This window comes from Diabrotica virgifera, chromosome 9, assembly GCF_917563875.1.
Source record: "Diabrotica virgifera virgifera chromosome 9, PGI_DIABVI_V3a".
In the NCBI taxonomy this organism is placed as follows: Eukaryota; Metazoa; Arthropoda; class Insecta; order Coleoptera; family Chrysomelidae; genus Diabrotica; species Diabrotica virgifera.
Window position 1 is genome coordinate 142,016,706 of NC_065451.1, and position 72,089 is coordinate 142,088,794.

Here is a 72,089-nt window from a genome sequence, read left to right on the forward strand (position 1 = left end):
AAAAAGACATTAAAAAATAGACTTACGATCTTGAGATGGCAGAAACCTCTTGTAATGAAAAATTATGGACCCTAAATTACACAATTCATGAGCCCAGCCACGTTACCTGGTGTATTTTGTGGGATGAGCTAAGAGGAGGACGTGGATGTAATGAAATGGTCTCATGCATGATGAAATGGGCTACTAATTTTTTGCACAACTCAGGTACCAAGGAAATAACAATATGGTCAGATAATTGTACAGGCCAGAATAGGAACATGATGATGGTAATGTTGTACTTCTGGCTGGTGTTTCGCATTCCAGGGATTGAAATAATAAATCATAAATTTCTACTTCGAAGCCACACACAGATGAAGGTTGGTGGCGAACACAGCATCATAGAGAGAGCGAAAATAGCTATTTGTATAACAAGGGAGGAAAGTGCTACTTTTCCTCCCGAGAATGAAGTTTACTGCCCGACGCGTAGCGGAGGGCAGTAATCATTCAAGGGAGGAAAAGGCACTTTACTCCCATGTTATACATATGGTTTTTCCACCTTCCTCAAATAACAAGTCATTTTTTCATTTTTACTTAATTTATTTATGTAACTAACCAACAAAATTTATTAGAACTAAAACTAACAAGTAGCTACAATATAACTGTCAACTGTCAAATACAAGTCAAATTATTAATGTAAACAATGTTAAATCAGAATAACAATTTACTGTTTTTTACCATTCTGCAAAATACAGAGTGTTTTTAAATAAACGTTAAAATGTATAGATACTTACGTAATATAAAATAGATATTGTACAGGGCGTCAATAAGTTATATTTCATGAATGAAATACCATGACGTCACTTTTACTTTTCCTCCCTAGGGAGGAAAAATATTTTCCTCCCTAGGGAGGAAAAGTACAACTTTGCTCCCTACAATCAGGTCCTGAAAAGTATACTTTCGGTAGAGGTAGGTGGAAAAAACATTTATCATCCTCGGAAATATTTACTTCTGGGCTAATTTTATAAAAGGTTGCAGGCCTAAAAACCCATTCATAGTAAGTGCCATGCAGTTACAGGATTTTAAGTCATTTTCATCTTTGATGAATTCTTCTATTAGTCCATTTACGGTACGAAAAAGAACTGTAGAAAACCAACATTTTCAAATTTCGAATGTCGTTTGGTTGCAAATTCGAAACCATGACTTTGGGAAATTATATTTTAAAAATTCCTTTTTTCAAATAGTTGACTGTAATAGAAATGTTTGTCGCTCGGTATGCCAAATGCCTGCGGAATTACCGTTGCTTCGAACCGAGAAGAAAAAATTAAATAATAGTAAGTACAATGACTTGATAAAGATGTTAGACTGGATCCCTGAAGAATACAAGGAATATTATAGGAATCTTCCACATGGGGAAGGTGAAGCTGAAGATTCAAATGAGTAAAATTTAGTATTTTGTAAGTTATTTTAAATAAAAATTTCTAATTTACTTTACCAATGTACCTTTCTTATTGTATGTTGTTGATTTTATTACACCTATGTACTATTCATACTGGTGGTATATTAGAGCTAAAGTGACCCAACTCCATTAATTATTAAACTATTTAATTTAAAGCAATGTGGTTACACAAGATAATATATAAGTTTTATTTATATATATATATATATATATATATATATATATATATATATATATATATATATATATATATACATCTTTAAAAACTGCAAATTAATGTATTGAATTAAAATAAATATATTTACTTAGAATATAAGCATGACATTTGAAGACTACACGGAAGAAAGGCGAAATGTCATTTTTTTTATTATTTTTTGTTCAGAGCAGCAATATATAGGTTTTTAGTAGTAGTTTTATGGGAGTCGTTTAAACATGGGAAAAGACGAACTCTCATAGCTTAAAACACGTTATAAAATTCTTCATACAGGGAAAAAAGGCGAATGGTCATCGCGTAAATCCAAGAAAGGTGGAATGTCAGTGTGGTCGAGACGTCGGGGAAAATACGCCGCATTTTGTTTACTAAAAACGTTAGATTTCATTAGCCTTCGTTAAATAAAGTGCATGTTATTGTGCTCGAAAATGACGGAAAGTGAAAGAGATGATACAGGTCGCGAAAAAAAAAACCCTATTAAAGGTCGAATAAATGAAGTAATAAAGCGGTTAAAACAACAGAGCCATGAAACAGGCGACGATTATCAATGTAAGAGACTTAAGTGTTTTAAAACAGTAGATCAACAAAACCGATCAAACATTATAAATAATTTTAATCGTATGGTATATGATCAACAAAATATTTACTTGGCAGGCCTAATAACGTCAATGCCCGCAAAGCAAAGAAGAGCCCGAGATGAAGCTACATCAAGATTGCATGATTCTACGTATTCTTTTAGAGTTAGAATAACGACTGACAATAAAACTACTGACGTCCCAGTTTGTTTTAAAGCTTTTCTAAGCCTTTATGGAATTGGTCGAAAGAGGCTTGAAAATATTCAAAAAAGTTTAAAAGCTACGGTAGTGCACCAATTGAGAAACGCGGAAAAATCCAAAAAAACATGCATTACCAAAACAACAGCTAGATGAAGTTATTGGACATATAAAGGATGGATCAATCACTTATACGAAACTGGTTACTATCCTTGGACCAAATTTACGTAACTAAACCAACACATACCTACATCAAGACCAATCAGAGAACTCGAAATATTGAAAGATCATATACGCCTTTTGAAACACCGATGGACAATGGGAGACGTCAATTATACGCAAACCAATTACAAATTCCGATGAGGTGCAACTACCCGAAAGATAGTTTATTTTGCCACCAAAATGATATACAGATGAGTTTGTTTTAAAAATTCCCTTTCTTTTCTCTATTTTCATATAGGTGTTTTTTAGAGCTAAGGAAAATTTCTAAGGAACCATTTAACGATCTGGTCCACTCGAGTCAGTTTTGCACATCTGAAAAGGCTAGATCGTTCTAAAGAGGCTTACCTTACCACAAAAACGTAAACAAAATGAGGAGAAGATAATAAAAGCTAGACAAATGAAGAACAGAAAAAAATTGTTGTCACACATTTCGCTTTTTTCCCGTGTTTGTAGTGACTTTTGTTCACATAAAGCAATGTTTCTAAGTTTTGCGTTTTATTTTAAATTCCGTTGATTAAATATTACGTTACAAAATAACTATGAAGACTACTTAAATAAAGAAGTACGTAAAATATTTAATTGTATGATGATAGTTAGGGTTTGAAAGTTAAAAATTCAATTTTCTCGAATTAACATCTTTGTGACATTTCGCCTTTCTTCCGCGTGGTCTTCATTTGTGATTTCGCGCCCTCCTGAAAAATTGCAATAATGGAGTTGGGTTAGTCTGGCTCTCAGGTACAGAGATATTAACAAAAATACAAAATTTTTCATATAATATTTTTTCATATATTACTTTTGCAACTTTTTTGTTATATTCCATAAAGTTTCATTGCTCTACAGATAATTATAACTTTAGATTACAGTAAATTTAATATCACCTATTGCATTACCTATACACTTGACTTTAATTCTGAATTAGCTATTAATGATTTTATTGATTGACACTTAATTAAAAATTTTAGCAAATTACTAATTTTTCAATTTCAATTTTTTCAAACAAATCAAACAAATTTTCAAAATCAGATCACAACTATTGCATATCCGACCAATCTTGTCTAAAAAATTTCACACCCAATTTTTACATCTGTAAATTCTTGAACATCCTGAACAACATCTAATAACCCTAGATAAATACAATCTATACAATTAATAAAAATAACATCACTTTATATATAACTAACAGTTTTCGTTTTCTCGGTTTAATGTCGTGTTTTCTTACTAGTTCCACCGTACTCCCCTGAAGATCCTGCCAATATTTTGTTAACTTATTAGTCAAATCATTCCACTACCAACCCTCCTTTTAGCAAAGTGCAGAGAAAAAGTATGATATTGACTACTACTATATTTATTCCTTATACCGGAAAGTAAGTGTATATTTCATACTTGACATACTTTTGTTACCACTGTATTTTAATGCGTGCATGTATGTGAGTGTAAGGGTTACACACCACACGTACGTACATGTGGGTATTTATATGTATATATAAATATATTTCTTGAAATGGTATGCATAAATAAAAATCAATGTGTGAATAAAAAAACTGACATAAATAAACTAAGTAACATCTACAATTACATTTTATCTTATGATAAATGATATTTTAATTAAAAAACACTAAATTTTACACTTTAATTTTTTATTAACTAAAGAATAATTGGCAAAATTCATATATATATATATATATATATATATATATATATATATATATATATACCTATATAGATATACCTACTCTAATTTAAAGTATACTAATATTGAATAATCTAGTACTAGTTTTTAACAACGTCAAATAAACAGATAGATATTGGTGTTCTTTTTGACATTACTTAAAATGTCTTTCTGGCATTAGTCAAATTTAAAACTAAATTAAATCAGATCTTTCCTTATATTTTTTTTACAAATTGAAACATTGTTATTTGGATTATATAAAATAGAAATTTATATACATTGTTTTGTGGCATATTCGGTGGCATCTGTGAAAATGGTATTTGGAGGAGGAAGTACAACTACGAGGTATACCACAGATATAAACATATATTTGGTGGAAAAGACGTAGTATCTCTTATACGAATAGGACGACTAAGATATGCAGGACATCTAGCAAGATCACAGCATAACAACCCTCCTAGAAGAATCCTTATGTCACAACCTGTGGGAAGTAGAAATAGGGGTAGGCCAAAACTTAGATGGAAAGATGGTGTAGATGAGGATGGGAGAAAAATAGGCGCAGCAAACTGGCAACGGTTGGCAATGGATAGGACTGACTGGCGTAATAGACTTGGGAAGGTCGAGGCTCTTTCAAAGGGCTGTAGCACCATTGATGATGATACATTGTTTTGTAAAAATGTTTACTTTATGGAATAACCTCAGGTTGTAAGTTTTTTATACTTTTATATACAATGTACTTTATCTCTAATTTCATTGTATTTATCATACACTTATTTTAGCTTATCTTGAAAAAGCAAATAAATTTTGCGAAAGCTCGATAATAACAAAGAGTTTTATTTATCCTGCCCCTAAAAAATAAGTGACTGCAACCCCAAAACAAGTATCAGTCAATATTACCCAACTACTTTATATAAATATATGTACTTTGATATTGGCTTGAGCATTAACCTTTGATTTAAACCAGACCACTTAACCAACTCTGTTTTTTTGTTTGTAGCATTTAATTTTACTTTAACCGGAACTTGAATATGCTGTGCAAAGTATAGACAGCGAAACCGGTAGACAGTTGTAAAATAAATTGTTTGAGAGAACATCTCTCTTTTCTGTACTACGATAAAAAAATACATTTAGATGATGCAGAAACTCGCTATGGTTTAAAGAGAGTAGATAAAGAGAGAGCTAAGAAGGAAGACTCAAACGAACGGGTTGTAATGATTGATTTACAAAAATGATTACCGACCCCATTATTAACCAATGCAAAATGGTTCTATCTTCGACAACTATGGACGTTTAATTTCACTATCCACGACAACTCTGCTGGATAGAATCATTGTATGATATGGAATGAAACAATATCTTAGAGAGCTCGGAATCAAATAGCAACGTGTTTATTTAAGTGGATTCAAACTCTTCCTCAGCCATTTATATAAGTTATTTACGCGAATAATAGTTAAGAGAATGGAAAGAAAGTTAGAGACTTATCAACCAAGAGAACAGGCAGGATTCCGAAAAAATTACGGAACAAATGACCATCTACAAAGTATAAAAACCCTGATAGAGAAAGTAGTGGAATACAATAAACCCCTAGTTCTAGTTTTTATCGATTTTCATAAAGCCTTTGATACAGTTGAACTTAGCAAAATATTACAGGCGCTTAAAGAATGCAGGCTAGATTATAGGTATACAAAATTATTACACAAAATATACTTACAGGCAACAACCACTGTCAACTTACATACTAACAGTAATCGCATAAAAATAGAACGGGGGGTTAGACAAGGAGACCCAATGTCACCTAAACTTTTTAATACGGTCTTAGAACATGCTTTCAAGAGTTTGGATTGGATGACAAAGGGAATAAAAATAGATGGAGAATACCTAAACAACTTACGTTTCGCCGATGATATAGTCATAGTAGCTGAGGATCTAGGTATGGCAAGAGAGATGGTACAAGAACTCGTTGTAGCTACAGAAAATGTTGGTTTAAATATAAACATCTCAAAAACAAAAATAATGACAAATTTGGTACCCAACCAGAACATCAGTATTGGTGGGAAGGAAATAGAACTCGTAGATAGATATAAATACCTGGGACATGAAATTACGATTGGCAGGGATAACCAGACTCATGAGCTGAAGAGAAGAATCGGTCTTGGGTGGGCAGCATTTGGAAAACTGAGAGAAACTTTTAAAAGTGAGTTACCCACATGTCTAAAGAGAAAGGTATTCGATCAGTGCGTCCTCCCAGTCTTGACGTACGGATCAGAAACACTTACCTTAACTAAAGCCTCGGCTACCAAACTAAGAGTCACGCAGAGAAGAATGGAGCGGTCAATGTTAGGAATAACTCTGCGAGACAAAATCAGAAACGAAGAAATCAGGAGAAGAACAAAGATGACTGACGTCATCGAGAGGATAGCCAGGTTGAAGTGGAGATGGGCAGGACACGTAGCCAGAATGACAGATGGGCGATGGACGAAGAGGTTATTGGAATGGAGGCCAAGAGAAGACAAGAGAAGCGTCGGTCGACCGCCTACAAGATGGACTGACGACTTAAGAAAGGTAAATAAAAACTGGATGAGGGCGGCGCAGGATAGATGGGGTTGGAAACGAGGGGAGGAGGCCTATGTTCAGCAGTGGACTTTTGAGGCTGGATGATGAATGAAACTCTTCCAAATAATATAAAAGAAATTACTCTTTGGTCTGACAACTGCGCTGAGCAAAACAGAAATACAATGTTGTTTGCCATGTATTTGTACGTGGTCCAAAAATTTCCTCATCTTGTGATAAACCACAAATTTTATTGACTGACCATACGCATATGAAAGTAGATGGAGTTCATGCTGTAATTGAGAAGAAAAAGAAAAGACTTTCTACAATGTCAATTCAAACACCTAAAGAATGGGCGGTTTATTCGTACTTGTCAATACAGTAATAAGTCATTCGAAGTACACTAAATGTCACAAAATGAATTTTTTAGCTGGACTAATTTATATTCTGTTCATGGAAAATTAATTGTTCGTAAAGTAAACACAGATGGAGAACCGTTTCTTAGTTCTAATATTATTCATTTGCAAGTACGATCAGATAAACCTGGTAAATTACTATATAGGGTGAGGCAGATAACTGGCCTATTAGAAATATCTCGAGAACTAAAGGCAACAGAATCATGAAAATTGGAATGTAGGGGTTTTGAAGGATGATCTATTAAATGAAAATATTTTCATCTCTTTGCAACTTCCGGTTATACCGAAAGGTGCTAATAACTTCGCTTTTTTTAATGGGGCACCCTGTATATTTTTACATTTTAGGATTCTCCTCAGTATTTTCTTTCTTAAAATATGAGGTTTTGTAATATTATACAGGGTATTTTAAAAGATATTTACGTTTTTTTTATTAATTTCGTAGCAATATTCACACCCTGTAGAATTGTAAGAGTTTGACATTAAAAACTCTGCTTACGTTCAAGTGATTTTTAATATAGTCTACTACTGTTAAGAATCATTAGTATAGCTAATTTTGAAATTTTAGTATACAGGGTTGGTCGAAACTCGGAATGAATATTTTCTGAGTTTTCTTAAATGGAACACCCTGTATTTTAGTATGGTAATGAAATGATATTTCATGGTACTTTTTTATTTTATAAGTATTCCCTATACCTAATTGCTTTAATTTGTGAGTTATTGGTGATTCAAGCTAAATATTAATTGCAACAAAAAATACGTAAAATTTTATTAGGTTGGTCGTGAAAAAATTCAATCAAATAATTTTTCACAAATAATTACATATTAATCCAGACTGATCCTTAAAATTACCAATAATGGCTTAGCTATCAAAATACCTACGTAGTTAAGATTGTTCGTGCGATTAACAATTAAGCACAAGTTAAAGCAGTTAGGTATAGGGAATGCTTAAGAAATAAAAAAGTACCATAAAATATCATTTCACTACAATACTAAAATACAGGGTGTTCCATTTAAGAAAACTCTGAAAATACTCATTTCGAGTTTCGACAAACCCTGTATACTAGAATTAAAAATTTAGCTATACTAATGATTCCTCTATATTAAAAATCATTTGAACGCAAGTAGAGTTTTATATGTCAAACTACTACAATTCTACAGGGTGTGAATGTTACTACGAAATTAATACAAAAACGTAATTATCTTTTAAATACCCTGTATAACATTACAAAACCTCATATTTTAAGAAAGAAGGCATCGAAGAGAATCCAAAAATGTAAAAATATACAGGGTGTCTCATTTAGAAAAACGAAATTATAAGCAACTTCCGGTATAACCGGAAGTAGCAAATAGATGAAAATATTTTCATTAAATAGATGACTCTTCAAAACCCCTTAATTAAAATTTTCATGATTCTGTTGCCTTTAGTTCTCGAGATATTTCTAATAGGCCCTTTATTTGCCTCACCCTGTATAAAAACGGAATTTAACACAGCCTTTAAAGAAGTAGATTTTAAAAGAAACAAAAGACTGGATTTAAGTTTCTCGAATCATTGTTTAAAGCCCATAAGGGGTAATAATTTAATTCCCATTAATAAAAAGGAATACGACAATCTCATGGTTTTTCTACAATGGGAGTTCGAGCAGCATAAAGATTATTACAAAAACCTCCCACATACAAATCTGGATTCTGATGAAGACGACTGAAAAAAATATATATTTTGTAACTAATTAAAATTATTAATATGTTTTGCTATACTTTGAAAATAAAATTGTTCATTTTTTAAGACGATTATTTATTTAAAAAGTCGGATGTCCATAAGAATTAATTGTGAACTAGTTCATTAAAAAAGGCGGTTGTCACTGTATTTTATATTTATAATATTTCTAGCATAAAAATTGTTTCAAACAAAGGGATATTCCAATATTAACTTTTACTAATATATTGATTATATTGTATTGAGTAATAAACTTAAGCAAAGGTGGTTACTATCCCAGATAGCACGGTACGTCCCGAGGACGTCTGTTTCAGGTCCCACTTAAGTCCGAATGTCCGGGGAACTCAATCGGAAGTCCCCAGGAATTAGAAATCCGGACATTCCCAGGAAGTACGTTTACGGACGTCGCCAGGACGTCTGTTTCAGGTCCCACTTAGTCGGAATGTACTGGAACCTTAATCGGCAGTCCCCAGGAATTACAAATACAGACGTTCTCAGGAAGTACGATTACAGAGGTCCATAGGAATTATAGACTAAGAGCCGCTATGGGTGAAATTTCTTAATCATTTTAGGCACGATGGGACCCTATAACTTAAATAGTAGAACCTAAAAGAAAACGTTTAAACACTGTGCCGTCACTTTTCAGTGGCACATGCGTCGACAGTGGCGCATCAAACTTTCCACTTATGGACGGGATAAATAAATTAAAAGTTACCCTCCTTTACTAACAGAATAATTTTTTTTTTTAAGTGCTATGTGATTAACACCTAAGATTCAGCGTAATTTTAACCCACCACCTCCTTCCCCCTTCCCCCACGATCAAAAACTTCATTTTTCGTTTTTATTTTTTTTTTGTGGGATGCAATCAATTTTAAAATTTCAAAAAATTCACACGCATAGCTCAGGCTTTTATAAAACAAGTCTATTTTTTATAGACCCGTAAGTAGAGTGTACAAAACCTCAAAAAAATAAAAGAAAATTTTTTTTTCAAAAAAGCGTATAACATTTTTTGGGGAATAGCTGCCGGTCTAATTTTTTCTTAATCTTGTGTGTATTATCAGACACTATATTTCTGATTTTTGTCAGATTTTTCCGTAAGGCTCACCCCCTTCAAAAATCCGAAAAACTGTTTTTTGGGGGGTTTTTGGGGATTTTCCCTATTTTATAGACTTCATAATATATCAAATAAATTTCGTTTTTATAGGTTATATGTAACTTGAAGTAACTGAGTCCTTTAGAATATTTAAAAATGAGAGAAACACGTTCAAACCCCCCAAAACCCCTTAAAAAACAGTTTTTTTTTTATTTTTGAAGGTGACCAGCGTTACAGAAAAATCTGAAAAAAATTAGGAATAAATTGATAAAATACACAAGACTAAGAAAAAATTAGATCTGCAGCTATCCCCAAAAAAAAGTTATATACTTTTTCCAAAAAAAAATAAAAAATTTTTGAGGTTATGTACACTCAACTTACAGGTGTATAAAAAATATACGTGTTTTGTAAAAGCCTTAACTATGCCCGTGAATTTTTTGAAATTTTAAATTTGATTGCATCTCACCAAAAAAAAATAAAATCGAAAAATAAAATTTTTTGATGGTGGGGGCAGGGAAAAGGGAGTGGTGGGTTAAAATTACGATGAATCTTATGTCTTAATCACATAGAACTTGAAAAAATGAAAATAATTTAATTCTGGTAATGAGGGAGGGTATTTTTTAATATTGGAAAGATTGATGCGCCACTGTCGACGCATGTGCCACTGAAAAGTCACGGCACAGTATTCAAACGTTTTCTTTTAGGTTCTACTATTTAAGTTATAGGCTCCCATCGTGCCTAAAATGATTAAGAAATTTCACCTATAGCGGCTCTTAGTCTATTACGCAACCAGACCAATCCAGGAAAAATGTCAGTTTCCGAGCTGAATGGCTCCGTATCGTGTATAGAAAAATTTACCAGCCTTTTTTTCTGGTTTTAGTTAAAATGTTGTAACGTTTTTAGGACTTCATTTAATTTTTTAATAATCCAGAAATTAATTAATTACCTACATACGTCTCATCAATATTTTAGTTATTTTAATTTGTTTCGGTTGGATGGTTGCAGTGAATGCCTGTCAATGCCAATGTCAACGATCAACGAGGTGTAGGCAGGCGGAGGCGTGGGTGTTTGTTTGTGTTGTGTTAATGGCTGCGTTCACCAGAAATAATCGGTTTAAGTTTCAACTGAACAGCTGTGTTTCAGCGCTTTAAAACTACGTTTAGTCTGGTGAATGGTATTTTTCCGTTTGACACTTTCATAGTTGGTTTTGTTTTGTGTTCTCGCGTGTTTTATGAATTGTGAACTTAACCTAAAACGAGATTCGTTGTTTTTGTTTATTTTTATATCATGCTATGTGCTATCGTTCAACGATAACTTGGACGTGTCTTACACAAATTTAATTCAAAAATGGATAATACTACCTTTATTGTTGTTTGATAATGAAATGAACAAGAAATAATTTTCAGTGCTGCTGGCTGTGCTGGACTTGACAGAACCATTGGATGATGATGAAGTATTCCCACCATAAATTAATAATAATTGTCACGAGAAATATGAATTATGTTGAAAATATTGTTCCTCAATACACAGATTTACAATTTCGTGAGCGTGTACAATTATGTATCTCCTAAGTTTCAATTACTTTATAATTAAAACCATTGTAAAAGTAAATATTTTCAAATCAGCGCGCCATTACAATATATTTCTTAAACACGTTCAATATTGAAGCGATGCAAATACTACGTTCAATAAAATGGCGACCGCTTCGTCAACACGTTGAAGTTTAGCCTAAATTGACATGACGTTCACCCGAAAAATCTTAAACAGTTTCAAAGCGCTGACATAGCGCACTGGTCTGGTGAACGCACCCATGTGTTTCTTGTTTCTTCTGTACTTCTGTTTGATTTCATAATTTCATCATTTGCTTTGATCGCTTGGTGGTATCAACTTGGTGATAATTAAATTGGATATTATTATTATTAGCGTGAATTCTTGGTAAGTTTTTAAGTTATTTTTATACTTGGTTTTCTTTGCAAGATACTTAGTGCGTTTTATCTGCTAGCTGAGCATATTTTTATTTCTATAGATCTTGTTAGTTTTGTATGTATAGCACTTCTTTTTGGATAGGGAAATAGCATTGAGTTCGTAATTTAGATACTATAAGAAGTTTTCACTTCTGTCGGCACTCCCATGAGTGCTTTAATTTTTTTTAATTCTTTGCTTTTTATTTGATTTTTTTATATTTTTAATTTTAGTCACTCGTAACTAAAGAAAGAAAAGCGTTTACGCTTTTACCTACGAACTTTTCAGCCCAAATGCACATTTCTTAATTGGTGGTATCGAAAGAATTAAAAAAATGATTGTTTTTATTTTTTAGCTAAATCTACTAGGGTCCGCATTGCTATTGATGATTTCCAACCTTCGATAGAAGCTGGAACTTAAAGAAGACTAGGGTACGACGAAATAGAGAAACTCCATCTACATCGGAGAAAATATTCGAGAATATTGCCTCGTATTCTAGTAGATTTTGCGTTCTGTGCAATAAAAAAATATCAAACCTGAGAGGAAAAAGAATGAGAAAACATTTAGATAAGAAGCACGGTGCATCGTGCACGGAAAAGTTTGATTGCGAAAATTGTGGTAAATCATTTTATTCTGCAGAAATGGCCGAGCAGCATCCAATGATCTGCTTTTTAAATAAAAGAAAGAAAAATTGTTCAGAATCGGGCATAAAAACTTTGTAATTTGTGCAGTCCAACCTCAGGCCCTAATAATACCAAACATTACCAAACAATGAAAACATTCCTGGAATGTGCTCAAAAGCATACGAATATCCCCTGAAGGTCCCAGGAAAGTTTTCTGTCAGTATTTTAAACATTATCTGAATGTCTTGGACGAATGTTCTTAGGACATTCAAGGTATATTTTTTAGACATTTGATATACGAGATACCCTGAATGTTTTATTGGAACATTCCATGAGTGTCCACGAATGTTCTTAGGACATTCAAAGTATATTTTTTAGACATTCTTTGGATATACTATAAATATATCGTCAATGATGAACAATACCTCCTATATGTTTTTTCATGAGTTTTGTAAGAAAGACTTTTCATATATTTTTGACTTGTTTTGTAGTAAATAGATAGTTAAATTTATAAAAAAAATTAATATTATAAAAAAATAAAAAAATTATTTGTGTCACTTTGCTTTGTAAACCTTTCTTTTGCCTTTCGTAGCCACATATTCCGTTTCCTTCCTGGTTTTTTGTAGACCACTTCTCTCAGCTGATTCTAAAAGAAAATAAAATAGATGGTAATTTTTCTATCCTTTACAATTAACAATCAGAAGAAATATTATTTACAGGTAATAATATGGATAAAGAATATTTAATAAATAAAATAATAATAACGAACATTTGGTATTTTGACAACGACGTTGAATGTGGAAGTAGAAACCTTATAAAATTATTTTTCAAGTAGATTGTGGCTTATTTCCCCATTAGAATAGTTAATTACAAAAATGCCACAAGGAAATAGCTTTTTCACAAACAAATAATCTATCATACTAAATACCCAAAATATTTAGGTGTGACACTCGATAGAACGCTAAGCTTTAAAGAACATCTTACAAAGACGACTGCAAAACTTAGAACACGAAACAATATTATACAAAAGTTATGCGGTACCACATGGGGTTCCTCAGCGAATACACTTAGGTCGACAGCACTGGGACTCGTGTACTCCGTTGCAGAGTATTGTGCACCGGTATGGCTCAACAGCCCACACACCAAACGTGTTGAGGCCCAACTAAACCAGACTTTACGTATTATATCAAGTACAATCAAAGACACGCCAACGTATTGGCTACCAGCACTAAGCCACATAGCCCCCTCACAAATCCGTCGAGAACATGCTCTTGTCAGGGAGTATAGAAAAATTGACAGAGACATAAGTAGGCTTCGTTCAAGAAAAAACCCTCTGGATTCTGCAAGGATACTAATTGAAAGGAATTTCGAAATAACCGACCGTTGGCAAGAAGATTGGGAGAAGAATGCTCCACCTGACATCCGAAATATGCCATGTATTACAAGCAAGCCAGAGGGCTTCAATCAACCAAGAAGGATCTGGGCTACACTAAATAGAATTAGAACCAACTGTGGTTGGTGCTCTGACTCACTTTTTAGATGGGGAAAAATACCTTCTCCAAATTGCGATTGCGGTGCTGAAAGACAAACGGTTAAGCATTTGGTGGAGGAATGCCCCATCAGATCGTACAGTGGCAATTGGTCCGATTTTTTAATGGCGACCAATGAATCGATTCAATATATTTATCAACTAAATTTTCGTTTATAAAAATTAATTATTATTATTTATTTAATGTATTGTGATCTTTATTTTTATACAAAAACTGTGATAGAGCCATATGCTAAATAAATAAATAAATATATATCCTCTATAACAAAACTGATCTATACTTCACGCCTTCTTCGCAATATCTTCTGGAAAGCTAAAAATACAAATATATGTATTACTAAGCATTATTAACAAAGGCTATAGCGGGATAAGATGGTCAAAATTGCACCAGCCTCGATTCAGTTTTGTGTTTAGCCATTCGAAAATATATAATTGAAAACTCACTCAGCCAAATTTTCAAGTCCCTAGGTGCTTCTGGGGGTCCGCTATAAAGAAAAACGTGTTTAAAAAAAATTTCAGACGCTGTATTGCTGAAAAAAATCTGAAAAAATTAATAAAGGCGTATATTAACAATACAAAGCTACCTACTTTTATGCATGCAAGTAACAGTTGTTCATGAATATTTAAAAACTAACCCGGCAGCTCATATAGGTTCAGACAAGATTTAAGTAGGTATTATATTTCGATTTTAACTATTTATAATGGGAAATAAGCCACAATATTATTAAAAAATTATTTTTATTAACGTTTCGACGCCCAAATCGGGTGCCGTTGTCAGAATACAAAATACTCCCATTATAAATAGTTCAGTAGTATTTTGTATTTTGACAACGGCACCCGATTTGGGCGTCGAAACGTTAATAAAAATCATTTTTTAATAATATTGTGGCTTATTTCCCATTATAAATAGTTAAAATTATAAAAATGTCACAAGAAAATAGCTTCAGAACAATATTATATTTCGGTATTGAAATTTTGTTCGAGTTTTAAGTGCACGAAAATAGCTACACTGCCTTTTCACCACTATTATATAACACAAGTTAAACTACATAATAAAACCAATTAATAATGGAGAACCCAGAGACTATTCCCCTTAACCCGACCTTGATTAAAATTGGCGCAGCCCCGAAACCTGATCTGAAAATCCAATTCTTTAAACTTTTCAACATCGAAAACGAGATTGAAATTGAAGATAGCACCAAAATATCGATTGACATTCAATCCGATTTCCGCTTCCCCTTATACTACACTGCATTTAATACAGCAGCCGATCTACCCGAAGGTTATGTTCCCGGTAATGGAAATATATCCACGTTTTCTCTCATAGCATACAAGATGGAATTAATCTATCTAAGTTTCCTATTTGATGATGAAAATCACCGTTTCCTGCCCTCAAAGCACCTGACCAAACTATTGTCAAGTAACTCTCACCTCCAATTAATCACAAAACTCAAAGATTCCACGTTCCTCCTGACACTGCGAGGCTTTTGACACAACTGGCTGCAACAAAAGATCCAGCACGACCCAATTGCCAATTCGTCCCCACTTTAGCAGCCTGCTCATTTAAACATGACTTTGGCAGACCATTTCCCATGAAAATTTTTACTGAAATTCACAATTATTGTGCAAAATTAAGGAAAATAACTTCCATTGAAACAACAATTAATGAAATCATGGTTATCCCAATCGTAACTTACGGACAGAAAACCTACACTATCTCAAATTACTTTGGAGATATATTCCAACGTGCTCAGACCTTGAAGTACCACCCCAACTGGCTTAATCACTATGTCAGGATGATGAGTGAAATCGATAAATACATCGTTGAGTTTTATCCTAACTCAAAAACGTTCACAGAAATCATGGCTAAAAGCAATGGCTTTTGCCTCCTTACGCATTCAATTGAACCTCTAACACTGAGTTCATGCTGTAATAGTATAGTATAGTTGATCCAAAAGATGGCATAACCCAGACATCCAAAGTGAAAGTTATCCTTCAACACCAAATTGTTCTATATGGTCCACACAATGGTCGCGTTCACCAGCACAGTGCGCTGTGACAGCGCTGGCAAGCTGATTACGATAATTTGATGACAGACCTTGACAGACGTCCAAAAACTGTCAGCAATTGGTTAAGCGGTAGCCATTTTATTAATCCTAGATTTTGTTCGATTTTGTATTTTGTTTTTGTTCGATCGCGTGGTCTCTCCTGAAAACACCGTTATTTTTTAAAAATTCTATAATGGAGACATATACAGCAGAATATGAATTTGGTAATTTACTCTATAAGATAGAAGAACGTGAAGAGATTCACAATCTATTAGGAGGTAGGTAAAGTATATAAATATTATAATTGTTTGTTGAAACAGTAAAGTATAACATCCACAAGAAAAAGAAATAATTTTTTTCTATGGATGCTATACAATGTGCAACTTCTCTCACTACTTACATACATTCAAAACGAACAATCTCTCAGGCAGTGAGAAAAGTCGGCCATTGCAGTGAGAAATATTTTTTCTCACGGGTTCACCGCCGGTTTACATACATATGATCGCCATTTCCATGGTAACATGCACAATACAAACACAATTATTTTTGTCAAACAATGTGTTCAAGCTTGTCAAAACTTATCTATCTTTTAAGACTGTTCAATTGTGAATTATAATTTTAAATAAATATTAAGAATATTAAATACCTATGTGTATATATGTATTTTATTTCAATTTAGGCATATAATATATCTAAAAGCACCTAAATGATTTAATTTTGAAGTTTGAACTGTTGACAAAAACGCATCCATAGAAAAAGTACAGTGTACAACATGAGAGAAAATGACATATTTCTCTCTCGCTTGATTTGCGGCACTCGCCTCGTGCCAACAAACTTCTGCGCTCGTGAGAAATATGTCCCTTTTCTCTCTTGTTGTACAATATACTATTTTCCTGTTGCTTGCTGTATACCATCAATCACAAAAGTCTTATTGAAAAATAAAATTTTAGTAAAGTATAACGGTTGATTGATAAATATACAGATTTCTACCCCTATATTTATCAATCAAGTGTATAACTTTAATTAGTGAATTAATTTATACTTTTACTTTCTTTTAGATGCAGAATATTTTCAACAATATATAACTGAAAATGCCATGTCCATAGAGGTCTCCTTATTAGACAATGAAAAGGAAGGGGAGAAACGAAGTGAACAATTTTCGTGGACACCGCGGACAACCAAGCTGTTGCTGTCTGCCTACAACGACAAAAAGGGTCTCTTTAGAGACCCCAAGATGAAAAAGAAAAATTTATGGGTAGGCATAAAAAATGTTTTCCTTGATCATGGTTACCATGTGTCTGAAGATATCCTTGACAAGAAATTCAGAAACATGAAAAGCCATTTCAAAGTTGTCAAGGATAATGCGAAGAAAAGCAAAAAAGGGCAAGGTAGAGTTTCGTGGGAGTATTTTGAAGCTGTGGATGTCATTTTCGAAGAGGACAAAACTATAAATACTGATGAGGTTATATCCTCAATGAGAATGGCAGTCACAAGTGAATTATCTGAGGATAAAGAAAATATACTCCCAACTACCTCTGTTAATGCAGACTCACAGCCCGGTACAAGCAGAAGAGAACCACAGCCTGGTACAAGCAAATCAGAACCACAGCCTGAGCAGAACCATACACCTGCTGAAGAGACAAGTATACCATTAACAGGAAAGTCCTTAGCGCAGTACAGAACTGTGATGATGGATCACGATGACAGAAGATTAGCTCTATTGGAACGCATCGCACAAACTTTGGATGAAATAAAGGATGTTCAAATCAAACGAAATAATTTAATGGAGAGGTATTTAAATTTGAAAGAAAACAAAAATTAATATATATGTATATAATTTAGATTAAGTTTCATCTTTGTATGTTCAGATTAGGTATATAATATTTAGATATATAGATTAGGTATACAGTGATGAGCGTGCTAATAACTGGCAAAATAGCTTAAAAGATGGAAAACATAATACATTGCGAAACAAAAAGAGATGAAATTAGTGGAGGTGGAAATTATCGTTATAAATGTATAAATTAACATTACATTACCTAATTTACCACCTTTAGTCGTCTGACATGAGTATTTTATAAAATTCTACTGTCACAGTGACAGTTATAATACTCCTCTGATACGTCTAAAGGTGAGAAACTATGTAATGTAATGTTAATTTATATGTTTATAATGATAATTTTTACCTTCACTAGTTTCATCTCTTTTTGTTTCACAATGTATTATGTTTTCCATCTTTTGAGCTACTTTGCCAGTTATTAGGGCGCTCATCACTATATATACGGTATGGTGCAAATGAAAGGAATAAATTCATTATTTCGTAAACCGGCGACTTTAAGGAAAAATCCAGAAACAGATCGATTTTTATTTTTAAATTATGATATTTTGGCATATATTTCACACAAGTGACTTCATTCATCTGGGCGTGGTGACGTAATCGATGATTTTTTTAAATGAGAATAGGGGTCGTGTGCTAGTTCATTTGAAAGGTTATTCAATTCTCTATTCAGTAATATAAACGTTAACATCGGTATTTATACAGGGTGTCCAAAAACAATTTTTATATTAAATTAATTAACAAAAAAAGGAGAATGTATGTAATTTATTGAATTCAAAATACATTTACTACTGTCAGAAAACAGGAAAAAAATGTTTTTTCGAAAAATAACATTGCTTTTCGCTTAAATTAATTGTTAAAACTTCCAAAAAGCAGGTGCTTAGCGGGAGCTAGCTTGAACATTGAATTTAAGCGAAAAGAAATGTTTATTTTTCAAACATTTTTTTCTGTTTTCTGATAATAGTAAAAAGTATTTTCTATTAAATAAATTACATACATTCTTCTTTTTTTGTCAATTAATTTAATTTCAAAAATTGTTTTTGGACTCCCTGTATAAATAATTGTTAATGTTTACATTACTGAATAGAGAATTGAATAACTTTTCAAATGAGCTGGCGCACAACCCTTATTCTCATTTAAAAAAATTATCGATTACGTCATCACGCCCAGATATATGACATCACACATATTATATATATGCTAAAATATCATAATCTAAAAATAAAAATTGACCTGTTTCGGAATTTTTGCTTAATGTCGCCGGTTTACGAAATAACGAATTTATTCCTTTCATTTGCACCATACTGTATATGTATACAGTATGTAGGTTAGGCATATATTTTGTATATATAGATTAGATTCAACTTTTGTCTGTATTCTTTTAGATTTAAAATAAATATTAAAATGGAATATTGAACATTTTTGGTTTATTTAAAGTGTTTGCTGTTGCACAACTGAAACATGTCTCTCATTATATTTGCTAGTTAATCTTGAAAATCATCAAATCTTATTCTAGATTTACAAAAATAAATTATGACAAATATTTTCTATATCTACTATCGCTTTACAACATTATCTGTCTTCCGTTCTCCATTCCTCTGTCGGCACATTGATCTACTTGCAGACTTCATTATTTCTCTTATCTGTTCATTGGTGACATGTTCTCCTACTCCGAATTCTTTGTAGTTCTTACTTACTTATTTCCTGTTACTCCGTAAAGGAGTATAGGGCATCCACGAAGCTTCTCCATTGGACTCTGTCTCTGGCCATAGCTGCTACCTCTCCCCAGCTGTTTCTCATACCTTTGTAGTCAGCTTCAATTGTTCTTCTCCAGGTCGTCCTTGCTTTCTTCGTCCTGTTACTGTCCATTTTAGAGCTTTCTTTGTTATATCCGAGTTGTCCTTCCTCAGCAATGGTGCCAGTAACTCCACCGTTCCCTCAATGTCAGCTTTCCACAATTCGGATGGGATACCGTCAATTCCTGCTGCTTTGTTATTCCTCAGGTGACGGATTGCTTCACATAATTCTTTCTTCGTTGGGCTTCGTTGGGCATTTATTTTTAAACAGTTTTCAATTGGTCCTGCTCCATGGTCTTCTTGCGAAAACGGTTCGTTTTCTTGCTCTGCTATGAGTTCTTGGTAATACTCTTGCCATCTATGGGTCTGTTCTTCTGTTGTTGTGAGAACTTGCCCTCTTTTGTCTTTTAGTGGTTTGTTATTTGTGTTCCTGTTTGCCAAACGCCTGGTGTTTCTATATAATTCTCTTTGGTTATTTGTTGCTGCTGCTAGAGCCATTCCCTCAGCCCATTTTCTCTTGTCTCCTCTAGCACTATTTTTACCAGTTTATTCGCAGCTTCATATTCTTGGGCTATTTTAATTTTGTCGTCACTTCTTTGTGCTCTATTTAATGTGGCTTTGAGGTCCTTTCTTTTTCTAATAAGTTGCCAGGTATTTTCACTTATCCACTCTTTCCGTTCTTCTTCTTGATATCCTAAGATTCCTGAGCATTTTGATATACGGCAAGTTTAATTGATTCCCATTTCTCTTCTACACTTATCTGCATATTATGGTTTATAGTTTCTGCATTCAGTCTTATTCTATTACTCCATTCATTATGAGTTTCGCTATCATTCAATTGTTGTATGTTGTATTAAATCAGATCATATCCCTGGGAATTCTGGCCAATGTTATGAGAGCAGCAAGATGTCTGACAGGTTTGTTTAATACAATTATGGAAGTGGGACAAATTGAGACACAGTATATATTTTTTATTTATTTATTTAATAAACGGGATAACCCCATTAACAGTTAAATTACAAAATCAGTTAGGATTCAAAACTTAAAATTACTTGTAATATAAAATCAATATCAAAAAGTTTATAAAATGTGGCATACTACATACATACTATAAAATGTGAAATCTTACACACTATATACTAAAAAACAAGATATATTATTACCTGTCTATAAAAATAAAGGATATGTTCAACAATGCAAAATCTACTTAGTCCCACCAAAATATGGGAGAGAGTCAGATATAGATGAACAAGTGAAGAAACAGAAATATCGGTTTACATTTATTCAGTGCATATCAACAACAGATGAAATAAAGAAACAAATGCTCGGGAGGTTCTAAGGGTGTGGACTTTTAGTGTTACAACAGCTGTAGGAGAAACTGATAAATTTCAAGTGAAAGTCATCAATGATGAAATTATTCCACTGGTTATAAATGCAGTGATTGATTTGGCACAACCGCCTCAAAATATAATACCTGAGGAAAGACAAGAAATTAACAATATTATGAATACACGATTCCTCGATATACGAATGATGCATTTCAGGAACATGCCCACAGTAACTTTTGAGGTAATTTTTGTGTATAAATTTTATAAGGTTTTCCTAAAAATATATATTTATTTGTAGAGGCTGTTTAATTATTGTATCAGAGGTGTTCATCACATAGACATAGAATATAGGGTAATAACATTAGAAAAAAATTATTATTTACTGTTTGGTTATTAAGCAAACCAGAAAGTTTTGTGGCTGCTGGAAACCGATTTGGTTTGGCAAAAAGTTCAGCTCACTAAATTTTTAACCAAATAGTTGATGAACTTGGACAAATCACTAACCAATATATTAGATGGCCTAATATGCAGAAAATTCAGCAAACTGCAAATGTAAGTAAAATATATAATTTAGTGGAACAAAGATTTTAACAGTGGAGGCAAACTCTTGAATAAAAAGGTTTGATGTTGTTCTGAAGCTATTTTCTTGTGGCATTTTTGTAATTAACTATTTTTAATGGGAAAATAAGCCACAATTTTACTAAAAAAATGATTTTATTAACGTTTTGACATCCAAATCGAATGCCGTTGTCTAAATACAAAAAATATTAATGAATTATGGAGTGCTGTATGACGATGAAAATTCAATAAAACTGTTGTAAGACTAGCTATGATATTGGGCGTAGAACAACTAAATGAAAGAACAGCGAATGTATGTGGAAGAAATGGAGTGCTTACAAGGATAAGTTGAATGAGAAGAATAGATAAAATTAGAAGTGAGTATATTACGAGAAGTCTAAGGGTGGCAAAATTGATGTCAAAATGAGAAAGTATAGGTATACCTAGATGGTTAGGGCATGTTCAATGCAGACATGAAAATCAATATGAGGACTATTAAAACAATTTTTTGTAATTTATAATTATACTACAATCACAATAAAGATGCACTAGAAATAAACAAACCAAGACACATTGAATGTTACAAGAAGCACTCCCAAATCATGATTTAAAATGTAATTGTAATGTATATACATTGTAAATCCCAAATCACGATCTACAAAGTTTATTGTAACATTCAACATGTCTTAGTTTGTTTTTTCTAGTGCATCTTATTGTGACTTTAGTATAATTTCAATTATTTTCTCTGTTACATATTTGCACTATCTCTCTTCTCTTATTTGATGCATCATTAACCAACAAATCATTTTCATGAACACCTTCAATCATATTTTCATTTGGTGCAGCATTGACGATATCATAGTCATCAAGTGCTGCATTGCCTTGTAATAATATAAAGTTGTGTAAAACACAAGCAGCAAGTACAATGCGACTTGCTATTTGACTATGATTAACATCTAGATATTTCAAACGTCGAAATTTACATTTTAATAGGCCAAATGCCCTTTCTATAGTTGACCTGATGCTGGACAATTTTGTGTTGTACACCACATGCTCTTCAGGCAAATGACCGTTGTCTTGAAATGGTTTCATCAAGTTTAAGAGGAGAGGATATGCGGAATCTGCAATCAAATGTAAATTGGCTGGCAAAATTGAATTTTCTCTTGTTAAGTACTCATATATCTCGCTTAATCGAAACACACGAGCATCATGCATCCTTCTAGGCCTCCCAATATTAACATCAATAAATACTCCATTTTCATCACATACCCCTAAAAATACATATTTTAATTATAATGTAAGTGTTTGGAAATGAAACCTACCTTGAAGTATTATAGAATGAAACCCCTTTCTATTATAAAAATCATTAGCATTTCTTACAGGTTGCTTTATGGGTATGTGGCAACCATCTATAGCACCAACAACTCCTGGGATTCCACGAGAGCGTAACTCAAAGACCTACAATTTACAAGATGTTATTGATATCGTAATAAATTATATTATAATTTACTTACATTTGCAGTTTGCTGAATTTTCTGCATATTAGGCCATCTAATATACTGGTTAGTAATTTGCCCAAGTTCATCAACTATTTGGTAAAAAATTTTATGAGCTGAACTTTTTGCCAAACCAAATCGGTCTCCAGCCGCCAAAAAACTTTCTGGTTTGCCTATTACCCACACAGTAAATAATATTTTTTTTTCTAATGGTACTAGCCTATCTTCTATATGATGAACAGCTCTAATACAATTAAACAGCCTCTACAAATAGGAAAATTTTAAACAAAACCTTAGCAAAAGTTTATACACAAAAATTACCTCAAAAGTTACTCTGGACATACGAAAATGTTCCCTAAAAGCATCATTGGTATATCGGGGAATCGTATATTCATAATATTGTTCATTCCTTGTGACTTGCTGTCTCTCCTCAGGTATTATATTTTGAGGCGGTTGTGCCAAATCAATCACTTCATTTATAACCGCCGGAATAATTTCATCATCGCCAAAAAAAACTTCTTCAATAAAATTTTCCATATTTGATTTATTTTGATACAAAACTTAACCAATATTCAATATGTTGTCTACTGACTGACAGGCAAGTGACAAGACAAATTTCACATCGCTGGTCGCTGGAAAAAATCGTCGTTCACCAAACCATCAAGCGCTGAATAAGAACTTAGATTAAGCACTTATACCAAGCATAAACGGATTAATCCCGGTGAACGCGACCAATGTCCAGAAAAAAGTCCCACCATTTTGAGCGTCGGGTTTGGGGGGGAGAGGGGGGAGAAATCGGTAAATTCGTTGTTTTTTAAGTTTTCGCCAATATTTCTAAAACTATGCGGTTTAGCATGAACAACCTTCTATACAAAATTGTTCTACCTTCAATTTGAAATAAAAAAGGCCCTATGCATAATCTTTCTAAAATAATTGGTTCCAAAGTTACGGAGGTAGTATAGTATAACTGGTCCAAACAAGGCCTAACCCAAACATCCAAAGTAAAAGTTTTCCTCCAACACCAAAATGTTCTGTATGGTCCACATATTGTTCAGTAAAAAGTTACACCATTTTGAGCGTCGGGTTTGGGGGGAGAAATCGGTAGATATAAAAAGTATCGAAAACCTCCACTTTTCACCCTCCGTAACTCTGGAACCGTTGATTTTATAACAATTATGTATAGAACCTTTTTTGTTTTAAATTTTATGTAGAACATTTTTCTATAGAACATTCTTTACGCTAAAGCATAGTTTTAGAAATATTGACGAAAAACTTAAAAAAACTACTAATTTACCGACTTCTCCCCCATCTCCCCCTCAAACCGGACGCTCAAAATTGTGTAACTTGTTACTGAACAATATGTGGACCATATAGAACAATTTGGTGTTGAAGGAAAACTTTTACTTTGGATGTCTGGGTTAGGCCTTTTTTTGGACCAATTATACTATACTACCTCCGTAACTTTGGAACCGTTCATTTTAGAAGGGTTATGCATAGGGCCTTTTTTATTTCAAATTTAATGTAGAACAATTTGGTGTAGAGGGTTGTTCATGCTAAACCGCTTAGTTTTAGAAATATTGACGAAAAACTTAAAAAACTACGAATTTGCAGATTTCTCCCCCTCTCCCCCCCCCCCACCCCCCAAACCCGACGCTCAAAATGGTGTGACTTTTTTCTGAAAATTATGTGGACCATATAGAACAATTTGGTGTTGGAGGATAACTTTCACTTTGGATGTCTGGGTTTGGGTCTAACTATACCATACTATAACTGAGAAGAAAAAGAAAAGACTTTCTACAATGTCAATTCAAACACCTAAAGAATGGGCACAGTTTATTCGTACTTGTCAATACAGTAATAAGCCATTCGAAGTACACGAAATGTCACAAAATGAATTTTCCAGCTGGACTAATTTATATTCTGTTCATGGAAAATTAATTGTTCGTAAAGTAAACACAGATGGATAACAGTTTTTTAGTTCTAATATTGTTCATTTGCAAGTACGATCAGATAAACCTGGTAAATTACTATATAGGGTGAGGCAGATAACTGGCCTATTAGAAATATCTCGAGAACTAAAGGCAACAGAATTATGAAAATTGGAATGTACGGGTCTATTAAATGAAAATATTTTCATCTCTTTGCAACTTCCAGTTATACCGAAAGGTTCTAATAACTTCGTTTTTTTAAATGGGACACCCTGTATATTTTTACATTTTTGGATTCTCCTCAATATTTTCTTTCTTAAAATATGAGGTTTTGTAATATTATACAGGGTATTTTAAAAGATATTTACGTCTTTTTAATTTCGTAGCAATATTCAAACCCTGTAGAATTGTAAGAGTTTGACATTAAAAACTCTGCTTACGTTCAAGTGATTTTTAATATAGTCTACCATTGTTAAGAATCATTAGTATAGCTAATTTTGAAATTTTAGTATACAGGGTTGGTCGACACTCGGAATGAATATTTTCTGAGTTTTCTTAAATGGAACACCCTGTGTTTTAGTATGGTAATGAAATGATATTTCATGGTACTTTTTTATTTTATAAGTATTCCCTATACCTAATTGCTTTAATTTGTGAGTTATTGGTGATTCAAGCTAAAGATTAATTGCAACAAAAAATACGTAAAATTTTATTAGGTTGGCCGTGAAAAAATTCAATCAAATAATTTTTCAGAAATAATTACATATTAATCCAGACTGATCCTTAAAATTACCAATAATGGCTTAGCTATCAAAATACCTACGTAGTTAAGATTGTTGGTGCGATTAACAATTAAGTACAAATTAAAGCAAAATTGACAAAAAACAAAAAAATTACCGACTAAAATATCTAGCCAGTTGCGTCTGAGTTTAGCGAACCGACTATATTAGTGTTTGTTGCATAGTAAATAAATTATTGTTATCACTGAATACATAGTAAATGAAAAAATAATCCGATTTATAAAATTAATGAATATTTTATGCATGCAAGTAACAGTTCTTCAAGAATATTTAAAAACTAACCGAAATGTCCATCTTTCTTTCGTTACTGCCGACGTCGTCGGCAGCTCATATAGGTTCAGACAAGATTTAAGTAGGTATTATACACTACTCAACAATTGAAGTGGATAATTTTAAAATTCCTAAAATTAACATATAAACCTATTTTTAAAATAATTGCCTGTACTATCCATAAGCTATCTTTATTGCCAATATTTTTTGCATGTGGTTTTTTCTCCCTATTCTTATCAGCCCTTATCTCGTACAATGAGAGAAATGTTGTTCCAAACATGAATATATCATTCGTGTAAAAGTGCTTGTTTTGGCTTTACCAGTTGTCAATAAGTCAAGAAATCTATTTATCACAAAAACATTATGCAGCAAAGACGTTTAGAACTAGTGCAGCCCGAGCAATTAGTTCGTTGGATCCAACAAGGCATAACTCAACAAGAGGTTGCTATGAGGCTAAATGTGTCGCAAAGTGTGATAAGTCGTGAATGGAATCGGTATGTAGCAACTGGATCTGCAACATACAGGCATGGAGGAGGAAGAGAACGATCTATAACTCGTCGGCAAGACCGTTTTGTAGTTCTGACGGCAAGAAGAAACCCAACATTCACGGCTTCCAGAATTAACAGTATCTTCAGGCATGCCACTGGACGAGCGATTTCCCGTCAAACTGTCAGAAGACGGTTACATGCATCCAATTTAAGGACTAGACGGCGCGCTACCCATCCACGACTAACTAGGGAGCAGCGTACATGCAGATATCGCTGGGCGATGGAACACTATCGGTGGAATTTCGAAAATTGGAGGAATTGTCTCTTTACTGACGAGTCCAGATTTCGTTTGTATACGAATGATGGCCGAATATTGGTGTGGAGGGAAAGAGGACAGCGTTACAATGAAAATCTGAGAGTCCCAACCACTCTTTTTGGAGGTGGATCCGTTTGCGTGTGGGGAGGCATATGTTTTGACAGTCGCACCGACTTAGTCGTCTTAATTAATGAGACAATGACTGCTACACGATATCGAGACAGAGTCATAGTACCAATAGTTGTTCCATTTTTTGGTGCAATAGGCGAACAATTTGTTCTGATTGATGATAATACTCGCCCTCACCGTGCGAGAATTGTCAACGAGTGTATAGAAGCTCATGGCATTACAAGAATAGAGTGGCCACCGTGTTCACCTGATATGGATGGCATTGAACATGTTTGGGCCGAAATGTCTAGGCAACGAAACAGGCTCCTTCAACCGCCCCAAACCTTAGATCAGTTGGCCAATACATTACGCGCGATTTGGGAACGTATACCGCAGCAGTTCGTCAATAATTTAATAAGAGGTCTTCCAAATAGAATTAGAGCGCTAAGGCGACACAGAGGTGGACCCACACATTAATAAATTTTTTTCGGGATATTAGAAATTGAGCGGGAATAGAAATTTTAGGTTGTTAATTTTACAATTTTTGTTTATTTTCTATTTTTTTTCTTAAAGAATTTTTCAGTAAAAGATCACAAATTGATCAGTTGATTAGCAGCTTAATTATCAGTACAGCAGCAGAAACAGTACACAAAAAGATCACAAATTGATCAGTCGATTAGCAGCTTAATTATCAGTACAGCAGCAGAAACACTACACAAGCTTCTAGTAATATGGATAAAATACTTTGTAAAGATTTGGAAAGTTTTTTTTATTAATTTCGTAGCAATATTAACACCCTGTAGAATTGTAAGAGTTTGACATTAAAAACTCTGCTTACGTTCAAGTGATTTTTAATATAGTCTACCATTGTTAAGAATCATTAGTATAGCTAATTTTGAAATTTTAGTATACAGGGTTGGTCGAAACTCGGAATGAATATTTTCAGAGTTTTCTTAAATGGAACACCCTGTATTTTAGTATGGTAATGAAATGATATTTCATGGTAATTTTTTATTTTATAAGTATTCCCTATACCTAATTGCTTTAATTTGTGAGTTATTGGTGATTCAAGCTAAATATTAATTGCAACAAAAAATACGTAAAATTTTATTAGGTTGGCCGTGAAAAAATTCAATCAAATAATTTTTCAGAAATAATTACATATTAATCCAGACTTATCCTTAAAATTACCAATAATGGCTTAGCTATCAAAATACCTACGTAGTTAAGATTGTTGGTGCGAATAACAATTAAGCACAAATTAAAGCAGTTAGGTTTAGGGAATGCTTAAGAAATAAAAAAGTACCATAAAATATCATTTCACTACAATACTAAAATACAGGGTGTTCCATTTAAGAAAACTCTGAAAATACTCATTTCGAGTTTCGACAAACCCTGTATACTAAAATTAAAAATTTAGCTATACTAATGATTCCTCTATATTAAAAATCATATGAACGTAAGTATAGTTTTATATGTCAAACTACTACAATTCTACAGGGTGTGAAAAGAAAGAAGGCATCGAAGAGAATCAAAAAATGTAAAAATATACAGGGTATTCCATTTTAAAAAAACGAAGTTATAAGCAACTTCCGGTATAACCGGAAGTAGCAAATAGATGAAAATATTTTGATTAAATAGATGACTCTTCAAAACCCCTTAATTAAAATTTTCATGATTCTGTTGCCTTTAGTTCTCGAGATATTTCTAATAGGCCCTTTATTTGCCTCACCCTGTATAAAAACGGAATTTAACACAGCCTTTAAAGAAGTAGATTTTAAAAGAAACAAAAGACTGGATTTAAGTTTCTCGAATAATTGTTTAAAGCTCATAAGGGGTAATAATTTAATTCCCATTAATAAAAAGGAATACGACAATCTCATGGTTTTTCTACAATTGGAGGACGAGCAGCATAAAGATTATTACAAAAACCTCCCACATACAAATCTGGATTCTGATGAAGACGACTGAAAAAAAATATATATATTTTGTAACTAATTAAAATTATTAATATGTTTTGCTATACTTTGAAAATAAAATTGTTAATTTTTTAAGAGGATTATTTATTTCAAAAGTCGGATGTCCATAAGAATTAATTGTGAACTAGTTCATTAAAAAAGGCGGTTGTCACTGTATTTTATATTTATAATATTTCTAGCATAAAAATTGTTTCAAACAAAGGGATATTCCAATATTAACTTTTACTAATATATTGATGATATTGTATTGAGTAATAAACTTAAGCAAGGGTGCTTACTATGTGGTCGAATATAAAAAAACGGGCGATTACTCGAGTTTATATTTTATGACAGCCGCCCTTTTTATTCCAAGCCACAGAATTCATGGTTTTGTTTCTCACATGGAAAGATGATCTAAAGCCTTAAACAATGCGTATTCGAAAAAACTTTCGCCTCATTTACTATTTCGAGTATTCTCGGATGAACAAAATTTTAGTAAACCTACTGAATTATTTGTTTCTCATATTCGAGCTTTGCTGACACATTTACCTTATACTGAAGAGGTTTAGTTAAATGTATGGCTTAAGGTACTAAAGTATAATTCAATAAGTGATGCAGATAATTGTTAAAGATGTTCCAAATGAGTCTACTCGTTCCGATAAGTAACAGTATAATTATGACACTTTATTAATTTTTTTCTTTTCTCAACTATAGTCTGTTCGCTAAACTCAGACACAACTGGCTAGATATTTTAGTCGGTAATTTTGCCAATTTTAGTAAAATTGGCAAAAAATAATTACTAAATAGTTAGTAATTTTGTAAATTTTTGGAAAATTGACAAAAAACAAAAAAATTACCGACTAAAATATCTAGCCAGTTGCGTCTGAGTTCAGCGAACCGACTATATTAGTGTTTGTTGCATAGTAAATAAATTATTGTTATCACTGAATACATAGTAAATGAAAAAATAATCCGATTTATAAAATTATTGAATATTTTATGCATGCAAGTAACAGTTCTTCCAGAATATTTAAAAACTAACCAAAATGTCCATCTTTATTGCGTTACTACCGCCGTCGTCGGCAGCTCATATAGGTTCAGACAAGATTTAAGTAGGTATTATATTTCGGTATTGAAATTTTGTAATTTGAATCGATTTGTTGGTAAATTTTTAGTCGTCTTGATGGTTAAAGGACAATAAATTATATTTATGCTGTTGATGTTGAATTAGCAATTATTTGCTGTGCGATTTAAAACTATTTAAGTACCTATATATTTTTATTTGTATACAATAATTTGTAATAAATATTGTTACATGTACTTCCACTGGACAATTTTCTTTGTGACACGGTGACAGGAAAATACAGCGTGTTTTATATGTTCGTTCATGGGTATTCTTTCATTTTTCCAACTATAACTACCCTGTAACAGTACCCACGTATTATTTCAATAACAGATATTGAAACCAAAAATATCATCCACTGATTCTGCTGATGAATTGGTTGAAAATACATGGAGTCCTCCTCGAAAACGAAGTAAAAGAAGCCCCCTTACGTTGAAGTAAAAGAAATAATCTTAAATGTTTTTAAATGTGAAAGACAAGAAAATCCCGGGTTAGTGGTTGAAGATATTGTGAAAAAGAGGCCAATACAGTTGGAGTTTGTGATAGATGTGTGTTTAAGGTGATCAAGGAACAAAACGAATCATCAATTCGCTGGACCAAAAGTATGGCTGACCCGGAAAAAGAAGTTTGACAAAATTGATTATTTTGACAAAAATGCCATTAGAAGACTGGTTCATAATTTGTTTATGAGCAACGAAATACCCACCGTTCATGATACTATAAATTAAGGAGATAGTATCATGTACATCTTAAAGGGAAGGGGAATCGTGACGTAACTGGAGACCGACACGTTCGTAATGGTTCGTAACGTCAGATTAGTTTGAATCGTTCGCGGTTGTAAGCTAAATGCATTTTATATTATATTACATAGTTTGAATCGTTCGCGGTTGTAAGCTAAGTGTATTTTATATTCTATCTTTATAAAAGTGAGATCTACCTTACTAAAAAGGGTAAAAATGAGGTGTGCTGTGTTTAATTGTGATAACGATAATAGAATTAAAGGAATAGCTGGTGAAAGTAGATTTTTTCGGTTTCCCAAAGATAATATTTTATCTAAGAAATGGGTACATTTTTGTCGCAGGTCTGACAAATTCAATGTGCTCACTGCAAGAAATGTTCTTTACACTTTACCAGTGATGATTTTGAATGATTTCGTGGCAGAATTATTAGAAAATGACAGCAAGGGTAAAAGGATTTTGAAAAAGGATTCAATACCTTCCGTTTTAGAAGACATATTAGAGGAAACCTGTAAAAATGTGGTGAGATTTGTTAAAAACAATGTCAGTTATTAGAAAAGGAAACAACGTAAGTATGACCATAAATTGTTTTCCTTGTGTTGGATTTTGTGTTTCTTAATAATTTTCTTAATGTTTTTAGAGGAACACTAGAATTTGAAGCGTCGGGAAATAATTCTAAGTTAGTAATATCTAAGATGAATGCTCTTATTGAAAATGATGCTGGGTAGGTGTTTGGGATGCTTTTATTAGCTTCTATTTATTATTTATAACTTTTATTTAATATTTTTAGAGAAACAGAAGGTGAAAAATCGGGAAGTAATTTCCAAATAGTTTCTAATACAAGTGATAATGATGATGGGTAGGTGTTTGGGATGCTTTTATTAGCTTCTATTTATTATTGTTTATAACTTTTATTTAATATTTTTAGAGGAACACTAGAAGGTGAAACGTCAGAAACTAATTCCCAATTAGTAATTCCTAATACGAATAGTATTAATAATGGTGCTGGGTAGGTGCTTAGGAAGTTTTTTTTAGCTTCTAGATAATGAAATTAATTATGTATATGCTACTATAGTATGCGATCTACCGTCGCGTTTATGCTATAGCTTGCGGTCTATCAGTATCGGTATTGGGGGATGCAGTGTATAATAGGGTGGGCTGAAAAAACAATTTTTTTTTATTTGATTCGCAATACCTCACAAAAGTTGTTAATTACCTATCTGAGTAAATTTCTGAAAAAAATTTCTAAATAAAAAAATATCTTCCGTTCGCGCATTCCATTCAAACTTTTGAAAAGTTGCGAAAATTTGCTCGTCTTTGACTTTTTTTAATAACTAAATTCACTATTATCAAAACTCAATAGGTCCTAATGTTGAATTTAGCGTATGAGAAACCTAAAAAAAAATTGAAATCAGTAGTTTTTCAACATTAACTGACCGCGCAAATCGTGTAAAACATGGCATTTTTACAACTTTTTGCTTAATTTTGAACAAAACTCGTAATAATAAGTACCGCTTATTTCAATCTCCCACCGAAGCTGCGGTTTGAACAGTTCATATGGTCGTATTCTAAAATAATCATCGAATGTAAAAAATAATGTAAAACCGGTTTCCGCCCGGGCGAATTTACTTTACGCGGTTGTTACGGAGGTTACTCTAGATCATATGATCTGTTGGGGGAAACCGGTTCTTCCCAACACTCCCCACTCTTCACCCGAGTGTTTCTCTATCTCGTCTAACCTTCCTTCCTCAGTTACCTACTACCTATCGATTACCGAAGTCATATTTGTAAACTGTTTCAAGTTCGTTTTCAACATTTTGTTTTGTTCATCGTGTTAGTGAATTTTGGTAAAAAATGTCGTGTAAAAAAGTCAATACAAGAAAGGATTTTGAATGCCCGATGTATTAAATAGTGTGATGTTAATGTCTTTTTGGTCCAAACTAATTAAAACTCTATTGTTTGGATAACTTTATATTTACATCGTATAAACGGTGACTCAACCATAGTTGTTTACAAATACAAATAATTACCTATACCACACATTTGTACATATCAAGTATCTAATTATAACAACTCTTGAATTTACCTATACTGCATTTTTATACACGACATAATATGTAAACCTCACGTATTCATTCACGGTCAGGTGTCATTGTCTTCGAGCATGGCTAATACACTACATTATATTTTGATAAAGATATTTACAACTTAATTTATATAGGTTGTCCCAACTATATTACATCTCCCTGTTTTAAAATGAGATCTATTTCTCTTTCCCTTTTACAAAATGTTTATGGTTACCTAATACTATTTTCAAAAATTAAATTTCCTAACTATCCTAATACCCTAAACATGTATATTATTTTTCCTATTCTAAACCGGTTTTTCCTAATACTAAAAAATTGTTTATCATTATCACTAATTCACTTTCTGGACCGTCTTGCCTTTTAGGCTTTTCTCCATTCACAAAAAAAACAGTGTCCACATAAAAACAGTGACTAAACCTATCGCGGATTTTTAACATAGTCTTTTAGTGCCTATAAGCATCTCATATAAGCAGGGGAATACTCTAATCTACCTAAATAATTATAAAAATCACGTATCTAACTAAAAGTCCTAAGCTAAGCTAATATTACTCGAATCAGTTAATGAAAATATAACCTTTACTTTATTTATAATTCATATTTCAGTCTTCTTTTGCTTTATTTATATACTCCTTACTAACTTTAAAATAATGTTACCTATAATAAAAATGTAATCTCTCTAAAAACTTCTAATATGTCTCTAAAAAACTTCTAATTCTTCTATATATGTCTCTAAAAAACTTCTCTTGTACCTATAATAAAGATTTAATCTCTCTAAAAACTTCACTTTTTGTGTCCCTTTGCTTACTATCTACTAACACTATTGTAAGATATTGTCTATCCTTAATTCAAACACTTCCATTTTCCGCGAAAATTTAACCTGAATTCATTATATACATTTAAAAATAAGTTATTTATAATTTACATTACTTTAGAGAAAAAAAATTACAACTTTAATTCTTAGACATATTCAATGATTAGCTACTTATTTGCTTAGTATCTTCTTAATTTTGCTTCTTTATTTTGACATTTCTGACAGGTTTTATGTCTCTTCTTTCATTTTTCCCACATATTTTCCTCTTCTTCTTCTTCTCTGGTACTACAACTCATATAATTCTTCAATTTTCTCCACATACTAACACTTCTACAGTGTACATAATTCATCTTCATATACATATTTCATATAACAATCATATATCATTTATCTCATATATCATTTCATATAACATCATAATCATCACTTCATATACTAGCTCCGATACCTTCGTTTTACCTTAATAAAAGAGGTTTCGCTCGGATGTCTTGTTCTCCGCCAATATTAACCCGAATTTTCGCCCTGATCTGTACGCACCATTAAGGTGGTATAGTTAACTCAAAACCCGAAATAGGTATTTTATGCGGTTCAAATTCTTCTAAAAATATCACAACCTCAATCCCTTGCTTTGAGGCCGTTGTTTATTCACGAATAATCATGAATAAAATAGGTACCCTTCAAAACACAGAGTGGGTCTCTAATAAGCTTTCAAGCTTCTATAAATCACTTAGTACCTTCCTAATTTGACAAGAGCAGTGGGTTTCTTATTGTCTCAAATTTCCTCATAATATTCAACTTATAATATTGTTAGTTCTTCTTTTTATCTATATAATTCTTCTCCAAATTCCTTATCTCGACTCATCAGGTCGGTTCGTTAAAAATAAATCTCTTGCTTATAGCAATGTTTGTCTTAAGCTCTTATATTAACGTATGTCATCACTAATCATTAAAAAAAATCATTTATATATCATTTATCACACAAAAATTATTAATTCATGTTCATATCATACAAAATTTAACACAAAATCGATGAAAATGTACTAAATATACTCAATAAATATCAATAATAAAACAACTGGCTAATGAAGATTCAATAATGGTATACATATTCGACAAAAATTCGATAAAAATTCAAAAATAGCATATGCAAAAGTTAGATAAAAATATTCAAAATCAGTTCATATCTCAGGATTCGATAGAAATTTTTGGAAAAAATTCGATATTCCATAAAATATTCAAAAATAACCGTACTAAAAATCGAAATCGGATAGATTTTTCAAATAAATTCAATAAAAATTCAAAATTCAATAAAAATTCAGTAATAGCATATATAATAAACTTTGATAAAAAATATTCAATTCAAAAAATCACTTCATGTTTCAAAATTCATAAATATTCTTAAAAAAAAATCGATACTTCATAAATTATTCAAAAATCAGCAAAGATAAATATTCAATGTTCAATAATAATATAAAAACGAGGGAAGCATTTTTAATAAAGATAGACATTCTTACTTACATTTTATCACTTTGTCTTTTTACTGGGTTTCCTGTCCATCTTCGTCCTGGTCCATCTTCGCCGTCTCCGTTTCCAAGCTGGTGCCGCCATCCCTGCTCCTTTCAGAAGACCTCCTCTAGTCTGCAGGATCAGCCATGTATTAAATAGTGTGATGTTAATGTCTTTTTGGTCCAAACTAATTAAAACTCTATTGTTTGGATAACTTTATATTTACATCGTATAAACGGTGATTCAACCATAGTTGTTTACAAATACAAATAATTACCTATACCACACATTTGTACATATCAAGTATCTAATTATAACAACTCTTGAATTTACCTATACTGCATTTTTATACACGACATAATATGTAAACCTCACGTATTCATTCACGGTCAGGAGTCATTGTCTTCGAGCATGGCTAATACACTACATTATATTTTGATAAAGATATTTACAACTTAATTTATATAGGTTGTCCCAACTATATTACACCGATTTTTGGTAATCCTCGAGATTTTCCAAATAATAAACTCCCCAATTACGAAGATGTCTTATTGTGCTGCTTCCAAGTAAGGTATGAGATGTCACTCTACACTAACAACAAAAAAGTGAGCTTTAGTGAAGTAGCTAATACGGTTACTACAAAGATAATGAATTTGTATTCAAAAGCTTCTATTCCTTCGGTGGCCAAAGAAAGAATAGTGCAACTTATTAATAAGTACCATGATAAGTACTACAAAATCAGAAAATCTACCATCGTGACATAAACAAACCCGATTTCAAAAAAAAGATTGACGAGTTCAAACGTGATTCTGCCTTGCTTTTTGATATGGCTGCGTGTAAATGTCCAATTGTCGTGAACTGCACTTGTAAAAAAACTAAGTTGAGTGAGTGCAAGTGCACGATTTCAATAAACTGTCACTGTGAAAAAGCCAACAAAATTCCAGCTATTGAATTACGATTTATTTATCTACAAAGAAGGTATGGTTTGGGAAAGATTGGATCGTTGGACTTGCAGGAAACACGCAAATTAGCGAAACGGCTTGACAGAAAAGCCAAGAACATAGAGCCCCAGCAAAGTACGTCGAGAGGAATAATTAAGGAATCTGACGAAAACGTACAGTTTATAAAGGTGAAAAAAGATTCTGATAGTGATGATGACCTTGACTTATACGACCCTCCAGTGCGGCACCGAGTTGTCAAAAATAAAAAACCATGGCAGATGAGGATCAACCTCAAAACAACATCTCTAGCTAGTGATCGTTTCGGAGTCTCTGATCGAGCCACGGCCGCGATCGCGTCATCTGTCCTTCAAGATTTTGGTATCATTAATGACACAGACACTTCCCAAGGTATTGACAAAAATAAAATACGCAGAGGAAAAACTCAAAGTACATGGATTGTACTTTGATGGGAGAAAAGATGAAACCATAGTAATAAAAGAAATTAATTCAAAGCGCTTTCGAAAAACTAAGAAAGAAGACCACTATTCCCTCATTCAGGAACCTGGATCAAAATATATTGGCCATGTTTCTCCCTTTTCAGGACTATCCAAAGACAGCTTCTTCTATAGCTGCCTATTTGGCTAAACAAGGGATTTCCCTTGAAGAACTAGATGTGATTGGGAGTGATGGAACGGTGATTAATACAGGTTGGAAAAAAGGTGTCATTCATCAGATTGAGTTTCATGTTGGAAGACCAGTGCAGTGGGCTATTTGTCTGCTGCACTTCAATGAGCTACCGTTCCGCAACCTTTTTCACCACTTGGATGGAGTTACCACAGGGCCAAAATCTTTCAGTGGACCAATTGGGAAAAAACTTGTTAGCTGTGAAAAACTACCGCCGGTCCAATTTGAGCCTGTGAATTGCCCCATACCTATTATAGACAGAAAAGTCCTGAGCAAGGATCAAATGTACCTATTTGACATTTCTGTTGTCATCAATACAGGTACTATTTCCTTTATTTATTTATCAATTTTATTTATATAATATTTTACCGTTTTTATTATAATCTTATTTAACTGTGGTGCATGTCTCAAGAGGCATTCAGTAGGGGACTTTTACCTTCTACTCAGGCTGAGTGCCTCTTGTGTTTCTCGTTTTGTTTCTGTTTTGATTTATGTTTTCCTTGTTCTACCCGTGTCCGTCCTGGGGCAGCTGGCGGGGGAGGACCTTTTACATCCAACCTACGCCAACTGCCTCCTTGTTTTAAGTCTGAGATTTTTAATGAATGTGTGTATTGAATGAATGCATTGATGAAAGTAAGAATGTTTGGGTCATTCTACGAAAAAGTGGTAATTCTATGTCCTCCCTAGATATGTCCTAGTAGGGTTGTAAGTGGTACTTTTTCTTACACCTACAGTGTAATACCACTTATATAGGTCAATAAAAATACATCAGTTAAAACCGCAACATTACATACACCATGTAAATTGTTTCTCAAACACACCGATTTTCTCTCCCCTGTCTTGTCCCAACTGTGACTTCCTAACTTCAACTTTATTTTTCCTGAGTCTATTGCATATATTTGTACTTACTTTTTTCATAAATCGATTATGATACACCTCAACAAGCATCCCATCACATTGAAGACAAAACATAAAATGCACCAAGAGAGTATTACCGATAAAACCTTCTGTCCACAATTTTTGTTTCTTTCCCCTGTCCCATTTCAAATCTCCCGCCCGAGTAGTCAATATGGTTTCCAGTACAAATCAAAACAGCTGATCATAGACTCCATTCTGTTTTGAATCCACCAGTTGACTCGTGATGTGCATAGAGTGAGTTTGTTTTGTTTAGTGTCAACAAGTTTAAATAAAAATACAATCTTAGTTTTCGTTGCTTTCTTTTCCCGGCCACAATAAAAACTGGTAAGTTACACCTTTATCTACAATTTTTAAAAATATTCTGATTAATTTAGTGTAATAGTTCAGGGTAAACTCGATTTCTATTCTTCTTTTTCCATGTGCTTTGAGTAAAATTAAAATAACCTAACTTTTTTCTCTCCCCGGCTTTTCTTCCCCCTGTCGTTTAATAGGCAGGGGAGAGAAATAAAATGACCGGGGAAAGAACATTTTATAAAACATTTTTAAGTTGCATGCTTTCCTTTGCAGTTGTGCTTGTCTGTGCATGATATTTCATTTAACTACTTAGTCGAATCTTCTCTGTATTAACGCCGACGACTCTTTAAAACTCTGAGTCGCATTAGGTGGGTTGTTGTGTTTTAAGGGGCAGGGGAGAGAAATACAATGACCGGGGAAAGAACATTTTCTAAAATAATGTTATTAATACTTACCTACGCTTCATATATATATCAAGTAAGTATTATCTTTTATTTTTTTTTGCAGGCTCAATAATCCTGTTGGAGTATATCCGGAAGAAAACTTCATAAATATTTGCTTAATTAAATAAATCATTATATTGTCCTAATGGCACGTGTGAAAAAACTCACTAAAGAAGAGTTGCTGGAGAGAAAAAGGGCTAGAGAACGAGAACGCTACAGACGAATAAAGTCAGATCCAGTGCAAAGTCGAATTCAACAAGAAAAGGAGAAGATAAAATATGAAAACAAAAAGAAGAAAAAACTGGTCAAATTGGTGGCAGATATGAACCCTAGAGAACATAGACCAGCAAAACGGGTGTGGATAGAAAGAAAACAGAACACAAAAAAACGAAAGAATGCTCAAACAGAAACCAATATTGTAACTCCTCCTGATTCTGGTGATGAAGAAAACCAAGAAACCAATGAAGAATCTGTTCAAATAAAATCAGCAAAGAAGAGAATCAGACGCGACAGAAGTAAAATAATTCAAAGGAACAAAAAACTACTGAAAGAAAATGCAATCCTAAAACGACAAAGGGATATGTATCGGAAGAGAGCCGAAAGAGCTGGGGAAAAAAAATGGCCACGAAGACACTCCAAGGATTACGGTGAAAAAACTAATGACTAGTCAAAATAAAAAAGTGATTGGTAGAAAACTATTATTTGGCGAAGCTTTGCAGGCTCAGTTGAAACATAATTTCGGACACATTCAAGAACGGCAGAAGAAATTCATGTACGTATCCTCTATTCTTGGTGATAGAACCATCCTGAAAAAATGTAATGCTATCAAGGATTACTCTTCTTTACTTCCCAGTCACTCGACAAGATATACAAGGGTAAATAATCGTCTAAAAAGAAATAAACAAAGAGCTCTAAGCTATAAAGTCAAACACAAAGTTCGCTGTTTCCTTGAAGAAGATGAAAACAGTCGATTGGCACCCGGGAAAAGAGATACAAAAACTGTAAAAAAAGAGAAAAGGCAGAAAAGGTATCTTAATGATACATTAACAAACCTACATAAAAAGTTCAATGCTCAAAATTTATACAAAATCAGTTATGCATTATTTTGTCGGCTGCGGCCCTTCTGGGTGACCTACCGAAGTCCAGAACTTAGAGATACATGCCAATGTACGATCTGTGTAAATACAGATTTTGTAGTAGCAACCCTCTATCGGAACAAGATCATTAATAGCAAATGTGCTAAGGAATTTTCAACAGAGCTATCATGTCCGGATGCAAGAACAGAGTGTTTACTGCGAAAGTGCAATGAATGCAAAAGCAATGTTCCTCATTGCAATACATTCAACGGCTCAATGGATGTGTATTATGAAACATGGACAACACAAGAAGTAACATACAAGGACAGAAATGGACAACAAAAGAAAACTAAGCAAACAATGAAATTAAGGAAGAAAATAAGTGCTTACAAACTTGTTGAACAGTTAGAAAACATGATGAACAAATTCATGGTTCATCAAGGTATCATCAGAAATCAGTATGCTGCGTTAAAGTACTTGAAGGTACATTTGCATCCAGATGAAATCTTGGTTCATATGGATTTCAGTGAGAATTATTCTTTGAAATATGCAACAGAAGTACAAAGCTTCCACTTTGGCGGGAGCCGCGAGCAAGTTTCTCTGCACACTGTCTCAGTTTCATTCAAAAATAGCATACACGATGCTTTGAAAATAAAATCGTTCTGTACATTTTCCAAAAACCTGAACCATGGACCCTCAGGAATAATAGCTCATTTAGAACCTGTGTTTTCATGGATAAGAGAACAGAAGCCAAACTTAAAAATGATACATTTTCTATCTGACGGCCCATCAAGTCAGTATAGAAATCAGTTAATGTTTTACATCTTTGGAAACATGTTGGACTCGTATTTTCCTTCACTTGTATATTCCACTATTATGAAACCGGACATGGAAAGGGGACCTGTGACGGTATAGGAGGCACAGTGAAAAGAACCGCAGATCGGTTAGTGGGTGAAGGTAATGATCTGAGTACTTTTGACATTCTAGTAAGCAAACTGAGGGAAAGACTTAGAAATATAACAATACATGTTATAGAAACAGATAGTATGACAACGATGGCAACTAAAATAGAAGCTTGTAGATCAAAAACTATTCCTTTTCTTGGTACAATGAAGGTGCATCAGGTTACTCAAAAGCATATCATGAGTGACCCCATAACTCTTTCTATGAAAACAATGAGTTGTTTTCAGTGTTGCAGAGACGTGGATTTAAACCCTGAACACAAAGACAGCGAGTGCCCCCACTATGAATTAGGAAAAATTAAATATCCTTCTAGAAGAACACAACTTCAAGATTATTTTAATGAGGAAGCTGAACTTATTTCTTGTGAACCACTGCTGCCTGAATTGTCTCCTAGTCCATACATTGAGCAAAACAACGTACAGGAAACACATTTGGAAAATGTAAAACCAGGAGATACCGTTTTGATAAAGATGAGGTTCAAAAATCAAGAATATCGTTATGTTTGTTCTATTTTGGAAGTACAATCTAAAGAAGAAGAAGAAGGTCAAGAACTGAAAGTTCAGGGATTGCGCGTTTCGAACCCCGAGAAGACTGATTTTGTCATTAGAAATAATGACATTTTCACCGTTTTTCACAAAGACGTAATTCAAATTTTGCCTGCTCCTACTATTCTTCTGAAGAAGAGGGTAATAACCTATGTGTTCCCCGAATCAATCAATGTGAATGAAAAATAAATATATGCTCAGGTGTTGCATACAATTTATTTGTACTTACCGTTTTTTGTTTATTCACATAAAAGTATTATGAAAGTGAAAAAATGTTTCTTTTTAATTTGAAACACGGAATCCATTTTTGTTGTGTTTTTGCAAGTTGTTTCTTGTTTTTTTCTGTTTTGTTTTGTTTGTGTTTATTTGTTCATTGGTTAAGTTTTATTTGTACTAACTTATAAGTATGAAATCAAAATTTGTTTAATTTGCTTGTTATCATAATAAATAAACATACGCCCGTCGTGTGTATTTTCTTTCTCTCCCCTGTTTCATAAGATAAAAGTGAATTTTTTGTCATTATAAGCCATCAAGTTGAGCTATCAACTTTCTTACATGAAAATATTATGATAACACTACCTATTTCACCAAGTATAATAAGTTCATTTGGAGAGATTTACATATAAAAACAATTTCTATGAGAAATTATTCTCTCCCCTGTGCTTTCTTTCTCTCCCCTGTCACCACGCACAAAGAAAATGGTCATTGCAGGCCATCTGGTAGAGCTACTGATTTGCTGACTTTGGATTATGAAATCTCTAGATATAATCTAGATTTTATTAGCAAATTGAATTAATTTTAACACAAATTTAAAATATATATATAGATATCTCAAATTACCACTCTTTCGTAGAATGACCCGTTTGGCGTTGCTCGTAATTACCAACTGGTTCTGTTTTGCTAGTTCCATCGTGAGGGGGGGCATCCCGGTCGCCCTGCCCGCGGGAGGGTTGCGCTGGACGGTCGCTTCACCGGCCGGTCTGGCGTGAGGCTCTTGCGGGGAGGAGGCTAGGAGGCCGCCGAACTCATGGAATGCACGCGAAGAGTGCCAGAGGGGAGTTAAGAGTAAGGTCGGCGGGTCAGATATGCACGCTAAGTGCGGTTCCAGACCCGCCGGCTGGAGAAAGAGGGGGTGAGTTTAGTCGGTAGGCGGCCTCGGCCCGCGGTGAAGCGTGCCGGACTGAATCCGACACACCTGGGACACCTTCCCAGAGGGTCTTTTGAAGATTCTCACCTCCAAAAAAAAAAAAAAAAAAAAAAAAAAAAGGTACTATTTCAGAAGATTTGGCGGCCCGTCATCCTGGCCCCCTTTCACATTCAAGGTGGTTGACTGCGGCTAATCGAGTACTCCTACTTTATGTAAGCATGGAAATACCCTCTGAAGAGGTTAAGCAGTTAATACATTTTATTTTAAAATGCTATATGCCTCTGTGGTTCAAAATTAAAACAAGCAAAAAGTTTACAGATGGTCCGAAAATTGTTTTTGAAACCATCAGAACATCACGCTATCTATCTCAAAACTTGCTGCAAGTCATTGACCCTGTGATTGAGCGGAACGCATTTTTCGCTCATCCCGAAAATTTGCTTCTTACAATGATAGTTGATGAAAGTAGATTCATCAGAGAACTAGGGTTGCGCCGAATTTGGAAAGCACGATCGCTTATGAAGGAAAAGCTAATACGAAATTTCAACACTCCGAGGATAAATTTCGATGCTACAGACTACACCGACATGATTTTTTGGGACACGTGTAAACTTTCTCCTCCTCCCCTTTTAAGGAGGATCACGGATGAAGAAATTAAACAACTGATACACTCTGGCACACCTCTGGCACCTGATTTTGATGATTTTCCTTGTCACACACAAGCAGTAGAACGGTGTGTAAAGCTCGTTTCTGAAGCTTCAAAAAAGTGTGTGGAGTAGACGCAAGAGATGGCTTGATAAGAACCACCCTCCTGTCACGGTCCATTATGCCTGAATTTTCAACAAAATCTGACTTTAAAGTGCAAACTGTTTAATAAAATTGTTTGTTTTTTGTTTAATTATTTTATTTTGTTCTAATTATAGTTATTTGAGTAAGTAAATGTGATGTAAAAAAAATTGGAAAATCGGTCATTTTTGTGAGAAATTGTAATATTTAACTGCTTTGCGCGAACGTTTAACAATAAAAATTTATTAAATTCGTCGTTTTTTTGTTTTCTTCATGCCTTAAACTCATCATTAGGACCTATTGCGTTTTCATAATACATTTTGTATTTTTAAAAAAATTAAAGAAAACAGCAAATTTCCACAAATTTTTAAAAGTTTGAATGCAATGCGCGAACGGAAAACATTATTTTATTTGGAAATTTTTTTCAGAGTTTTACTCAGACAGGTAATTAACAACTTTTGTGAGGTATTGCGAATAAAAAAAAACAAAAAGTGTTTTTTCAGCCCACCCTAGTGTATAACCTTCATTATGTTACATTGCCGATCAAAAAATCTTTACAAAGTGAACCAATCCTTCTGAGAAAATATTATGCTATTAATTGTTGTTCTAGGTATTTTCCAAGTAAAATAGTAAATTGATATGACAGAGTATTAATTTGTAAAATTTAAATAATAATTCTTCTGGATTATGGGTTTTTCACTTTGTAAAGATTTTCATAAAAGCTATGCAAACCTTTCTGAGAAAAGATTATGCTGTTGTTGCAGGTATTATTTCCAACTAAAATTAGTACCTACCTACATTTAAATGACATATTTTTTGTTTTTTAGAATTTTCAGAAATGAGGAATTGGAAAGTCTTAAAAAACTCTGCATGAAATTAAACAAAAAAAAAACAGATTATTTGAACAGCAAAATGTAGCAATAAAAAATATTTTTAGTAATAAGCAAATTACTAAACTAATGCAGCCACAAAAAAGAATCACTTGGTCTATAGAAGAGATATCAAAGGGGATCGTAATTCATTCAGCTGGACCAAGAGCATACAGACTCTTATTGAAGAAAGGATATCCCTTTCCGGCAGTGTCAACATTAAAAAACTGGGTTAAAAAAATTGACGTAAATTCAGGAATTTTAAAGAATGTCTTTAACGTGATAAAAAAAATTGATTTGCCATGTTTGGAAAAAGTTTCAATTCTTTCATTTGACGAAATGAAATTGAGAAAAGGTTTTTCCTATGATAGATGCAACGACGAAACACTGAAAGCCTTCAATTATGGCGTCGCGAAAAAAGGTCGCCAACAATTGGTCGAGCGAAAAAATGTCGCGCACATTTGAGCGCGTATCAAAAGGTCGCCGGCGAAAAAACAGCGCCGACGAAATAAGGTCGCGTGCAATTGATCGCGCGAAAAAAGATCGCGTCATGTTTTACATTATTAAAACCATTCAATTGGTTTTCAAAAAGGTTCTAAAGAAATTCTATTTGCATACTTTAACTTTATGCATTATGAGCCGATTAGTCTTGGAATTCCATCTAATTACTTTTTAATGTATTTTGGATGTATAAGAAGATGGGAAAAATAACGTATATCTAAATACTTTTTAATGTATTTTGGATGTGTAGGAAGATGGGAAATATAGGAGAATGGGAAATTATTTCATATGGTATTTTCAGGTTATTCAAGTGAATATACTAGAAAATTGAACAATTTTTAACATGAAGAAAGTATTTTTTTTGTTCTACGTGAATAATTTTAATATATGGATCTAAATTCAGAAAGGTACTTTCCTTCACACTTTTTACAGGCTTAGGACTGTCAGCAAAAAACTGGCGTGTTTAAAAGTGTTTGCTCTTCCTAATCGGATATCGTTAAAAATGTACAGTAATAATAGTTCTATTTACAGTATATATTACATACAAACGAATACCAGGTACCAGTTTACCTATTTTTGGTATTTTCAGAGACCGGTAATTAGCATAATTGGTTCTTAGTAGAAAGTCGTTATGCAGATTAGTGAAGAATAAGTAGTTTAGATAAGGGCACCTTATTGTGTAGGTATTTATTAGGAATTCCATGAAGTCATTACGATAAGACATTATTGGAAATGCTAAAATAAATATTGTACAAAAGTTCTTTGTCTAATTGTGCGTTATTCACTAATGTGGTAATTATTATTCCATATTCGTGAAACGTACTTTTATTACTTTTTAATGTATTTTGGATGTATAAGAAGATGGGAAAAATATCGTATATCTCATTATTCATTAGCTTGTCGATTTGTCAAGATGGTCTTAACTTACGTAAAGAGTCAAAAAGGTGCCAATATGTTGGTGTATAATGGATATATCCATAGAAAGGAAAAAACGATTGATCAAAAGACAATTTGGAAGTGCGCTCAGTACAATAAGCATAAATGTACCGGGAGAGTTCACACAGTGGGAGATGAAGTAGTGAAAAGTACAAGTCACAACCACGTTGCCGATGCGTCAATATTAGAAGCAAAAAAGGCTTGTAACAGAATGAAAGAACTGGCTCATCAAGTTGAACTAACAACACAAGGAATCATAGCTACCGTTTCACAAGAAGTGTCTGTGGGTGCAACTGGGCAGCTACCTTCTATTTCATCCCTAAAGCGAACTATTCAGAACACACGCCAAAGAGTGGAAGCTATTCCGGCAAATCCAAGAAGCTTAACAGAGCTTATTATTCCGGAAGAATACACCAGAAACAATAACGGCGAACCGTTTCTTTTATTTGACAGTGGTCCAAACGAACAGAGAATTTTAATATTTTCCACTGAAAGAAATTTAACTTTGATGGCGAGCTGTGAACACTGGTATGCCGATGGAACATTCACATGTACTCCTCTATTGTTTGGTCAGCTGTATACAATACATGGCGTACAGTATAGCAACGTTATTCCAACTGTTTTTGCTCTACTTCCTAATAAAACTCAGGCAACATACACTCGACTCTTCCATGAATTAAAAACGTTACGACCAGGTTTACGTCCTACAACAATAATGGTGGATTATGAAAAAGCAGCAATTAATGCTTTACAACAAGAGTTTCCTGAAGTCAGAATCCGTGGATGTTTCTTTCATTTCACACAATGTTTGTGGAGAAACATGCAAGGTACAGGACTGCAACAAGTTTATACAGAAGACGCGAATTTTGCTCTACATCTGCGACAATTGGCAGCCCTAGCCTTCGTACCTGAAGTAGATGTTGTTGCAACATTCGGAGAGCTACTGGACAGCGAGTTTTACACTCAAAATGAAAATTTACTAACACCTTTAATAAACTACTTTGAGGATGTATGGATAGGCAGATTGGATCGACGACAACAAAGAAGACCGCCAATGTTTCCAAGGAATCTTTGGAATTGCTTCGAATTTATAGAGGAAGATCTACCGCGTACTAATAATGCTGTCGAAGGTTGGCACAGCAGCTTCTCCTCGATATTAAATGCAGCACACCCAAATCTATGGAAGTTTATTACGGGGCTAAAGAAAGAAGAGAGTTTAAATCGATTAAAAGTGGAGCAATACATAGCTGGAAACCAACAACCTCAAAAAAAATTTATAAAGATACAGCGCGGCGAATAAAAACGATTTGTTTGCAATACGGGAACCGGCCAAATCTAGAATATTTAAGAGGAATTGCCCAAAATTTTCAACTGCAAGTATAAAAAACTAAAAAACAATTAAAAAAAAAATTTTAAAAAAACAAAAAAAAAATAAAAATTAAAAAAACACAAAAAAATAAAAATAAAAAAAAATAAATAAAAATTAGAAAAAAATAAAAAAATTAAAATTAAAAAAACTTTTAAACACGCCAGTTACTAACTGCCAGTCCTAAGCCTGGATAAAGTGTGAAGGAAAGTTAAAGTATGCAAATCTGTTATTAATATAAATGTATTCTTTAACTATGATATCTTCAATAAGTACTCACCAGTGACAATGTATTAATGAAATTGTGCCTGTTATATAATTTTTAACCACAATATCATTATTTTATTTGGGAAATTTTATTTTAATAAAGATGGTAGCCCTTAACCTACCCTATCTATATGTAGTATATACCCTGTAAAATATATTAAGCTTATATTAAAACTTACTCTTAAATAACCAAGGGTAAATTTTGCGACACTGCCAAGTCGTGAAATAATACCTCTAGGTACTTTCCCTACAACATTTACAGTTAAAATTACCTCAATTCGACCATTAAATTGGTCGAACATTTTACATGATCAATTTCAAATAGGATTATTTACTTCCAATTATTTTCCTATTATTTAAAGTGGAAAATAAAACTAAAGTCATTTAGAAGTCAATATTGGGTCGACGAAATATTTTTTACCAATAGGTTAAAATGACTAATAAGAAAATATTTAACTGTTTGGGTCATTATTTAACAGCAATCCTTTAGTTCTATTGCATCATCTAAATCTGACCTAAGCCTGGATTAAGTGTGAAGGAAAGTTAAAGTATGCAAATGAAAACATATTTTCTGACGCGATCTTTTTTCGCGCGATCAATTGCACGCGACCTTATTTCGTCGGCGCTGTTTTTTCGCCGGCGACCTTTTGATACGCGCTCAAATGTGCGCGACATTTTTTCGCTCGACCAATTGTTGGCGACCTTTTTTCGTAGATCCTTCAATTATGTACAGGTAGCAATGATACGTGGTTTATCTGGAAAGTGGAAACAACCTATTTTTTATAATTATGATTGCCGCATGACCAAAGAAATTCTTTTTGAGATTATTGAATTTGCTGAATCATCCGGATTTCCAATTGTTGGTATAGTTAGCGATCTGGGACCAGGAAACAAACGCTTGCATACAGAACTGAATGCCTCTTTAGAAAAACCATGGTTTGAAAACCCTTCGAATGGACAAAAAGTATATGTATTTGCTGATATAATTTATTAAAACTAATCCGAAACAATTTTGTGGACTTTGGATTTAATATTAATGGAAAAGAAATTACAAAATATATCGTTGAAGAAGTTTTAAAACGAACAAAGAGTTCTGATTTGTCCACAACACACAAAATGACAAAAAATTTGATAAATGTTCAGGGAATTCAACGACAAAAGGTGAAATATGCAGCAAAACTATTTTCGCACACAATTTCTAAAGCCATTTCAAGATGTGGAACTCTTGGTTACATCGACAATTTGGGTAGAATGTTCCCAATTTTTTAAATTGGTAGGTACTTCATTATTCTATATTCAAATGTTAACATTGTAATAATGCAATTATTTTAGGTTAATGATTGGTTTGATTTGTTTAATCAGAAGGTACCAGCACAAGACAGTAGGCCCAGAATGCAGGCTTTTGGTTTAGCATTAGATGAACATATTGCCATTTTAGACAGAATGAATGACGTGATATCGAAGTGTAAGGTTGGAAAAAGGATATCACTTATGCCATTCCAAAGTGGTAAGCGAATATATTACCTAGTTTGAATAATATACTTATTTTTGTGTTATTTTAGGTATTATCATGTCAAATAATGCATTGAAAATGCTTTTTACAGACGTACAACAACGAATTGAATTAAAATATATTTTAACGTATAGACTGAATCAAGACATTTTGGAAAAAGTTTTTGGAGTGATACGTGCCAAAGGTGGACTTTATGATGTTCCAGATGCGTTGGAATTTAAATATCGCTTAAAGAACTATGTTATCGGTAGAAATGAAGGCAATTTGTCAATGGCTGGAAACACCGAAGAAGATGCAACTCCTGATTTGCCAACAGCTGATATCAACCTAAGCAATTCATGTTTCAAAAATTAAAAAAAAATAGAAGTCCACAATGATGATTTAAATGACAAACTAAGTCATGAATTGGCACAATTTAAATATGATGGCTTGGAAAATTTGGGCGGATATATATGCCATAAATTAAAAATTCAAAATGTAGAATCACTAGAAGATGGTTTTAATGGGTAGACCATCTTTCGGAAGGAGGATTATCAAAGCCATCAGGTGAGATGATGACAAAATTAAATGAATTAGAAAGTATATTTTTGTCAGTAAATGAAAATTCGTTAAATATATCTAAATTTTATTTAAAAACATTATATGATCTTGCTCAATATATGTTTAAAAACATTAAATGATATTGGCTACATGGAATGTGCAAGGACTTAAAACCAAACAAGCAGAAGTATTCAAAGAATTAGCGGAAAGAAAAATAGATGTATGTGTTCTTACCGAAACCAAGAAAAAGGGAAAAGGAAATGAAGAGATAGGAGAGTATATACATATCTTCAGTGGAGTGAGCAAAGATAACAGAGCTAAGAGAGGAGTCTCTATTGCTATTCGAAAAAATCTTAAAAATAATATTAAATCGTGGACTGAAGTAAATGAACAACTGCTGATGCTGGAAATGACAAAGAATGGGCACAATATCGTAATTGTCGGAGTGTATGCCCCAAATGAAGATGCAGATCCAGAAAGTAAAGACGATTTCTACGACAAGATGAATGAAATAATCTCTCAAGTTAAAGATAACTGTGAAATCTATGTACTAGGAGATTTAAACGGCAGAGTAGGTAGAGAAGAAAATAATAGAGTCGTAGGAAGATATGGGGAACAAATAACCAATGACAACGGAATGCGTCTTAGAGATTTTTGTGAAACAATGTCTCTCAAGATTATGAATGGATTTTTTCAACATAGAGACATCCACAAATTTACATGGATACAACCTACTAGGAATCTGCGCTCGATAATCGACTATGTAATTCAACGTCAAACTTCCCAGCTGAAAACCACTGACGTAAGGGTATACCGTGGATCAGAATGTGGATCCGATCATCGTTTACTTATGGCCAACGTGATAGTTAACTATCGCAAAAACAATAATACTCAGGTACAGAATATAGAAAAGGGACAAGAAGTAAGATCTCATAAATATAACCTAGAAAGCTTGAAAGAAGACTCAACGAAATTTCTATATAAATTACGACTGGCCACAAAATTACAAAATGTGGGACGAGAAAATATAACAGCGGAAGAATTATACCAGCAAATTAAAAAATACATTCATGAGGCTGCAAGTGAAGCTTTGGGGTATAAATACAAACATGAAATAAAAAATACAGAATGGTGGTCGGAGAATATGCAAACGTTAGTAAACAAGAAGAAAACTGCTTATCAGAAATGGATGTCAACAAGAAAGGAGGAAGATCACAAGAGATATGCAGCATTAAATCGAGATGTAAAAAGAGAAGTAGTGAAAAGTAAAAATGAGATGTGGGACCGAAAATGCGCAGAAGTGGATAGGTATATGGGTGGAACAAGAGTTGGGCAAGCGTGGAAGGTAATAAAGTCTCTCCAGAGGGAAGGAAAGGAAAAATCTAACATAAAGTTAATAGATCTTAAACAGTGGAAACACCATTATGAGATTTTACTGACAGAAGATAGATGTAAATTCCAAGAGATCGAAATGGAAGATTTAGTCGAACATACACAAATAGTTGAGATAACAACCGGAGAGTTAAGCGAAGCCCTCAAAAGATCTAAAAACGGTAAAGCAGCAGGACCTGGAGACATCCCAATTGAGTTGGTAAAGTACGGACCAAACATATTACATGAGATGTTGGTTCAATTATTTAATAAATGCTTAAAAGGACAAAATATCCCTGATGATTGGAATGTTGGATACATCAGCTCAGTATTCAAGAAAGGGGATAAACGCATATGCTCTAATTATAGAGGAATAACTGTTACCAGCTCAGTAGGGAGGTTGTACGGTCGAATAATAAAGAAAAGAATAGAATCAGAATACGAAGACATGGAAGAACAAAGTGGATTTCGTGCAGGAAGATCGTGCACTGATAATATATTCGTTCTGCAGCAGGTAATAGAAAAACGGAAGGCAAGGAATCTATCTACCCACCTATTGTTTGTAGATTTGGAGAAGGCATACGATACGGTACCTTTGAAAAAACTGTTTCAAACATTGACGAAGGTAGGTCTCAGTAGAGAGTATGTGGATGCTATCGCAAATATATACAAAAATGCAAGAAGTGTCGTTAAAGAAGGAAACTTTATATCTGACTCATTCCCTATATCAAAGGGACTTAAACAAGGATGTTGTCTGTCTCCGACTTTATTTAAAATATATATTCAATCATCGCTAGAGCAGTGGAGGAAACAAGTATCCGGAATGGGAATAGACATAGGCGGTGGTAAATGTCTAACAACTTTGTTTTTTGCAGATGATCAGGTAGTCGTAGCGAATGATGAGGAAGACATGGACTACATGTTTAGAAAACTAAAGAAAGAATATGAAAAATGGGGCCTCAATATGAATATGTCAAAGACAGAGTATCTTAAAATAGGGGATGATGAAGAAGATCCAGAGTTAGAAATTAGAACCACGAAAAGATGTAATGAATATAAATATCTCGGATCTATAATATCTAAAGAAGGCACTACCAAAAGAGACATCGAAAAGAGAACGCAGCAGGGCAAAAAAGCGGTAAACATTCTGAGCTCTCTACTGTGGTCTAAAGATATAAGGCAAGAAACGAAATTGACAATCTATCGTACCTTGGTAGAGCCTATTATGACTTATGGGGCAGAAGTTTGGCAGATGACAAAAAAAGATAGGAAAAGAATAGAAGTAGTAGAAATGGATTATCTAAGGAGAGCGTGTGGTATATCTAAAAAAGATCACATCAGGAATGAAGATATTAGAAGGAGGACACATACTGTATATTCCAGTGTAGATAAAATTGAAACTAGACAACTAGTGTGGTATGGTCACGTGAAACGAATGAATGAAGATAGATGGCCAAAGAAAGCTTTAAATTACATACCACACCAAAGAAGAAGAAGGGGAAGACCTTCAGTTGCCTGGGAAGAAAATGTACGGCACATCATGAAAGATAGAGCCATCAAAGAAGACGAATGGATGGACAGAAAACGATGGCGGTCGAAATGCGAGAAGCGGCAGAGGCTGTAGGAACCTCGCTGATAGAGAGAGATATGATCTTGCTGAAAATGTCAATTTGGATGAAAGTATAAAAAAACTCATTTTTAGAAATCGTTTGTATTTCAGAATTAGAAAATTAAATATTGAGCTGAAAGAGACTGCCAGAACACGCAAACGGAATTAAAAAAAACAATTCAATGATTACAAAAAACACCAGTGGCCAGTATTTACTATTCAGATTGCACTAATTTTGTTAATTTTAATCATTGTTTCTTAGTACATATATAGTATCAAATATTATGATCATATTGAGATGTTTTAAGAGATGATCAAAACATGAACATTTAAAAACATAAAATCTTAATGTACCAACTGGGAGCAACTCTAGTGCAATCACATTTTCTAAATTGTTTCCAAAATAATATTGTAGATGACTATATGTAAAGTAGGCCGGTTAAATATTTTAATATGCCTTTGTATATTCTAATGTTTAACCGGGAACCTTAACGATTCCTTATTTCCTCCAATATCTTTATGTCCATTGGCATAAAGTTATTGCCTCCTGGGTCGGCCATGGAAAGAGGAATATAATTTTTTCAGAAACCTCAACATTTTAGACGATGCCTGAAAGCAGATACACTGGGAACATGACATGTAATGAAATTACCCATAATTTCAAGAGTAACATAATATCCAAAATATATATAATATCTATAACTTCTTATTATATTATTTTATAGTGATTAATTATACCTGTAATAAAACAAATTGAAGTATATAATTAAATAAACAAATAAAGTAGTAGTATTATTATTTGTAGTTGATTCATTGTAATTGTCTTGTGCTGTAATTAGAACATTAGTAATATGATTATTAGAAGTTCTAACTTCCGTTCTAATTGGTTAGTGTTTAGTTAAGAGTGATATAGTAGGTTGAGATTCAATGGTTGATTCAGATGGTATTAATTGAGATAAATCTGGGCAATCTATTTCACGATGACGTTTTGTCATGCACCTAGAGCAGTTCAAATTATCTGTGGATAGATGTATTTGATAGTTGGTGTTGTCAAAAGATATTGTAATGAAGTCTGGAATACTTATATTTTCATCAGGAGTGATAAAAATTTGATGACAAAAACTTAATACGTGGTTATAGGCAGTGTCCAGTACTCCAACTCACAGAAACGTTATTGGAGATACTGCATGAAGCTCCAATTTTTTCAGCTCATCTTCTAGTATTGAATTTGGTATAGTGGGACAAACATTCGAAATGATCAGTCTTGTGACAGGAGTAATTAACCGCCTTATTTCAACTATGGTATTGTTGATGGATAAGGATGTGTGTGACTTTAGCAATGTGTTGATGACTTCAGTATTGGCAAGATAGATACAATTTCTGTTGTTGGAGATGCAGGATGCAAATAATACATTTTTGGGTTGTACTAGATTTACTATTGAAATAATATTATATTCATGTATTTTGACTGTATTTAGAGAAGATAGAACAATCACTTGTTACAACAATGTTGTATTACTTGTTATGATTAATGTGTAATACTCACAACTGTGATTTTTCCCGTAGGAAGTCACTGTAACTATAATGTTTCATTGGTATAATACATACTTATGTATTTATTTAATATATTCCTTCCAAATTTTTGTATAAATCTCGTGTAAATTTGTTGTTTTAAACTTTGTTTTGATGTAAATAAAACATTGATAATCGATCAAGTCAACGTGACTTTGACAGTTATTTTGACAGGAATCTCGACACTAAAATGTTTTCGAGTTTATTTGTATTTGAAACGTAATTTGAAAATGTTTATTTTTTTTTATATGTATCAATAATATTTATAATAAATAGTTTCGATGTATTGTACGATCATTGTAATTATTAAACCTCTTTAAACTTATTTCCCCCTGGTCTCTTCTATTAGTTTTTTTAATAATAAATTGTTTTGTCTTTTATAAACAAATAACACAAAAAAGTCGTTCAACATTATTTTGCTGATTGAATAATTTCATCACAGACTGCATACAAATCCCATTTATTTAACTTTAACAAGAATTCAAATTCAACTTCCGATTTCCGGCTTCCGGTCTCCAGTTACGTCATCATGCGCGAACTCGGACGTATTTTGGGCTGCGGGAAAATACTATCTCCTTAATTTATAGTATCATGCCACCGTTGATACGGTTTTAAAGAAGGTGAACGATGACCCTGATTTGCCAAATTTTTCGAAAACCACGTTTTGCCGAATATTAAAAAAACTTAATTTTCAATATAAACGTAAGGGAAGAAACGATCTTTTCGAAGAGAATATATTCAAAAGAAAAGAGCTTATAGAGAGGAGAAGCGGAAAATATATTATCTGGATGAGACATGGTTGAACGCTGGCCATACAAAGTCTAAAATATGGGTAGACGCTACAGTAAAAACATCAAGACACGCTTTTTTGGATGGGTTAATTTATTACATTCTACATATTTTAAATTTTAAAACTTAAATACTTTTTTCTACGACCCTTTAATAACATGTTCATTATTCACTAGTTTTGAACAGATAATCAGATCTATTGCTACTTAAATCGGTATTCTGTAACTACAATAGAAGTAAAGACAGATCGGAAACAACGATTTCGATTTCACTCGGTTTAATATCGATGGCAACCTCGCAATTCGCTTATGGCGTGCGAAAATTTGACAGTCTCAGTGATACTAACCTAAAATTTTGTTTTTGTTTACTGTTTACTTACCGATTGTGGTTTTTGCTGCACGTGATTACTGGTAGATTTTTTGAAGCATGGCCACTCCAAGTAAAAAAAGACATCTCCCGAGCAGTTAAATCATATGGCGGAGTTTGTTACGCAAAACAAAATATTAATTCATGGAAAAACAAAACCCTCAGAGGCTTCCAACAAAACGATCGAGAAGTTATGGGACGAACTGACCTTAACTTTGAACTCTATTGGTTGTGGCCCCAGTAAAACGAAAATGCAGTGGAAAAAGGTAATTAATTATGTCTGTTTTTATAAATCACACATTTTAATTTTTTATATTTTTAGACCTTTATTGACTGGAAAAGTCATACCAAAAAAAAAGGCCCGAGATGCCATCCGCTGCCAAAATAGAACAGGTGGTGGCGATGAAGTGCCAAAAAGTTGACACCTGCTGAGGAGAAGTTAATGGGAGCAATATCGTACATATCGGTTACAGGAACAGAGGTCCTTGAATTGGGGCTAAATGATGAGGTAGTGGCGGAGGATTTTGGCCCACCAGACATAGACATGGATGTATCATTTATAGTTGGCGAAGATGATATCTTGGAACCAACTACTGAAGGTTCCAGCCTTACAGTGGTGCCAAGAGCTCTGGAAATGCAGAATGTGGAAACTTCATCTAAAAAAAAAGACCATTAAAGGTAAGCTACACATGTTTAATTCTACTAGGGTTAACTGCTTTTAAAAATTTAACACTTTCATGGACACAACTTCACACAGTCATGCCCTTTTATAAGTGCCTGCATATGCAGCCATGTATGTGTATGTGTTAACACCTTGGCTGCGTTACGAGACAATAGACCTCTTACTACATTAACGGTTGGTTGCAGGGACTGTGCCACAACGCATGGTGGCAAATGGGATATACGAGACATATATGCCTTGTAACACACTCAACGCAAGTTTATAAATATCTCAAAACACAGCCAAGGTGTTGGTTGTTGGCAGCCAAGTTGAGAGTTGTTGTTATAAAATATTTTTTGTTTTTCAGATAAGTCATCTAACTTACAAAAGGCAGCTGAATCATATGACTGGCCAAAAGCAGACTGCTGAAAGGTTAAATAAATTATTGGATACAGCAGCTAAGGCTGAGGGTGATCACCAGTGGAGAGAAAGGGAACAACGGTTAAAAGAATTTGAGTTGAATATACGCTTACTAGAAGCACAAACCGAAGCCAAAAAATGCAGATGATGGAGAGAGAGATTAGAATTAAGGAACGAGAATTAGGTATTGAAGATACAGAAGTAGGAGATGGTTCTTACACTTTTACAATGCATAAAATTCTTTAGTTGGTATATATTTGTGTATTTTTTTGAGTTTTTCTTTATTACAACGTAGTGGAAAATTACAAAACACAAAAACGTTTTCAGTCTAAACTGACCATCATCAGTGTGAACGTTCGGTGTACAAGTATTTGGAACTAGCCACTTCATTAGTTGTTAAACCTGTAGCGTTTGAAAAAACTCCAACATTAATTTGATATCCAATTCCCAAAAAGTACATCTATTTTTCCAATTTGTTAATGTTATATCCTACCCAAAATATTTTAAAGCCGTCCCTGTTTGAAGATTTCCAAAAGTTAAGAGATATTACGTAAGTTGAGATTTTTACCCCTACTCCCCTTCAAAAAATGATTGAACTCGTCCAAAATGCTAACCCCCCTTTGAAAAAATGGTTCAGTCCAACTGAAAGTAACTGAGTTTTTGTCAAGTAACCATCCCTAAGGATCAAAATCGCTCGGTACTTCGTCGTACTTTTCCTGTTTGTGGCTTCAGAGCGAAGCGCAATTGAGTCCAGTTTTAAGATCTGAGAGATCTGCTCCTCGCTGGTACTCGCTTAAAAAGGGCGTAGCCCCTTGTGCCCCTTAGCCGGTAATGTGTAGAATGGCCGTGTTGTGAAGCTACGTAGATCTGAATCTGTAGTGAGTGCTCTAGGAAGATTTTTTTACACATGATAATGGATTTATATGGAAAATCGACTACTCCTATGATTTAATGACGTAGTTCTATAAGCCGGCATTGTGTAGAAGTCTTTTGTCCTGTTCCTGTTTTATGATGTCCAGTTCCTGTCGTAGAAGTTCCCATTGATGTCTGACTAGGCCCCAAATTTCGCCAAGTTCCATTGTCCTGAAATTTAAGATTGAAGCCATGTCCTCCCCTGCCTCAGGTCGATGACCCCGTTTGTTTTTGTTTTGTGTACCCCCTGTGACATTGAAATAAGGTATGATACATTTGCTAATTTTGCTAAATTTCAAGAGGATAATATACTTAAGTTTATTGGTAAAGAGTTTAAAAATGTAATAGTCGCTTTCAAAATGGAAAAGTTTCTTGTAATAACGTTTGTTGTTAGTTTGATATCTAAAAATCCCGTAATATTTAAAAGTCCTGTTTTGCTATGATACATGTTTAAAATTGTTTTGTTTGAATATAAATTTGCATATCATGTAAATAAAATAAAATGACAGTGACTTTGACATTTGACAGCTACGTCAAATCTTGTGTTGAAATACACTGCTAAACAAAGTTAAATTTTGTTGTATTCAAGAAAAATAATGTAAAATTGAAGATTTTTTGTACTGAATTAATGTAAAAGATTTGTAGATATTTTGTCCTGTAGTAAAGTCAATCATTTCCTGTTAAAATTTTTTTGTTTAAAAAAATTAAAGTTTAAGGTTTTAAATAAATGTTTTTTGAGAATGTATGTATTTCTCTTGTATAACCCTTTGGAGAAAATTATTAACCAAATGTCTAATGCAACTGTGTAAGTTTTAGTACAGAAGAAAAGAATATGGCATAGAAGCCAGTATTGAGAAAAGATGTTGCCCAGTATAACCCCAAAGAGGAATCAAAGATGAATGTCTCCCCATTTGGTACCCGTAAGTAAGGAATATGTCTAGTAAGTACCCATATATGAACCAGAGGATTTGTTTCGAACGGCGTCCTGTTTTTTAAATAGTAGAAAGATCCTCTAGTCTGAGTAAGTACCCTTTGTATTTGGTTATGGTAGTTTAGTCATCTTAACACCCTCCTACCCCCCTTAACGAATCTACGACCCAGCCACCGCACAACAAATGAGCTGTCGTTCGCATGAAGGTTTGCGTGTCTGTTCCTTCTACTAGCCCCATTTAGACCCCCCAGTATTTTTATGGTTAGCTCTTTCCTTGTCCCCATATGAGCAGACATGTAAAACGCTTCAAACCTCTAAATTACATTGTTTTTTATTTAACATTATTAAGTAAACGACATTAAGTCAATTTGTTAAGATTATCGAGAACCATGTGGATGTATTTCATTCTTGCTCAAAAGATGCACGAAGTGCTCAGGTGAGAGGTAAGTTGGATGCTACTGTTTTAGTAATTTAGAGGTTTTGCCACCTAATGTAGTGGCTAGTTCCAAAAACTTGTACACCGAACGTTCACACTGATGGTCAGTTTAGACTGAAAACGTTTTTCATTCAGTTTAGACTGAAAATAAATACATGTTAATCTAGAATGATCCTTAATTTCTTAATATTGGGTGAGATACCAAAATGCCTGCATTGTTAAGATTGTCGGTGCGTTAAATATTAATAAATGCAAACCATTTTCTTCCGAGTTGGCTATGACTTTGACACTAAACTTGCTTCAACATTAGACATTACATTATACTATTTTTATAGTTCCAGTTGCTTTGTTATCATTACTAATATAATTTTTTCTAATAGGGAACTGATTAGTATGGTTTTTGTTCTAGAAGAAATTATCATCTGCAATTCCCTGATAGACAAGATAAACTTTTCAATGTTTATCTTGTCTATCAGTAGACACTTAGATTACAACAACGTTCATACTAAGATGCAGAGTCTCAATGACACTAACGATTACACTTAATTGATTTTAATCATTTACAATAGTTTTTGTTCGATCAGATTTCGCATAATCTAAATATCCAGTCCGTTGCAACCGCTCTAGTAAATTTTGAAAAGTTTCTCTTTTTGGTTGTCATCTATCATGGAATTGCTGATGATAAATTCTTATTGCTAGTAGCACATTTTGTTATACTCTCCTAGAACAAAAAAAAAACATCTTAATCAGTTCCTCATTAGATAAATTCATATTAGTAATGGTAGCAAAGTAACTGGAACTACAAAAATAGTAGAGTGTTTAAGCAAAGCAAATGTTTAAGCATTTAGTGTCAAAGTCATAGCCAACTAGATAGAATATTTTATGTTTTTATTAATATTGAACGCACCAACAATCTTAACTACGTAGGTATTTTTATATATCAACCAGTAGTAATAAATTAAGGGTCAGTCGACATTAATGTGTTTATTTTCGAAAAATTATTTATGATTGAATATTTTCACGGCAATCCTAATAAAATTTCACGTAATTTTTGTTGCAATTAATGTTTTTTCTTAAATAATTACGAATAACTCACAAATTAAAGCAGTTAGGTGTAGGGAATGCTTAAGAAATAAAAAAGTATGATAAAATGTCATTTCAGTACAATACTAAAATACAGGGTGTCCCATTTAACAAAACTCAGAAAATACTAATTCCGAGTTTCGACCAACCCTGTATACTAAAATTAAATATTTCGCTATATTAATAATTTTTAACAATAGTAGACTATATTAAAAATCATTTGAATATAAATAGAGTTTTTGATGCCAAGTCAGTACAATTCTACAGGGGGTGAATATTGCTATGAAATTAATAAAAAAACGTAATTATCTTTTAAACTACACTGTATATTATTACAAATTTTCATATTTTAAGAAAGAATACATCAAGGAGAATCCAAAAATGTAAAAATATACAGGGTGTCCTTGCAGGCAGGAACCTGCAAAGCGTTTGAAAAGATCGGCAAACTTTACGCCAGAGGAGGAGCAAGTTTTAATTTCACTCTGAATGAAATATAGAAAAACGATTGAAAACAAGGAAACGAACGCTTTTAGATGGCGCCAAAAAAATGGTGCATGGGTCCATATTGAACGAGAGTTTAATGCTACATGTGGGGCAAATGGCTATCGCAGCATAAAGACCTTAAAAGAGAAATACTTAAATTTGAAAAAGAAAACAAAAAACGTATTACAGAAAATACACTCCAATTAAAGATGACTGGAGGTGGTCGGAGGTGGACTTAATTAGGTCGTTCTTGAATTTTTTTATTTTTCGTTTTTTTTTTTTTTTTGAAATAGCAAATGGTATGAAATTCTCAGGATCAACGTATCTTGTTGGCTCTTTGGATGGTTCACCATACGTATCGTCGTGTAACTTTTAAATCAATGTGATGTCTTGATAATTGTGAGGATATGCTTATTTATCTTTAAAATATCTTATGCTTATCTTGAAAATGTTCATATTAATTTTCATTCCATATGTTCAGAACGAATATTTGGAAGAAAATTGCGCTACTGGTTACTCAGAAGACTCTATAGATGATCCTTGCTATGAGCCAGGTGAAGATGAACTTGCTGCTGTGACAAATTATGAAGAAGAAAAAGAATATAAGATACAAGGCACACATTTATCGTTTTCTGGACATAGTATGCAACAAGACAAATGTATGCATATATCAGATATTTCGATAAATAACTTTGTTACTGGATGTAACGATTCAAACATAATTAAGCCGGTCTCAAAAGTAATTGGTGGGGGTGAAAAGTTCAATGCTTGTTTGTATTGTATAAAAAACAGAAAAAGATTGCTCGACATCTTGAACAGGTTCATTATGACGAAGATGATGTTAAGAAATTTAAAGTATTACCCAAAGGAACTAAGGAGAGAAAGGACATAATTACCGCGTTCAGAAAAAGAGGCAATTTTAATTACAACACAAACGAAGTATTCAATGATGGACAGTTAAACGTATCTCGACGACCTAACGCAACGAAACCAAGAAAGGCCAAAGATTTTCTGCAGTGTGGAAAATGCAAAGCATTTTATTTAAAACAGTCTACGGGTGCATTTTAGGATCTGTACAGGTATATCAAGTAAGAATAATAGGACTGTTACGGTATTAGGAAAAAAAGTTACTGCAAGATTGATAGTATTTCCCCCCATTAAGGGAAGACGATATCATCAGATTAATTCGGTATGATGAACTCATATTATATGCGAATAAAATGTGTGAAAAATATCGCAATGAGAGATACTTTGAGATGATACGACAGAGGCTGAGGTTAGTCGGAAGATTTTTACAAACAATAAAAAATCTTAACAGTGAAATACTAGACTTGTTAACAGTTTATGACCTGAAATACTCCAACAATACATAGGAACGATTCTCCAGAACCAGTGTATTATTAATCACGATGATAAAAAACGTAAATTCGTTAACGATTTTTTATCACTGTTTACACAAGAAGTCCATAGCAATTAATGTAAATCGTACTGTGACTGAATCTCAAGTACAACTTAGAAGACAAAAAATTGTCGTTCTTCCTTCTACCGGCGACATTAAGAAGTTTTTTATATACCTACGTAAAGAAAGTGAAAATGCCTTAAAAACTTCATGATCAGTTTACTCTAGATATGTTTATTAAATTAGCTGAAGTGACATTATTAAATATTCAAGTTTTTAATCGGAGTAGACCAGGTGAACTAGAACGAATTCTAATTGATCATTTTAGACGATACGAAGGTTTAAGCACTGAAGATACTGAAGATTATGCCCTCACAAAAGAAAACAAAGAATTTGCAAATCGATATGTCCGATTTTTGATAAGCGGCAAATTAAATCGTAATGTCCCTGTTATTTTGGACAAGAGACAATATTGTTTTGAGAGACAATATTGTGTTGTAAATTCGTTTTTATTTGCTGTTCTTATATTTTTTGCCACAGTACCGAATTCAGGGCTCCTATCACCTGTTCTCCCTTTATTATCCTTGCCTTAATGTTTTTTTTTATTTTTATTAGATTGGCGTAAAAATATTCACTTACAAATAGTTTTTCGTAAACAAAATAATAATATTAAAATATTGTTTTAAAAATATATTTACTTTGGCCTTTTACCTTAGGCCTTTTACCTCTGGCTATTTATAAACTCAACGTCAACGTCGAACGGCAACGTCAACGTCGAAATATGGTCAAATGGGAAACTCCTGCTTCCATTTATAAACTTCGTTCGCCGTTGAAGTTGACGGTGAGAAGATTCATCTTTTTTGGCCGTTAACGGCACGATCACAGGACATGAAAAAGATCTGTCGATTTATGAAAACTGACAAGGTTTTGTCAAAACAAACTTAAATTTATTTGTTTGTATCCGTTATTGAAGTTCAAGTTATTCCGTTCCGTTATCACTTTGCCCTTTGTATTTGTATCTTGTATCTGTGTTTCCCCGTGTTAACTAGTTTATAATATTTTTAAGTTTATATTTTTAAATCGTAATTTATAGTTCAATAGTTTTAAGTAGTAATTTAAAGTTATATAATTAATTTAGTTTTAAATAGTTCGTATTAGTTAATTTTAAAATAGTTGTATAATTGCCTAAATTTCAAAAATAGTAAAAAGTAAAATGCAGTCCAACCAAACAGACACTGGTAATAATAAGCATTGATTTAAAAATCATTTTTCATATATTTGCATTATTTTAATTTCAGCAGCTCTAGATGTTGGAGTTTTTATCGAACTGGTTGAAAACTATGAATATATAATAGATTTCTGTTTCCACTCAATCCGATAGCCTATTTGACTGTAACCCAGTTAATAATAGCCTATCTGACTGTAGTTTAGTTAATACAACCTTATTAGAACCTAGTTATATACTTGACTCTACAACAAATTTATCGAATGCTCCTGGCTCAGACAATGCCCACCATAGCTCTGGTCAACAACTTTTTTATGAACCATTTGTGAATTACACTAACATACACTTCACTGAAGAAGAAATAGATCTGTTGAAAAAGGGACCAAAATTTAACCCATCATAAATAACACAAGAAATGAATCAACGATTTTAGAAACACTAGGAGTAGAGAGTGAAAGCATCCTTCAATCTCTACATCTAGATAATGAAGACGAAATCAGAAATTTAATTAAAATCAATCTCAGAAAAGGATATAAAAAGTTCGTCGGAAAGTAAAAAGATACCCAACAGATACTATAAACAAAGAACTGATAACATCCATAAACAAGAAAATACAGGACAACAACTTAACGATGACTAGAGCGGATAAAGGAAGTACGGTGACAATTCTTAAAACAGATGACTATAGATTAAAGGTATTATCCTTTATATCGAACAACGGTTTCACAACCCAACATATAAATATTAACACCTTTACAAACAAGGTGAAAAAAATTATCAGAGAGTCAAAATTCATCCTTGATAAGAAAACCAAAAACAAAGTGCTACCGGTAAAAACAATCATCCCTAAATTATATGGATTGCTTAAAATACATAAGACAGACCAGTGGTATCCTACATTAATTCACCAACATACGGATTAGCCAAATATCTGAATGACTCACTTATGAAGATCTACACTAAAAGATTACCATATGTAGTTAAAGATAGCACTACTTTGGTAGAAAGACTTCAAAAAATAGAATTGTCACCGGAGGACATCATCATTTCGTTGGATGTTACCAATTTGTTCACGAATGTCCCAGTGGACGAGGTGATGGACATTATCAGTCTAGAACTATGGAATAATAACTATACTCCTGACCTCATAATGGAGTTTATTGAGCTGGTGAGGACTTGTCTGTGCCAGAATTTCTTTAATTTTAATAACGTCACATATATACAACCTGATGGACTAGCTATGGGTTCACCTTTGTCTCCCATACTAGCAGATATTTTTCTAGATGATTTGGAAACACATTACATTTTGAAAAATAATGAATTCGCGAACTATATAAAATTTTACGCCAGATACGTTGATGACACATTAGTTATCTGGACGGGTGGTCTAACGCGACTAAATCAATTTTTAAATTATATTAATACAATGCATCAGTCTATCAAATTCACTTTAGAAACTCAGAATAATAACAACAATTAAATTTCTTGGATTTAACAATTACTTTGAATAATAGTGCTTTCAAATTTGATATATATAGAAAACCGACCCACACAGGTACTGTTATTCATAATAGCTCGTTTCATCCAATACAACATAAATTAGCAGCTTTTTACAGTTATATTCATAGACTAATATCACTGCCATTATCTTACAGTTCATTTAACAACGAGTTAAACAATATATATCGAATAGCTGTGAGAAACGGGTATACAATACAAATGATAAATAAAATTTTACATCAAAAACTGAACAGACAAATGGAGAATACTGTATACCCTCAAAATTTAACTAACACCAGCATAGAAGATAAACCTTATAGATCATTAACCTTCTATGGTAGTCTGTCATATACATTAGCAAGAGTTTTTAAAGATTACGCAAAAATATCATTTAAAACTAACAGTAACTTGGGTAGGTTGTTAATGAATAACAAAGATAAGACTGATACAATGGATCTCAGTGGTGTGTATAGGTTGAGATGCAATACCTGTAGCAGTGAGTATGTAGGTAGGACATATCGGTCATTCCAAACTCGCCTACAAGAACACATTAGATACATCAGATTACCATTAGCAGCAGGCAACTCACAATTTTCTACCCACATAATAGAGTCGGGCCATGAATTTGATCCTGACACAGGGTTTGAAGTCATACATCTTGGTAATAAAGGCCTGAAATTACATAATCTAGAGCATCTAGAAATCCTAAAATCAATGAATGACCAATCCAGAACAACACTCAATTCACAATTAGCTCTAGAATTTATACCTGCATACTCAATATTAGCTACAAATCCTAGTCAGCAACTCGCATAATATCAGTGACAATATAACAGAGTACTACTAAGTTTATTATCAACTATAAAACAAAAAAAACAGTGAAGTGTTTTCACCAGGATATTTAAATCTTTCATTAGTTGCCTACTTGTACCGTTTCTACTGATAATAATCTCTTCTCTTTTCTCTGATTAAACAAAAAAATTTTAATAATTACATTATCTGATGTTAAAAATTCTGGATCAGTCAATGTCACTAATTAGCACCCAACTAGATGGGAACCCGTTAGTAACATTTCTACTAATTTGTTTGATTTTCGATCACACTTACCATATAACGAACCAATGGAACAAGAGAAACATCCTTTAATATTCGAACCATCCTCTGCAATTCTTCTTACGGATTCCCATATAACGATCCTATATACATCAGGGAACCACATTAGAGACATATTTTCTAAGTTATCGAAAACTATACGTAACTAATTCATAAACTGGGTCTTCCATAAGCTACCATCACATTTCGTGTACCCCATTTTTCCAAACTGTTCCTGCCGATTCTTAGTTCAATTTCAGTCTACATCAGAAACTTCTTGTTGGGATAGAAAACTTGAGTAGTAGGTACTCCTAAAAGTTTATAAAATATGTAAGCAAACAATTTGCCAAGTATTGCGTCCCAACGTGTACGAGCCGTTGAGATTTTGTCAACACGTGGACGGAATGTGATGTGTTCCCAATTCTTGAACCAAAAGAGAAAGAATTCGAGCATAAGCGCGCTTCTATTCGAGGCTGACATGCGTACTAGCATACGTGCGCATGCTCGATACGAATAGCAGGGTGCCCAACTATAACGCGAAAAAAGAAGACTTTTTTAAACCTTTTTTGAATTTGTTGATAATTCGTTATAGCGTTTGATTAATTAATTGATGGATAAATAATACATAAAGATAGGTTTGGGAAAGTTTTTAATAAATAAAAAGTAAAGCATCACGTTAAAACATACCAGCGTATATATGTGCACATTAGACTTGTTCTGATTAACACTTAGATATGACTAAAAATAACACAATAAATACATAATAATGTAAAAACAATTTGTATAAAGTAAAAACACATACAAACATATAGATAAAAAAACAGCACAATCCGTGGCAAACAGATTTGATCTGAGGCCCGGATACATACACATGCACTTGCACAGATACACACACATAAACACACACACACACACACACACACACACACACACACACACACACACACACACACACACACACACACACACACACACACACACACACACACACACACACACACACACACACACACACACACACACACACACACACACACACACACACACACACACACACACACACACACACACACACACACACACACACACACACACACACACACACACACACACACACACACACACACACACACACACACACACACACACACACACACACACACTCACACTCACACTCACACACACTCACACTCACACACACTCACACTCACACACACTCACACACACTCACACTCACACACACTCACACTCACACTCACACACACTCATACTCACACACACTCACACACACTCACACACACTCACACACACTCACACACACTCACACACACTCACACACACTCACACACACTCACACACACTCACACACACTCACACACACTCACACACACTCACACACACTCACACACACTCACACACACTCACACACACTCACACACTCACACACACTCACACACACTCACACACACTCACACACACTCACACACACTCACACACACTCACACACACTCACACACACTCACACACACTCACACACACTCACACACACTCACACACACTCACACACACTCACACACACTCACACACACTCACACACACTCACACACACTCACACACACTCACACACACTCACACACACTCACACACACTCACACACACTCACACACACTCACACACACTCACACACACTCACACACACTCACACACACTCACACACACTCACACACACTCACACACTCACACACACTCACACACACTCACACACACTCACACACACTCACACACACTCACACACACTCACACACACTCACACACACTCACACACACTCACACACACTCACACACACTCACACACACTCACACACACTCACACACACTCACACACACTCACACACACTCACACACACTCACACACACTCACACACACACACACACACACACACACACACACACACACACACACTCACACACACTCACACACACACACACACTAGGAAACTAATCACAGATCTGTATAATAATTATCATGTAGATAATCTCAAGAAGGATATTCAAAATAAAGATTATGTTTGTTGCACAGCTGACATTTGGTCAACAAAAACAAGAAGTTACACTTCACTGGATCGACATAACCTTAGAGAGACACTCTGTAGCTTTAGCCTGTAAACGGTTTTCTGGCACTCACGATTACAAAATATAGGAGAAATGCTAGAAAATATTAATTTAAAATTCATTATAAAACCAACACAAGTAATTGCCACAGTAACAGATAATGGATCGAATTTTGTAAAAGCTTTCCGTGAATTTTCTATGGTAGAAGAAGTTCAAGATTTTCAACGAAAAGTTGGAAGAACTAGCGTCGATAAAGATGAAGATGAAGAAAATGAGACAAATGAGTATGATGAAGAACAAGAAATAACATTCCACGCAATTGATAAAACCGAAAGAAGGATAATAGCATACACTTAATTTAATTACAACCACTGATTTAAAAAATGCAATTCAGTCAAACATTGGTCTTAGAACAAGACATACTCAAGTTTTTTCTAAATGTAACACCTTACGGACGAAAGCTGGGAGACCCAAAACTGCTGAGATTATTACATATATCTTGGGACACACTCTAAGTTATCCAGTTGTAACAAGATGGAACTCATATTATGACTCGGTTTCACAAATTTTAACTGAAAAAGAGAAGCTACCGTCTCTTTTTCAAAGGCTTAACATAAAAAACTTTAGCGAAAACGAGTTGTTGTACTTAGAGGAGTACTGTATGGTCTTGAAACCGCTCGCTGCAACCCTCGATGTTCTTCAAGGGGATGATTGTGTTTTCTACGGGTACTTACTTCCAAGTCTGCTATCTTTGAGAAATAAATGGGAGAAGTTAATGCTTCAAAAACTGAGTTCTGGCGGTGAATTTTTTCTCAAAATATGTATGCAGGACTTGGAGAAAAGATTCTCCGAAATATTTAATTTATCATCGGAATAGGCCATTACATCCGCAATTGTCCATCCTAAATTTAAATTGCGTTGGTATAACGCTTTAAAAAAATTCAAAATTTTCTATGGACGTCTTGAAAAAGATGGTAATTAACGCGGCTGAAAAACTAATTTCTCTCGAGAATTGCGAAGAACTAGATATGGGAGATTCAAGTCATACTACCCCAGATGGCTTTTTCGACTTCGATGAACCAGAGTATCCACCTAAGAAAGAACGAAGCCGTCTCATCAGTCTCAGTCACATCAATCAAATGAAACAATCAAAACATCAAAAATTGAACTAGAACTGGTTCAATTCCTAGACGGCAAAAAAAGTTGTTTAAATTCCTTAAATGGGTTTCCTATAATTAATAGTTATTTATGATATGAGTGTTAAAAGTACACGTTTAAGGCACGCATGTGAAAGTTTGCAGAATGAGCGAAAGCGAATTCTGCAATTACATGAGTGCCTTAAAAATGTACTTTTTAACACGCATATCATACAATATTTTTTCTACAAACGTAATTACAGGACAATATCTAAAAAACTTTTACTTGAAATTGACTGACATTCCAATTTTATATTTTTTTGACATTACATCAAAATGGCATATACGGTCAATACGAACTACAGTGCCTCGTATGTAGTGTTAAAAATTGCATTTTTAACACGGTTGTAGAAAAAAAAGTTTTCCTAAGATACAATACATGCTTGCCTTCTTCTGCGCCTGCGGAACGCCTATTATGCTACAATGATTAATAGCCCTAGAAGAAATGCTTTAACCGATGACAATTTTGAAAAATTAGTTATCTTAAAAGCCAACAAAATTAGTCAGTGGGTGTGAGTGGTGTTAATCAGATTAAATCGATGATTATTCTTTAAAATTCTTATTTTTTTATTTATTGTACGTTATTTTATGTTTTCATGACTCATAATAAATATGTTTAGAGATGCAGAGATAATTATTACCTTCTTACCTCTTTTGGATTATACAGTGTGGTACAAATATCTGGAATAAATTCGATATTTCGTAAACCGGCGACTCTAAGGAAAAATCCCGAAACAGGTCGATTTTTATTTTTAAATTACGATATTTTCGCATATATTTCATACGAGTGACGTCATCGATATGAACGTGATGAAGTAATCGATGATTTTTTTAAATGAGACTAGTGTTCATGTGATAGCTCATTTGAAAGAGTATTCAAGTCTGTATTCAGTAATATCAATATTAACATAATTGTTTATACACAGTATAATTGTTTATATGACAAAAAAGAAGAACGTATGTAATTTATTTAATTCAAATACATCTTACTATTTCCAGGAAACAGAAAAAAATGTTTATTAGACAAATAAGCATTGTTTTCCGCTTGAATTCAATGTTCAAACCAGCTCCCGCCAACCACTTGCCTCTTGGATGTTTAAACATTTGATTTAAGCGAAAATCAATGCTTATTTGTCAAACAATCATTTTTTTCTGTTTTCTGACAGTAGTAAAATGTATTTGGAATTAAATAAATTACATACATTCTTCTTTCTTTGTCAATTAATTTAATTTCCAGACATTTGCACCATACTGTATATTCAAATGTACTCGAAACAAGTACCCGAGAAATTCGGGTAATTGTACTTTGAGTATTGTACTCTGAGTACTTTTCTTGAGCAACGTACTCGGTAATCTGTACTCGTTCCTCAAAAATGAAAAGTACCCGGTACTCTGTACCCGAGTACAATTTATCAGTACCCGGTCCAGCTCTGCTCACTAATTATTGAATTATTTATAACTCTTGTACATAATCTTTCCACCAAAAGAACAAACATTAGTTTAAATACCAGAAGTCACTACCTAACATTTTAGTGAAAACAGAGTTAGGCGTCTTATGAAAATTATATACACCATAAGTCACTAATTAGTGTTTTCCTACTAGCAATTACTATAGGAGAGTCGATGAAGTTATCTGATAGTTATAATATAAAAAAAAATATGCATAAGTACAGTTGGACGGAAAGCTGGATTTACATGACTTTTGATAAAAATGTGTTAGTTTGTCAAATGTAGGAAAGAGTATGAAAACATCACAATTGCCATAACGCCGCATGGCTATTGTAAGTTTTTCAAAAGTTGAAAGTACGATTTACATGAATTGTGTGTGTTACAGTTTGTCAAACGCAGGAGAAAGTGTTTATACTAATACAATTTTACCTGTAAAACTCTCAAATACGCAATAATATCTTTTACTTAAAAAAAACTTCTTTTTGAAATAATGAAAGATAAAAATATGTAACACAAAAACCGAAAAATTTCAGTAGAAAAAAATGTTTATATAGTCATCAAAACTTTTATCTGTACAATTTATTGTAATAATTGTTTATTTTCTAGTATTCAAAAGTAGTAAATCCTTAAACAACCAGAACTGTTTTTTATTGTAGTGACATCTTGCAATAAACCGACCATGTTTTAGTGTAAAATATATCATGCTTTGTGTTAATTCAAATAAGTAAATAATCTTTTACATAACACTTGCATACTTTCTATTTTAGTCGAGTCTTTCGCATGGAACTCCAACGCAACAAAGTTGTTGCTCCAGTCATACTTGGAGAAAAAAGACTTATTTAGAAATCCAAAAGAAAAAAATAATTGTGGAGCGAAATTTGTGGAATCTTTCAAAAACATGGCTACAGTGTGACAGATGATATCCTGGATAAAAAGTTTAGAAATATGAAATGTCGATACAAAACTATTAAAGACAATAATAAAACAAGTAAAACAAGTCAAGGAAGAGTAAAATGTGAGTTTTTTGACTTAACGGAGGAGATATTTCAGGATGACAAAACTGTTAGTCCTGATGAGGTTTTCTCTGCAATGAAGACGAATGAAGTGTTCCTGAAACATAAAACACTTAAAAGAAAATTAAGTGATCTTCAGAATCTCCCTGAGACTGTGAGACCAATATTTTTAAAAGAAGAGCCTCATTGAAGTAGTAGCAGCCTGGTGAGGATAGACGACCCTCAACCAGGCCCAAGTAAGTTGGCGGTAATAGATGACCCTCAACTGATCACCAGCAATCTAGAAGATACACTAAAGTCCTCAGAACCAATCAGCTCAAAAGCTTGAGAGGAAAGAAACTGTATCTACACAGAAAAAAAATGGAAGAGTTAGAAGAAAGAAGAGTTTTAGCTCTGGAAGAGATAGCGAAGCAATTAAAAGATACTAATCCCATTCAAAGGGAGAGGAATGGTTTTATAAAACAACAGCAACAATTAAATAAAGAAAATTCATTATAATAAATATTATTGAATAAAGATAATTGTAGTTTAACATATTTTTTATTTTTACATGATAGTTTATACAAATCAGCAGTAAGAACATTGTTGATTGTTCAATAATTTGATCATTTATTTAGTGATCATTTCTTCTGTAACACAAATTTGTTATATCCCTTTCAGGCCTGAATTTTTTTTGAGTGAAAATGAAGTTTCCCTTTGAATAAATACGATATACGGTATCTAAAAAAGGTGTAAAAAATGCAGAAAAAATAATTCATTGTTTGAATCTGTCACAAATAACATGTCACGTTCGTGCGCTCTGGGCTTATGTTCTATGAATGGAGGATCGTAAGTGTATGAAAAAATTCATTTTTATTAAACGTAAAACACCATAAGGGCCAAATAAAAATTATTTTTATAATTGTTTAATATGCTATTACATACTAACTAAAATAGAACAAACATTTTTGCTGAAATGTCATGTCTTTCCATTGCCTCTTTGCTGAAGAAGAGCTCGTTGAAGGAACAGGTTCTTCATCTAATACAGTTTCTTCAATATCCTTGTCATCGGTGTTATTTTTAAACATTTGAACGTCAAAAGCAACGTCATTTTCGCCATATAAATCTTCTATTTCGGACTAGTTACCATCATTTAACACCTCTAGAGCCAAATCGTGGGTGAGAGGCACACCTGTAATAATGAGAAAAACTACTTTTATCATTAAAATATAGAAAAATTAATAAAAAGTCAAACCAATAAATATTTAGTATTTTAATTTCCTGCTATTGAAA

The 72,089-nt window shown here is 33.4% G+C and overlaps 2 protein-coding genes across 2 annotated transcripts; one reads left to right on the top strand and one right to left on the bottom strand.

The window, feature by feature from the left end:
* Positions 1 to 16,370: 16,370 nt before the first annotated feature.
* LOC126891923 (uncharacterized) lies at positions 16,371 to 18,580 on the top strand. Its single transcript, XM_050661270.1, has 2 exons — positions 16,371 to 16,543; positions 17,324 to 18,580. Exons 1-2 carry the CDS (start codon positions 16,459 to 16,461, stop codon positions 18,085 to 18,087), a joined length of 849 nt encoding a protein of 282 aa, XP_050517227.1. The 5' UTR covers positions 16,371 to 16,458; the 3' UTR covers positions 18,088 to 18,580.
* Positions 18,581 to 22,295: 3,715 nt separating this feature from the next.
* LOC126892233 (putative nuclease HARBI1) lies at positions 22,296 to 23,862 on the bottom strand. Its single transcript, XM_050661730.1, has 4 exons — positions 23,602 to 23,862; positions 23,299 to 23,544; positions 23,107 to 23,242; positions 22,296 to 23,055 (listed from the first exon to the last, which is right to left on the bottom strand). The coding sequence occupies exons 1-4, from the start codon at positions 23,815 to 23,817 to the stop codon at positions 22,517 to 22,519; spliced, it is 1,137 nt and encodes a 378-aa protein (XP_050517687.1). The 5' UTR covers positions 23,818 to 23,862; the 3' UTR covers positions 22,296 to 22,516.
* Positions 23,863 to 72,089: the final 48,227 nt, after the last annotated feature.

Excerpts from the sequence above, each read along its gene's own strand:
- LOC126891923 (XM_050661270.1), top strand. The coding sequence starts at position 16,459 with ATGGAGACATATACAGCAGAATATGAATTTGGTAATTTACTCTATAAG. Across the intron at positions 16,544-17,323 it reads GATTCACAATCTATTAGGAG|ATGCAGAATATTTTCAACAA; the intron begins GTAGGTAAAGTA and ends ACTTTCTTTTAG.
- LOC126892233 (XM_050661730.1), bottom strand. The coding sequence starts at position 23,817 with ATGGAAAATTTTATTGAAGAAGTTTTTTTTGGCGATGATGAAATTATT. Across the intron at positions 23,545-23,601 it reads TGTCCAGAGTAACTTTTGAG|AGGCTGTTTAATTGTATTAG; the intron begins GTAATTTTTGTG and ends TCCTATTTGTAG. Across the intron at positions 23,243-23,298 it reads AAATTCAGCAAACTGCAAAT|GTCTTTGAGTTACGCTCTCG; the intron begins GTAAGTAAATTA and ends TGTAAATTGTAG.